Source organism: Cnephaeus nilssonii (genome assembly GCF_951640355.1).
Source record: "Cnephaeus nilssonii genome assembly, chromosome: 4".
In the NCBI taxonomy this organism is placed as follows: Eukaryota; Metazoa; Chordata; class Mammalia; order Chiroptera; family Vespertilionidae; genus Cnephaeus; species Cnephaeus nilssonii.
In genome coordinates, this window is record NC_137075.1 from 34,684,711 (window position 1) to 34,756,799 (window position 72,089).

General features: G+C 38.6%; 1 protein-coding gene and 1 pseudogene across 20 annotated transcripts; both read left to right on the forward strand.

Annotated features, from left to right (window-relative positions):
• The first annotated feature begins 823 nt into the window (after positions 1–823).
• On the forward strand, positions 824–49,933 carry HNRNPC (heterogeneous nuclear ribonucleoprotein C). Of its 19 annotated transcripts, XM_079768637.1 has the most exons (12): positions 824–961; positions 1,585–1,632; positions 5,892–6,056; positions 6,385–6,410; positions 6,934–7,105; positions 36,556–36,832; positions 40,975–41,089; positions 41,679–41,726; positions 48,235–48,422; positions 48,955–49,068; positions 49,281–49,462; positions 49,562–49,933. In XM_079768637.1, exons 6-12 carry the CDS (start codon positions 36,592–36,594, stop codon positions 49,643–49,645), a joined length of 972 nt encoding a protein of 323 aa, XP_079624763.1. In that variant the 5' UTR covers positions 824–961; positions 1,585–1,632; positions 5,892–6,056; positions 6,385–6,410; positions 6,934–7,105; positions 36,556–36,591; the 3' UTR covers positions 49,646–49,933. The 19 variants fall into 19 exon arrangements, with proteins under 19 accessions (XP_079624763.1, XP_079624764.1, XP_079624766.1 ...); XM_079768638.1 differs by lacking the exon at positions 6,934–7,105; XM_079768640.1 differs by lacking the exon at positions 5,892–6,056.
• Positions 49,934–58,476: 8,543 nt separating this feature from the next.
• Positions 58,477–61,158, forward strand: LOC307098111 (large ribosomal subunit protein uL24-like; annotated as a pseudogene). The gene has a single exon. The product of its transcript is annotated as a large ribosomal subunit protein uL24-like (transcript).
• Positions 61,159–72,089: the final 10,931 nt, after the last annotated feature.

The following is a 72,089-nucleotide window of genomic DNA, read 5'->3' on the forward strand; positions in this document are numbered from 1 at the left end:
CGAGGGGGAAACAAATGGGGTAGGCCAATTTGGTTGGCATGTGTAGGGTATTAGTGAGATGACCGGGTCAGATAACGGGTATTTCAGGCCTGCATTTTAGACTTCCTTTACTTTTGCAATGGAGAGTAATAAGTTGGACTGGGTGAGATAAGGGTGGTCTGAAGATGGGCTTGACAGGCTAAGTGAAATTGTGCAGGAGGGAACTGACATTCCAGTCTGGAACTGAGAAGGAATCGGAGGTTGGAAAAACCGCAAGGCTGAGTCTTCATGGCTCCCTCCTCGCTCCCAAATAACTCATTTCTTTATCCACACAGAACGCAGGAATATTCTCTTGGCGCTTCCCCTAATTCCTAGGCCCGAGGCTAGGGCAGATGCTTCCCGAACCCGCTACCAGCGGAAATCCCTCACTCCCTCCCCGCCCTAGCGCAGCGGGAATTCCAAGATGTGGGCGGTCCTTCTAGCAGGCGCTCTAAGGAGCCGAGATAGGATAGGGCGGCCGCCAATCAGACCTCCCGGATACCCGGATGTGAAGCAGTACGCGATACAAAGGCAAGTTTCCACCCAGCTCTTCCTCAGGTACAGTGGCCAATAAGCATGTCTCAGGAGATGAATGACAGGAAAAATAACCAGTTACAAACTGGTTCCTCTCACGCATGTGGAAATTCTTTTGCTTAGTCTAACCCACTGCTTATTGTGATTGGACAGAATTGTGAAGAGCGGTAGAATTGTCTAATTAGAAGCGGGAGCGAGAAAACTCGCAGCCAATAGGAAGATTCTCAGTAGTGGGGCGGGGGCTAGGCCTTCGCCTCGGCGGCAGAGGAGACTCGGGGGCCATTTTGTGAAGAGACGAAGGCTGAGCGGTTGCAGCCGCGTTGCTGACCTCGAGCAGTACTCGGCTTCTCCACGTAGAACCCGGGAGTAGGAGATTCAGAATCGAATCTCTTCTCCCTTTTCCCTCCAGGTAAGTAGAGGAGATAGAAGCAGGGGGAGGCGCTGGGTTCCTCGATGAGCGCGAGGGGATGTGGGAGAGATGACGAGGGAACCCTTTTCTCGATAACTAGGCCCCCATTTATTCTCTTCAGCAGTAGGGGGTTAGGTCCTGTGCGGGAGAGAGTTTTGTAGGCCTCAGCCCTTGTGTAGATTTAACCCAGTGTCCTCTAGGCCACGATCAGCAGGGGAAGTGTCCTTTTTTCGTTCTCTTTCCGTGTTAACGGCTGCTTTCCTTTCATTTTTTACGACCATGAGGTCTCCAGGAGGGATCATGAAAGGGAAGATCGAGATGCTCGTTAATAGAGTTGAAGTTAGTATAGTGCTGGTGCCTCTTGTTAAATTTAAAAATAGGGCGGGGTTGGGGGGGAAGGATTACCAAGTAGACATTTTACCGCGTGTCTCTCAATTCCGGAGCGTGCCGCAGGGCGTAAGAATAATAAATATTATAACAATAGATTTAGTATTTTATAGATTACCTTTATTTTACTCCTCTGAGGAAATGATGGACCGCAAAGTATTTATTTTCACTTATTTTTTTTTTAAAGATTGTAATCATATATTAACTACTAATTAAAGCTGACTTTTTATCTGCAGGTTATAAATCACTTGAAATATATATAAGTTAGTGGAATTTTCCTTGAGGTAGGTATTACTATCTTTCTTGGACAGAAATAGAGGCATAAGAATGTTGGTTGCCAGGGTTAAATGGAATCAGGAGCGGAACTAGTAAGGAATTTAACCACTAGGTTAGTCAAGCGATTGTATCTAGCTATAGGACTAACAGGCACTCTGAATTTGAATCTTTACAAGAACCTAATTACAGCAACCACTAGCAGTAACTGGAACTTCCCAAACTGCACTTGGGAGAAATATTTAGGAGGGTTGCATTTGTTACTAATACAATGTTCCAAGATGATAAAGTCTAATTTTCAGGATATTCTGGCATTAGTTTTCGAGACCATCTAAACTAGCAAGATTCATAACTACTTACTTTTAAAGCAAGTATCAATGTGCCTACTATTTTGCCAGGTCCTGAACTTTATTAAAAATTTCTTCTAAGTGTATAAAAAAGAGGTTTCTATGTAGTATCACATTGCCTTATCCAAGAAATTGCTATTTAGGGGATGAGGCGGGCTAGAAGGGGTCATTCAGGGGAAAAGGAACATCTGGAATACTTTCAACACTAAAGATTTAAAAAAACCAAGTTGCTATTTGTTGTGTAAGATTTAGTTGATTTTAATTTTCATAATGTGTTAATCGCGTAAACCAGTACTGCAAGGTAAATTTATTCCTTAAGAAACCTACTTGATAGGGAAGTGAAAGTACTCTTATTCTAGATACCCATGCATTTGTTGATTCCTCACCATTGTAGATAATGTAATAGGAATCAAAAGCATTCCTTTTTTTTTTAAGCCTAATTATTTAATACATGGGCTTAAAACTAAAGTATATTACTGCAGAATTGTTAGAAATGAGTTAAGGGCAGTAATTGCTTAAATTAGGAAATCATTTACCTAATAAAATATTGTTGGCAAATAAATGTCAGGAATTAATATTTAAGAACAGTTATTTATGAATTGAAATTAATTGAAGGGCACTAGATGTGTTAGATCAAAATGTACCAAGGTAACGATTCTTTAATATCTGAACGATTCTAGATATGTTTTCAAATACCTAGGTATTAGAACATTTATATATTGGCTAGAGAGGAAGGGTTTAAGAAGGGTGACTAAATTGCAGATCTGACCTTTTTGTTTCCTATGCTGATGACACAGGAATGCTTGGTGGTTGCTATTCCTTTGGTAGAGACTTTAAACAGTGCTTATATTTGTAATTAGGTCTCTAGAGAGTTTCACATAGCAGGCGACCAACCTTGTTTTGGATGGAGTTCCTGTTAGAAACAAGCAAGGAATAAGCTCCAAAATAGCTAGTTATTCAGATCTTAAAGATTATTTTAACTGATGAAATTGTGAGATATTAACTGGAGAGTGTAAAACAGTTGAAGAAATCTTAGCCTAGGAGTTATGAGAACTGGATTTTACACCCCCACACCCCAAAGCTATTATTATCTGTGTCAGGCAAATGAGTTAAACGATTTAGATATTAGTTAAATATGTAATAAATGAGTTACAGAAATAAAATTGAAATCTAATCATTTGTTTCTAGAAGTTTTGAAAAGATACAGAAATAGTTTTACGATTAGAAGCAGTTTTTGTATATCATTAATGTTAACTGCCTTTAATGAAAGTATTTCATTCTTCTAAGTTTTTATTGATTTCATAGAGGAAGGGGGAGGGATAGAAACATCAATGATGAGAGAGAATCATTGATTGGCTGCCTCCTGCATGCCCCATACTGGGGATGGAGCCCACGACCTCCTGGTTTATAGGTCAGTGCTCAACCACTGAGCCATGCCTGCCAGGCAAGTAATTTTTTTAGTTGTCGTCTTTTGGGACAATTTTGTATTTGCTCATACTTAATATGTATACTCATTCATTCTCATTGGGATCAGGGAAGATTATGGTTTTGTACCTAATTAGATTTACTAGAGCAGTGGTCGGCAAACTGCGGCTCACGAGCCACATACGGCTCTTTGTCCCCTTGAGTGTGGCTCTTCCACAAAATACCACGTGTGGGCACGCATGTACAGTGCGATTGAAACTTCGTGGCCCAGGTGCAAAAGTTGGTTTTCGGCTCTTAAAAGAAATGAAATTTCAATCGTTGTACTGTTGATATTTGGCTCTGTTGACTAATGAGTTTGCCGACCACTGTACTAGAGAATTGACTGGTGAGAACCAGAAAGACTAGATGTAGCATAACTCCTTGTGTTATCTAAGATACTGGAAATGTGGACGCTATAAAGGGAATAAGGATTACTATTGGGCTGTTTTTTAAATACTTTGGTGTATTTACTATGATAAGTTATAATTTTCTTGGATATGTTTTATATAATATCAGGAACACATTCAAAGCCTTGCTGCTTAAACCTGTTGTCAGTACACTGGAAGGATGAGGCACTTTGGTTATAAAGAATTTATCTTAACTAGGGGAATATAGGTTCCTCAATGAACTCTTCACAGTCCCTAAACTTGAGCTGACATCAGAATCAGCAAGAGGGCTGGTTAAAACATTGCTAGGCTCTCTAGCCCCAGGGTTTATAATTAAGTCAGTCTGGAGTGGGCCCCATCATTTGCATTCCTAATAAGTGCCACGTGATACTAGTTGTCAGACCTCCGAGAATTACCCTTTTAGAAGGGATCCAAACCACTCAGGATTGTCAAAGTACAGTATAATTTAGCTATACTATTAATTACAAAGTGTTGGAATTAGGAACTAAAATACTGTTTTTGTGTTTTTTTATGAGTGATAGCTACTCAATTTATAACACCTTGGAAGACATCTTTGAAAGATGTCTTATATTAATAGCTTCTTTTTAAGTTTTTGTCTTTTAAAAATATTTTTATTGATTTCAGAGTAAGGGAGATGGGGAGAGAGAAAAGAAATATCAGTGAATGATCAGCTGCCTTCTGCAGGACCCCCAACTGGGGATTGAGTCTGCAATCCAGGCATGTACCCCAACCTGGAATTGAACAGTGACCTGGTTCATAGGTCAATACTTAACCATTGAGCCACACTGGCTGGTCAAGGTTATGTCTTTTGACACATGTGCAAAGGATTTGTTTATAGATGAGCCACAAAGTTATTTACATATCCTGAAAATTTTAAGTACCAGATTCAGGCTGACTCCAAGAAAAAAAAATTGACTATACTTTCCAAACACTGAATCCAAGGAGATAACATTTAAAAGGATGTACATTTTTCTACAGCTTTTTCTGTAGTTTGTGCGTTTGTACAAGTTAACACATCAAAACAAGTATATCAGTAACTTACATGTCATGCCTAAACTGGTCTGCTTTAAAAAAATTTAGTTTAAATTTTAGATTTACAGTACTTGTCCTGTTGCTGTAGTCATTCATATATAGTTGACTTATGGAACACTTTCAAAGTCAGTTTGATGAGAATAAAACCTCCTGGCTGAGTATTGAAATGTGAATGCAACTAGTCCATTCTTATTTACTCAAAGACCTAGTCTAATTGCAGATTTTGTTTTTGCTGTCATGTTATTTTTTTTTATTATATTACATATAAGATTCTTTGAATTAGCTATGTATACTTGCTTATAAATTAGTGACCACTAATTATATATAGACCACTGAAACAAACTTAAGGACCATAATTTTTCACCTGTTTTTATGACATTAAAGATTCAGTAGCCATAATCTTTTCCTTCATCTTTGGTTTTTCATTCTGTCAGTGAATAAATAATGTGTTCCTTGTTTAAAGCATCTTTTCTTACTGTAGAACTTACCAGGTCTTGTGATTTGTTCACTTAATTGGTTTTGAGAATCGATGTTCCTCTCATGTATCTTCATGGTAGACCATTCTCCTTCAGTCTATATTACAGAAAAAACTACATGGACTTAAAATTTAAAAACCCATGAATTTGCTTACCTTCATTAATCTTCCTTCATCCTTGAGATTTGCTCACTTCTTTACCTCTGTTGGCTTGATATATATATATATATATATATATATATATATATATATATATTCCTTGCCCAAACTGGTTATCAAGATGAAAGTTTGAACTTAAACCTTTTTTGAGACCCTTAAGGGAATACATGCGCTTATTTTGATAATTCTAGTTATCTACTAATGTTGAAGAATTGTGAAGAGAATCACTGGTAGAAGTGATTCTATAGAGGCTCTCCCCATCCCAGTGGAATGTTATGCTTTACCAAAATGTGTTCGAAGCAATGGACAGATGTTTCTGTCTTGGGGGTTTAGGGCACAAGATTTCTGAGGAACTCTGACTCAATCTGTCCCTTCTCCTTTCACAGGGCAGCAAGGCGAACCCCATCCCTACTCACTGGAGCTCAGCTTTGATTTTTAACCTCCCTTCCCCACCCTTCCAGAACACACACATTCCCATTCCAAAACTGATTTTATAAAGAGCATTTTAAAAATAATGATGCAACTTGGTGTGCACTACAGCAAATTTACAGGTGTTTTTTTTTTAATTGTTTCCAAAAACGGGACTTGGATTTAAGATGTAATTTTTAAAATTTCTATTTCTATTTTTTCTGCAGCAGTTGGGTTAGAGGAGGAGGAGCCTTTTAGCCTCTCATAAACTGACCTCTCTATTTCCTCGTGTATTTTTAAGATTGATTGATGATGTGGAAAGGGCTTTGCTTGTCTGCTACTGAGAACTTTACCCTTGCGGTTTTTGTGGAAACTGCTTTTGGAAAGAAAAGAAATGAACTTTACTGACTTGACATTTTTGCACCTCCCGTTTTTCTAATCTGGGCTATTTTTATTTTTGTTTTTTTACAGTGAGATTTTTTTGATCTTCAGCTACAGTAAGTTATTCCATTTTTTTTTACATTTTTCCTGACTTTCCGCTGATTTCCTTTTTATTGTTGTTACTAGTTACTATTATTTATTATTATTATACTTAATGATGGTGATGATAATGATGATAATGACTGATGATTTTTAAACGGATTAAAATGGAGTTTTTCTGAATGTTCATAAGATTTCTCCTGCCTCCTAATTGACTTTGGAGTTTTCCATCTTGGGAGAGAAAGCGAAGGCATTAGCATTTTTAAGTGGATTGATCACATAAACCTTTTCTCTCCCAACCCCACCCTTGCCCTCATCCCTTCCCCCATGCTCGAAAGAACTGGCTGTTAAGTCTGTGACTTTATTTTTCCTGATCTTTAACTTAACTGTTTTAGAGCATCTCTGGACGTCTGTATTTTTAATTTTTTTATTTTTATTTTTTTTATTTTTAATCTTTCATTTGTTAAATTTTTAAACTGTGCTGCAATAAAATGTGTGTGGTACTATTTAACACCTATGATGGTGATGGCATTTTCCCAGAAAGCCATCTTCCTCCTGTTCCCCTTGAAATCCCATCCTGCTTTTCCTGTACACTACCCCTCACAAACCACAAGCTGCAGCAACATGGATGCCCAGCCTGGAGCAACGGCAGCCAGGATGACCTGGAGCCAGGGGGGCCTTCGGAACAGATGCACACCCTTCCTGGGTGATGGTAAGAGGTGTAAGGTCCACTGGTTTCATTGTGAAGACTAGGAAATACACCAGTCTAAGTTTATAGTTGATGGAGGTATAGGTGATAGCTTCTGGAAATGTTAGGCTAATCCTTTTGTTTGTTTCAAGAGATGTTTCCAAGGGAGGCTACTTAAATTTTTTGTAAACTAATGGAATTAGAAGTATCTAGTTAACTTAGGCTTACTGGGAATTTTTGATAAATGAAAAAAGCAGCTGAAGTTTAAATATACTTTAGAATGAAATGGCTTTTTAAAAAATATATTTTTAATTGGTTTTAGAGAGGAAGGGAGAAGGAGAGAGAAATAGAAACATCGATGAGAGAGAATCATTGATTGGCTGCCTCCTGCATGTCCCTTGCCTGGGGATTGAGCCTGCATCCCGGGCATGTGCCCTTGACCAGAATTGAACTCTAGGCATCCTTCAGTCCACAGGCCAACTCTTTATCCACTGAGCCAAACTAGCTAGGACGGCTTTTTTTATTAAACATTTTTTTATTTTTAGGAGAGAGAAATATCACTGATGTATTTGTTGTTCCATTTATTTATGCATTCATTGGTTGCTTATATGTGCCCTGACTGGGGATGGAAGCTCCCATATCCTTGGCAGATTGGGCGATGCTCCAACCAACTGAACTACCCAGCCAAGGCTAAAATGGCTTGTTTTAATGATTAGCAACAAAGCAGTTAGTTTTCTTATTGCAAATTCGTGAAAATTTTCTGTCATTTGGAGTAGTCTTCCTTGGGTTTGTGACAGCAATTTTGTGTTGTATTCTATTGACTTTTTATTAAAATTTAACATGAATCAAACCACAAGCTTGCTGTAATATTAAAATGCTATCTCCCTGGAAGATTTTTTAAAAACAAAGGGATAGGAAGGCATTTAACCTTTAAACAGGGAAATAAATCTGTTTAATCTTTGTATCCAAATTAGAGAAAATCTAGGGTTGACCTCTTTTTCAATGATGACTTGTGGCCCAGTTAGATGTTGGGAAATAAAGTGTATTCCCAAGGGTGATAAGGAATGAATCTGCTCTATTCACAGGAATAATGCAGAGATTAATAAGGATATAAATAGCCAAAGAATTTAAAAATTTTTGCAACCTGTAATATTTTACCGACAGTGCAATATTTTGATAGCTAATTTTAATAGTTTTGAGCTGGGGCAAAAAGGATGCTTTTTAAAGGCATATTCATTGCCGTGTTACTAGAATAAATCACATGCTAGACCCCTCCCCTTACTTGTACTGAAATGGTAAAATGTAGTTAAAGTAAACACTGAAGGTAGCCTTAAAGGAAAACAGAATGGAAAAAAGTTAAATAATGTCATAAGGTTATCTGGAAAAGGAATGGAAGATTTTCTTCCTCTAAGATCAAGTTTTATTAATGCTCTCTCTTCTATGAAATCTATTTCTACTATGGTGTTCTCTATCATTGCCATTGTATGGCTGCTGTTCACTATAGGTTCAGTTAAATGTATTCCTTACTAATTTTACAAATCCATTATTTTATGGATCATGTTCTGGTTTTGAGGAAACAAGGTATACTTCAGGGACTCAGCCTAGGGAGGGAGACAGATGAATGAGAATGTCATGTGATTAGAGGTAATTACAGAACCTAAAGAAGCATGCAAAAAGAGTACCTAATTAAGTGGTCAGGAAATGCTTCTAAGAGAAAGGGAGTTGAAATGAATTTTAGAGGAGGCCAGATGATAAACATTTTAATGCTGTGCCAAGGAGTTTGTATTTTATCCAGAAACTAGTGGTGAGCTACTGAAATATTCTAAACTGGGCAGTGACATTAGATTTACCATAGAAATGTCATTCTGATAGTGTGGAAATGGCTTAGAGGATAAGGAAGATATTAAACTACAAGGAATAAGAATGGCCTGACCTGGTCAAAAGCAATGGTATTGGGATTAGAGAGGAGAGGTAAATTTAGGAGCATCTAGTGGTAGTTGTGATATGAAGAGTGAGGGATTTGGGGTGACCCCTAGGATTCTAGCTTCTGGGATGAGGATAGTTAAACATTAAACAAAAGGATTAGGGGTTGAGAGTAGGAGAGAGTCATTTAAACATTGATCTTTGAGATGCTGTGGAACATTCAAGTGGGGATTTTATTCATTAAACATTTGAGTGATTATTCTGAAAATCACCCTTAGGCATATAGAGATGAACAAAACATAACTGTTTGGGATATTATAGACTACTGGAGACCCGATGCGGACCTCAGGTCTAATTAGCATATTACACTTTATTACTATATAGCATATTACCCTTTTATTACTATAGATTGAGAGAAATAAAGTGAACATATAGCAATTTTGCAATCTAGATCCATGAAATGAAAAAACAGGGTGAGATAGTAAGGGGACCAAATTTACAATGTGGAAGTATAAGCCTGATGCTAGTGAAATTGAGATCTGTCCATGGATTATCATATCTGAAAGAAGATAATTGGGAGTGATTGGAAACTAGGCTTTAAAGCAAGAAGTACTACTGGAGAATAGTCACTAAGAATGCATAGGATAAGCCTTAGCTGGTTTGACTCAGTGGATAGAGTCTCGGCCTACGGACTGAAAGGCCAGGGTTCCATTCTGGTCAAGGGCACGTGCCCGGGTTGTGGGCTCGATCCCCAGTAGAGGGCATGCAGGAGGCAGCCGATCAATGATTCTCTCATCATTGTTTCTATCTCCCTCTCCCTTCCTCTCTGGAATCAATAAAAATACATTACAAAGAAAGAATGCAAAGGGTAGTTGAAATTTGGAAAGTAGACAAGTACTAACCATAGTATACAGGTCCTTTTTGGGTCATGTTTAAGATCTAGATTGTCTGTTGAAATTCTAAAGAGAATAGATCTGATTCTATTCTCTTGAATTTCTTTCTGGCTGTTTTGTGGGGAATGTTAGTAATGGGGACTAAGTGCAAGTTAGAAGACCTATAGTTAATCTCTTGAAGAAAGTAGTGATCCTGTGTCTGAGGCTCCTTGCCCTGGTTTTTCAAATGAGTTTTCTTTGTGTATATTAATGAGCAAATATACTTAGTTTGAAGAGAATGGGTTAGGCAGTCTGAAAGATGTCACTGGTTATTTCTCTAACAACCCTTGTTGGGACATAATTGGTTTCCTATTTGAAAGGAAAAATGAAGTAGAACCTGAATTCCTTTCTTTTGGATGTGATAATCTGGACATTTTACCATGTGTTCACCACTGTTAACTTTCTTATGTTATTTACTCTTCATCATAACCTTATGTAAATATTTATATTTTATTTTTTAAATATATTTTTATTGATTTCAGAGAGGAAAAGAGAGGGGCAGAGAGATAGAAACATCAATGATGAGAGAGAATCATTGATTGGCTGCCTCCTGCACACTCCCTACTGGGGATCGAGCCTGCAACCTGGGCATGTGTCCTTGGCCAGAATTGAACCTGGGACCCTTCAGTCCACATACTGACGCTCTATCCACTGAGCCAAACCGGCTAGGGCACAATATTCATATTTTAGAGATGTGAATATTGAAGCACATAATTTAAATAATTGCCTAATAAATAGAGAAGTATGGATTCAACCCAGGCAGTTAACCCTGCAGATTTCTATTTTTTTAAATTATGTGTGTGTGTATTTGATTTTAGAGAGGGGAACGAAGGAAGAGGGAGAGAGAACCCGAAGCCTGGGTATTTGCCCTGATGGAACCAAACCCACCACCTTCTGTGTAGGAGAGGATGCTCCAACCAACTGAGCCACACTGTCCAGGGCAATTTCAACTCTTAATCGTACTAGACTGACTACTTAATATGTGAAGTATACAGTAAAAAAAAAAAAAAAAACTGCTTTGGACTTAAAAATATATATATATATTTAAAATATATTTTATTGATTTTTTACAGAGAGGAAGAGAGAGGGATAGAGAGTCAGAAACATCGATGAGAGAGAAACATCGATCAGCTGCCTCCTGCACACCCCCTACTGGGGATGTGCCCGCAACCAAGGTACATGCCCTTGACCGGAATCGAACCCGGGACCCTTGAGTCCGCAGGCCGACGCTCTATCCACTGAGCCAAACCGGTTTCGGCTGGACTTAAAAATAATTTTAAAGGGATTTAAAATATTTTTGTATATTTTCATTCATAACATTTTAAATGGCATGAAGAAATGATAAGGGTTATTTAGGTAGATGAGGCTTTTTTTTTTTTTTCATGGTAAAGACTGCTTTATTGGTGGCAGTTAGTACAAGTCGATAAATATTAATCCCAAAGAACTCAGTTACTGTCAGCTTACTGGTCCATAGAGCGCTGAATGAAATTGAACCAGCTGATTGCTGGGAGGATAACTGACGTCAACCCTGCTTCTTGGGAAATGAAGCCATAGCCAGCTGATATATGGCATAAATTGTTCCACCAACTTTAAGAATCATGGTAGCGCCGAAACCGGTTTGGCTCAGTGGATAGAGCGTCGGCCTGCGGACTGAAGGGTCCCGGGTTCGATTCCGGTCAAGGGTATGTACCTTGGTTGAGGGCACATCCCCAGTGGGGGGTGTGCAGGAGGCAGCTGATCGATGTTTCTCTCTCATCGATGTTTCTAACTCTCTATCCCTCTCTCTTCCTCTCTGTGAAAAATCAATAAAATATATAAAAAAAAAAAAAGAAAAAAAAAGAATCATGGTAGCGCTATACAGGAGGGCATCAGCTACCTCACCTTTTAGATGCACTGGAATTCCATTGTCCTCCTGAAATAGCTTTTGTTTCTCTCGAACTTTATTTTCAAACTGCCTGCGTGAAGCAGTACTAATGGTCCTCTGGGAAATCTGACGAAGAGCCAGCAGATTCCACAGCATGTTGGCTCAGTTCGGTAGATGAGGCTTTGTAGTATAACTATAGAATCTTTAGATGTGACAGCATTCTTTTAGAGACATAAACACATTTTAAACGTTTTTTTCAGTTAAAAATAAACTTATTTATGGATCTTAGAAGCAACCCCAGAGGGATGTTGCTAAATCAGCGGTCATCTTTTTTGTGCAAAGGGAGAGTGATAGGAGGCACCTAGTGAATCTCTGAGGGGTTCAGATTGTACCCCCATAACAGGGTAGGATTCAGTAAGATGATGGCTTAACCTCTAGAGAATGACCCCAGGAAGACTCCATGGAGGCAACTATGTATTTATGGGGTGGTTAAGTTTTTTTTTTAGAAGTGTTAACTGAAGACAATTGATTTTGACTCCTAGATTTGTATGAATAAAATTAATTGATTTTGACTCCTAGATTTGTATGAATAAAATTGGTAAAAGTCAACTTCCCAAACCCTGGGAGAATTGCAGAGTTGAAAAGGTTTGGACTTTGGAATGAGAGCTGGATTCACATCTGTATTCTAGCACTAGCATTGTGACCTTTATTAAGTTACCAAACCACTCTGATCATGAACAGTCCTCATCTGCAGTTTTAACCATATTTGCACACTTCTGATACACTGTTATTCAATGGCATGACAGTGAGTGTGGTTGCCTGTCCAGGAAAGGTCTGGTGAGGGAGGCACTTGGGAAGTAGTTCCTTGATTCTGGGTATGCTGCTCAAGGAAGCATATATCCTGGCCCTGAGGCTGTAAACTTTGAAATGGGAAGGGAGGTGCTCAATCTGGGGGTCCTCTTGGTGATTGGGTTCCTCTTCTAGATCACTATGGTGGGGAAGCTGAAGCATGGATGCACAATGCATTTCCTGGCCTGCATACTCACCCAGTAACATGTCAGCCTATATTGCGTAGTGCATTTCAGCTTGTGCGTGCCACCTGATGTGTGGGTCATTGTGGCCTCCCACTCCAACTGAGTTCTATTTGACTAGGGCTGGACTTTTCTTTTGAATGACACACCCATCTATATAGTTACTTATCCAGTTAAACTCTGCAATGTTAAGTATATTAATTTAAAAGTCCAAAACTGGGACTCGTGCTATTCTTCCTTCAGACCAATTTCTTCTGCAATGTTTTTCTTAAACTAAATTCCAGTTTTCATGTCATTTAGGCCAGACTTGGTTAACCTTGACTTTTCTCTGATGCCTCACCTTTGGCCCTGTGGAAAATCTTGTCAGCTTTTCCTTTAAAATAAAACAAGAATTCACCATCCAGAACTGCCATCGCTTGTTCCAGTTTCAAGCCACCATGGTCTCCTGTGCATTTCTCAATAGATTTGTTTATCTCCTCCCCATCAGTGTGTGGTAGATTAATCCTGTCAAAATGTAATGCTTGAAGTTATGTAGATAACCACTGTGCTGTACAACTGAAACTAATAATATTGAATGCCAACTGTACTTGAAAAAGTAGAAAAAATGTAATACTTGAAAAATGTATTGCTTAAACCCTATTTCGGCCTTAAAGCCAAATTTTCCATTGTGATTTACAAGACACCTCCTCCTTTACTGTTAAAAGTATATTCTGCTCCAACCACACTGGCCTCTTTACTGTGTCTTGAACACATTAGATGTTCTTACCTCAAAGCCTTTTTTGGGGATTTCCTTCCCCCAGACAGTCATAAGGTTAGGTTCTCCAATTTAGGTTCTTACTCAAAAGCTGCCACTCAGTGATATTTTCTCTAATAGCCCTTAAAGCCTCCCACCCCCACTGCCAATACTCCAGCTCTTTCAATAGCTCACCTATTAAAGAACTTTATTTTCTACTATGTAAAGGCATAGAGAAATATCTGGAAAGATACATATAAGACAACATTGATTACCTTTACACAAGGGAGAGGGACTTAGGAAGGTGGAAGGAAACTTTTGCTTTATGTGCTTAAAGACTGATTATTATAATGAGCAATACATTTTGCTTCTAATTAAAAAACTAACTGTAGATGTATTTCAACTCTTCTAGTACTGCGTCTGGGTATAAATAGTTTAACTACAGCCTGTGTCATACGGGTTTAGCACTAGTTTTGGTAGTTAAACAACAACCTTAAAATAGGTTTGGCTGTGATTAAATGAGTCAGGTTAACATTTGAGGGCAGAGGCTCTATGTTTCCTGTGATGGGGCTGTAATAAAAATTTGAAAGAACTTACCCAGCCTGTATGGCTCAGTGGATAGGGCGTGGGCCTGTGAAATGAAGGGTCCCAGGTTGTGGGCTTGGTTCCCAGTAGGGGTAGGAGGTGTGCAGGAGGCAGCTGATCGATGTTTCATGAGTGTTTTAATCTCCTCCCTTCTAAAAACCTATAAAAACATTTAAAAATTATATTCTCTAGTGAGAACCGTATAGCTATTTTTTTTAAGAGTTAGTCATAACAGGTTAGAAGGACATCTGACTTTTTTTTTCCTAATACACTTTCCTATTTCACCACTCTGAAATATTTATCCTGTTTCCCATGTAAATTAACTTGTGACTTGAGTTGATTTTAGAACTGATGTAACTGTGAGTTAATTGAACTAGTCTTATGCTTTTCTGGCTAGTCCAGAATAACGGATAGTTTCGTAGAGTGCAGAATTTTCTGTATTCTGCAAATGACTTAACCATTCACCATTCATAGTGCATTATCATTCCTTGTACTAATCCTTTAAATATAGTCATCACCTATTTTTTATTTTGGTGTTAACTTTAAAGTTATGGTTTTATTGAAATTAAAAAGAAGGATTAATCAAATGACTTAAGATTGATGTAGGTTTTTAAGAGACGTTACCCCATCTTTATTTTACCTTTAATCCAAATTTAGTAACCATGCATGCTCATACAATATTTAGAAAATGCAAACCATCCCTGGCTGGTGTGGCTTGGTTGGGTGTCACCCCATGTAACTGAAAGAGTGCCTGTTCTATTTCTGGTCAGTTTCTGGGTTGATCCCTGGTAGGGGGTGTGTAAGGGCTGCTGATAGATGTTTCACTCTCAGATCAATGTTTCTCTTCCTCTCTAATAATAATAAAAATATATTGGGGAAAAAAAATCCAAACCAGCCACACACAAAAGGGACATACTTAAACCACCCAGAAAGAAAAGTTTGCATTTTTTACTTTTGTTTTGCATATACAGGCTTTTCATAAAAGTCAGTTCATTTAAGTAGCTTTTTTTTTAAAAATTTAAGGTGTTAGTAAATAAGATTTCTAGATAGTATTTCGTTGCCTACTTATATAGTATTCTACTTAACTAGAAGTCTATTGTTGAGCTGGTAGTGTTTCCCCCAAGATTTTCCTTTTATAAACAATTTCAGCCCAGCCAGGTGTGGCTCAGTGGTTGAGCATCGACCCAGGAATTAGGAGGTCATGGGTTTGGTTCCTGGTCAAAGTACAAGCCTAGGTAGCAGGTTTGATCCCCAGTAAGAGGTGTGCAGGATGCAGCGGATTGATGTTTCTCTCGCAATGATTTTTCTATCTTGCCCTCTCCCTCGCTCCCTAAAAACAAAACATTTTAAAAAGTTTCATAAAAAATTGAATAGCCTTACAACTAAAATTTTATAAATACCATTGATTATTTTTAAAAAATATATATTTTTACTGGAGGCCTGATGCACAGAATTTGCCCAAGGGTCTTGGCCCTCGCAGCCCTGGCAGCCCTGGCAGGAGGTCAGTTGTTGGGCTGTTTGATTGATTTCTGAGAGGGAGAGAACAATAAAAACATCAATGATGAGAAAGAATCATTGACCTGCTGCCTCCTGCACACACACACACCCCACCCCCACTGGGGATCCAGCCCACAGCCTGACGGAATCGAGTATGACTTCCTGGTTCATAGATTCACTGATTCACACTGGCTGGGCCCATTGATTATTTTTTCATAGTTAATCCCCAGAAATATAATTGTTCAAGTGCATGTATGTTTTAAAAACTTCAAATTTAGATTGCTCTCCCAAAAGGTGATGACAGTTTATCTATTTACTTGCAGTGTAAGTGATTGCTAATGATTTCTAGTTTTGTAAATTGCTTGGATCTTTGGCTTATATTTCAGGGTTGGACACGGAATTTCAGCCTCTGATAAGTATAAATAAAAGAATAAGAATGTTATGGTAATGGATTTGCTAAGTTGAAAATTGCTATCACGTTGAATATAGTTCTGTATATAGTTTGAGATTCACATATAATTTTTTGTGTGTGAATCCTTGCCCAAGGACATTTTTCTATTGATTTTTAGAGTGGAAGGGAGGGGGAAGAGACAGAAAGCGAAACATTGATTGGTTGCCTCCCACGTGCACCCCAATGGGGGAGGAATTGAGCCTTCAACAGAGGTACTTAGCCCTTGACTGGGATCAGGCCAGTACTTTATCTATTGAGCGAAATCAGCTTGGGCTCTCATAAAATTTTTATTCTTAGATAAATAAATGTGTGCATATGTTTGGTGCTATCTTAATTGTGGAAAATTTCTAAACATACACAAAAGAATTTGTTCATTCTTTAACAACCTTGGGGTAATCTTTTATCTATACCTGCATCTACCCTTCCCTCCCTTTATTTATTTTGAAGTAAATCCTTGCTATATTTCACCAATATTTTAGTATGTTTTTGTAAAAAATAAGGATTTAAAAAATAATCACAAAAATTTAATATATTTTCAGACCCTAAAATACTATTCTGAGGACTGTGTGAGGCATTCCCAGTTGTGTTCTATTTCTGTAGGAATGGTAACATGGATGATGGTTTTGCTTTTATTTTTTATTTTTAAATATTTTTATTGATGTCAGAGAAGAAGAAGGGAGAGAGAGATAGAAGCATCAATGATGAGAGAGAATCATTGATTGTCTGCCTCTTGCACGTCCCCTACTGGGGATCTAGCCCATAACCTGGGCTTGTGCCCTTGACCAGAATCAAACCTGGGACCCTTTGGTCCATAGACCGACACTCTATCCACTGAGCCAAACGAGCTAGGGTGACAATGGTTTTGCTTTTATGTTTTTTCGTTTAGACCTTTCTGGAATTTGGGAAGTTTTGTTTACTAGAGATAAGTTTTTTTTAAAAATTGAGAGAGAATCTCAGCATAGTTAGCTTTATATTGGCTGATAAAATCAAGTTCAAGATAACAAAAGATGGGATTCCACTATATATATTTTACTGTTAAATTCTCAAGTTTAGAGCATAATCATGTTTTAGCTGCTAAGGGCTGAGTGATGGAAAATGTAGTAGCTTTAAGTTAGATTTCCTTATAAAAGTTTTTGCTGTACTGATCCAAACTATTTCTTTTCACAATTCAGAAATTTAAAAACCTATGGCAAGAAAGTTTCTCATTAGTTTGACAGACTCATTTGGTGACAGAACCTGACCTCAATTGACATGAGATTGTTTATAGTCTGTGTTACATTTAGTGACTGCATATGTATTACTGTGGAAATATTACTACATTTCCTTCCACAGATTACTGGGGTGTTATATACAAGAAAGCATAGTGTCATTACCTTTGTAAAATCTGAAAAATCCTGATTTTCCAAACATGTCTCCAAGAGACCATGGCAGACTTTGAAAAGTATAGTTTGTTGGAACTGAATGTTGAGATTAAAGGAGTTAACTGGTACAATTGAAACTTTCTACAAGATAATAAGGCAATGAAGTGTTGTTAAGTATTGTTGACTTTTGGTGTTCAGAACATTGGTTTGTAGTCCAGCATCATCATCATTTGAAAGCTTCATAGAAATGCAGAATTTCCTCGCCGTATCCTAGAACTATCATGGGCACATTTGAAGAACTTTTAAGTAATTTTGCCCTGGCTGGTGTGTTCAGTGGTTAGAACGACTGCCTGCCCACTGAAGGGTTGAGGATTCCATTCCCAGCCAGGTGCACATATCTAAGTTTCAGGTTCGCTCTCTGCCCCGGGTTGGGGCAAGTGGGGGACGCAAACAGTCTATGTGAGATGTGTCTCTCTTACATTGATGTTTGTTTCTCCTTCCGTCGCTTCTACTCTTCGCAAAGCATTGGAGAGAGTATCCTCAGGAGAGGATTAACAACAAAAAAGTAATTTCAAACAGGCAGGCTGGATAAATAGTGATGCCTCTTAAGCTAGTAATCAGGAAAACATGCAGTCCTGAAATGTGTGTATTTTGAATGTTTTGTGCTCTTCAGCAGATCATATACCTGGTATAATGTGACCAATCTATAATAATTTCTTGGTGATAAATGATAGCTGAACAGATTTACTTTTTTTTTAAAGCATTTGCAATTCAAGGTATATCTGTGACTATAATAGTTATGTTATTATAGAGTAGCTGGCCTTGTCTCCCCAATTGCTGTTGGGAGTGGAGTTTTTGGGGTACCACTGGAATAAGCATCCCCGAGGCCCCCATGGGAGGATGAGATATGGTAGAAAGCGATATTTCTGTGGAATTAACACCCCTGGGTTTCCAAAGTCCCATTTCCATTAATTCAGTCAGAAGAAGTGTAGCTGGGGTTTCAGTAGAGCTAAAATCAGAGCCAGGGCCTAGAATTTTCATTTCATATTGCATAGAACAGTACTGCATCAGGCTAGCTGCAGTCCAGTAGTCCATTTTGTGAATGGTGTCACATGGTTGTGGGCCCTAGGGTTGTGTACAAGAGAACTAAGGGAGTCCAGAACAAGAGTCCCAAGAAAACCAGAATAAACTCTTGTGGTTAGGGGATTGTGTAATCGCAAATATTGCCAAGCTTGCATTAACCACACCCATTCTGGCCAACCATCTATCTGAATGTGTGATTCACAGGCAAATATGTCACCCCAATTTTACTGGGCATGTGTCTTTATATTTCCTTTGTTGTCCCCCCAGCCCCCGGGAGTGCAAAGTTGTTGTTTCCTGGTGAAGCTGCCCAAACGACATCCTTATAATATCTGGCCTTTCTTTACTCCTATCCCGATATTAAGAACTAGACAGTAAACAGCAGCATGTTATGACCATTTTTTCCTTTTCCTCAACTTTTTAAATAAAATATCTAAACATAGAAAACAGTATAATGAATTTCTATGTACCTCCACTTAAATTGCCGTTTGCCTTTTCTGTCAATGTATTTTGCTGAATCATTGAAATTGCTGATTTAAGATAAATACCTCCTAAATTCTTAAACGTGAATCCTAAGTATTATAAAGACACTACTCTTCCCTTGATCAGGGGTTTATACACTGACCATTTTGTTCTTATTCACATAGGTTTTCAGTTTTATTTTAAATAATAAGCCCCTCGTATATTTTTTGTCTGTTCATAATTTTTGTAGAATGAATGTGACCTTTTAGTTTCTAGTCACTATTGATCTTACTGAAGAAATTTTGAATGTTGATTTTAGGGTGTTTTTTTTTTTTAATGTTTCTGATGTTTGGTACTTTAGATTCAGGAACTTCTTTTTTGCAAATGGTTTAAATGTTCTGAGAGTAAATGTTTGTTGAAGGGGGGTTTTACTATGTAGAAGCTGCTCTAGTGAAGAATATGATGGGTTCTAAAATGCTCGGTGTTTGTTTTTTCCCCCCCTTAAGTCTGATGCAGTGCTCAGAAACAGATGACTAACTTTAATAATGGCACAGTTTATTGTGAAGATTGAGAATGTAGAGAGAAATATCTGTATTTGTTAGGACTTCAAATAAGTGAGAGAACCTAAATTATTGAACACTATTCAGTGAAAATTTTGGTGCCCTGGGAGATGCCAGTTTCCTTGATTTTATATACTTCTGAATTGCTCATTAAAGAAAAATTTTGGAAAAAGAGTTCTTAAACCTCACAATTCTACAATATCCTGAGATGTCTAATCACCTAGATAACTTGTAAATGCTATGTAACATCTTGAACATCTCTCAGTGTTAATATGTTGTCATTAAAAATTTTGCTGCTTGTACTCAATTGGATTGATGTACTAAAATGAAATTTATTTAGCCAGTTTCATTGCCATGCACATGTTTTCTTACTTTTTACTGTTAATATGTCCATATCCTTTTTTTCAGGTAAGTTCTCAAAGGTGAGATTATTGAGTTAAAGAATATGCAGAGTCTTAAGGGTTTTGATTTAAAAAGAAAAAAGTCCAGGTGGCCTCTGTACACTTTCAGAAGTAATGTATGAAAGGACCATTAAAATTAAAAATGGCTTTATTTGATAGGTGAAATGGTATTTGGTTTAATTTATATTTCCTTTATAGCAATATTGAAATTTTTTCATCTCTGTAAACCTTTATTATTTGTTGATCACCTATTTTTTTGTCCTTGGCCCAGTTTTTGTGGTAGGTACCAATAATAGTAAATGATGTAGTAGCAGCCGCAGCAGCAGCTGCAGCAACACTTGAGATGTGCCAGGCACCATGTCGGTGTTTTCTGTGCGTTCATTTATGCCTCATACCTATCCTATGAGACAAATGATACTTACTTTACAGTCAAAGAATCTGGGTTTTGATGGGATTGGCTTCCCAAAGGGAAGTGGTTGAGCTTGAAAGGGAAATAGGTCTGTGTGACCCCCCAAAGCCTCTGACCCCTAATCATTAGGATGTATTTATTATCATTTTTACATTATTAAGGACTTGGAAGTGTTGTGTTCAAGTATATATTGCCAGATATTCATCAGTTCTTTTTTTTTATGGCATATTTTAGTGTGGACATGCCTTGTATTATGTCCTTTTTTAGGAACTTCTCAAGGTTAGTTACTTTTAAATTATGTTTGGTTAAGGTGGACATAGCTTCAATTTGTGGGGATAGGTATTTTTGTATCTACCTTTTTAGTTTAAATTAAAAAAAATACATTTCTTTATTGATTTCAGAGAGGAAGGGAGGAGAGAGAGATAGAAACATCAATGATGAGAGAGAATCATTGACCTGCTGCCTCCTGCACACCCCCCACTGTGGATGGAGCCCGCAACCCAGGCATGTGCCCTTGGCCAGAATCGAACCCAGGACCCCTCAGTCCGCAGGCTGACGCTCTATCCACTGAGCCAAGCCGGCCAGGGCTCAGTTTAAATTTTTTTTAAAAATATATTTTATTGATTTTTTTACAGAGAGGAAGAGAGAGGTATAGAATAGAGAGCTAGAAACATCGATGAGAGAGAAACATCAATCAGCTGCCTCTTGCACACCCCCTACTGGGGATGTGCCCGCAACCAAGGTACATGCCCTTGACTGGAATCGAACCCGGGACCCTTGAGTCCGCAGGCTGACGCTCTATCCACTGAGCCAAACCGGTTTCGGCCAGTTTAAATTTTTATGAAAGACTTTATTTACCCAGAATTTTTATTTATAATTTTTAAAGTTTTAATAATGGCACAGTTTATTGTGAACTGTGAATTATAAATTTTTATTTATAAATTTTTATGAAAGACTTTATTTACCCAGAATTTTTATTTATAATTTTTAAAGTTTTAATAATGGCACAGTTTATTGTGAACTGTGAATTATAAATTTTTATTTATAATTTTTAAAGTTTTTGATGTTTCTATGCCTCATACCTATCCTATGAGACAAATGATACTTACTTTGCAGTCAAAGAATCTGGGTTTTGATGGGATTGGCTTCCCAAAGGGAAGTGGTTGAGCTTGAAAGGGTCCTGCTCAAAACTAAACCAGGGTAGAACTTTCCAGTGTACAGAAAATATGCAGAAGGGCTTCTCAGTTGATTAGCATTAATAATTATTGTTCCAAAACTAATACATTAAAAAAATCTGCTATTGAAGGGAAATTGTGTTGATCTAATTAAAAACTATTAAAGTGACTTAGGTGAGACTCCAGAGTATGTTGAACAAATCAGTAAAGGGTATGTAATTGAGAGAGTTAATATTTCACACAACAAAATCAAAGTATGAAATTTTTCTTCAAACTAGAACCAGATAATATGAATTAAATACCCTGTTTTATTCTTGATGTAAAGAAACCCAACAAAATAATTGTACAAAATAGGGAATTAGCATTTATATTAATAAATAAGCATTAGCGGTTTTACTTAACAGTGAATTCTGTACGTGTTGATAGTGCCAAAGTTGGCAGAAATAATAGCGTTTAGATAGTATGCAGAGTTTGTTTTACTCCTTCAAGAGCAACCAAATTTGTACTACTGTGTTTAATGGTACATGGAGAAATTAAGTTGTATTTGTTATAAGGCACAGTATCTTATTTTCATGGAAGATGGTCAGAATAGCGAACAACTTTAATGTTTTAAGTAAAAAGAATTCAACCACTTATGAATGGTTAAAGAGTGAAAGGAAGAAATTAATTAGCCAATTAGGTTTAGAATTAAGTAACTTCACATGAATTCCTTGACTTTGATGGCAACTCGAGGCTTGCTCATCAGTGAGTGAGAAGCGATGTCATAAGAGAATTTTATCATTCTTTGAGGAAATTAGAGGGCACTGAGCTACATAATTTAGTTTTTTAATCATTGAGATTCTGGAATATTTTCTTAGAGATCTTCATTTGAAAATTTTTGTCACATTATGTTACCCATTTATACTTTGACAGGAGCAATTTTTTTAAAGTGCAGAAATGCTTATTGAAAACTTAAAAGAAGCATAAAGATAAAATACAGCTTCAACACTCAGGGATAACCACTATTTTGTGTGTTTCTTTTTGTTTTGTTTTTGGTTAATCCTCACTGGAGGGTATTTTTCCACTGATTTTTAGGGAGAATGGAAGAGAGGGAAAGACAGAGAGAAACCATTGATGTGAGAGAAACACATCGATTAGTTGCCTCATACACAAGCCCTGACCATGGCCCAGGCTAGGGATGAGCCTGCAACCTAGGTACCTGCCCTTGACTGGAAATGAACCTGGGACCCTTTGGTTCACAGGCTGACTGACTCTATCCATAGAGCAAAACCGGCTAGGACTGAGATAACCACTATTAATATATATATATATATTTTAAATATATTTTATTGATTTTTTACAGAGAGGAAGAGAGAGGGATAGAGAGTTAGAAACATCGATGATAGAGAAACATCAATCAGCTGCCTCTTGTACACCCCCTACTGGGGATGTGCCCGCAACCAAGGTACATGCCTTTGACCGGAATCGAACCTGGGACCTTTCAGTCCGCAGGCCGACGCTCTATCCACTGAGCCAAACCGGTTTCGGCCACTATTAATATTTTGATGTTTTGGTCCATTCATTTCTGTCTCAGGGCTGAATGTTTACTTATATATTTATGCTTTTATAATATACTAGAGGCCTGGTGCATGGATTCGTGCACCGGTGGGGTCTCTTGGCCTGGCCTGTGCCCTCACAATCCGGGACCCCTCGGGGGATGTTGGACTGCTGGTTTCGCCCGATCCCTGCACGCCAGGCTGAGGGACCCCACTGGTGGAAGAATCCGTTCACTGGACCTCTAGTATGCATATAAGATCTTTGGTTAATCTCTTCCCGCCCGCCCCCCTTTCCTCTTCCCCCTTCCCTCTGAGATACATCGGTCTGTTCCATGTTTCCAGGCCTGTGTGTTGAGCGCCTGCCCCCTGGTGGTCAGTGCACATCATAGCTACCAGTCGAATGGTTGCTTAGGCTTTTTTTTTTGTGTGTGTGTGTTTTATAATGGCTGTCGCCAACCTTTGGGACCTCACAGACCACCAGTGGTCCACAGATCACCGGTTGGCGACCACTGTTTTATAATATATATTTTTATCAGTGTGTAATCATTACTGTATTTGTTCTAGAGCTTCTGTATTGTAAACATTTTCCACTTAGTTTTATTTTAGATGAATTTTATTGATTTGAGATAGAGGCATCCATTTGTTGTTCCACTTATTTATGCATTCACTGGTTGATTCTTGTTCCCTGATAGGATCAAACCCACAACCTTGGGTTATCAGGGTTATGCTCTAACCCAGTGGTCTGCAAACTCATTAGTCAACAGAGCCAAATATCAACAGTACAATGATTGAAATTTCTTTTGAGAGCCAAATTTTTTAACTTCTAATGCTACTTCTTCAAAATAGACTCGCCCAGGCCGTGGTATTTTGTGGAAGAGCTACATTCAAGGGGCCAAAGAGCCGCATGTGGCTCGCAAGCTGCAGTTTGCCGACCACGGCTCTTAACCAACTGAGCTACCTGGCCAAGGCTTAATTTAGTGTTCTACAGCATGTTGAGTGGCTTTCTAATATTTTTTGTCATAGGGATTTAAAAAACTTATACATGGCCAAAGTTCCTCTTTTTCAATTCCAAACAGGATCACATGAATTTATTTAACATTGTCAATTGCTTAATTAATATAAATAGGTAGATCTACCCATTGCTTGGCACTTATCCTTTAAGAATTATCTTTTTTTTTTGTACTAAACTAAGTCAAGGAATTTCTCACTTTATTTTTTAAAATTTCTTTATTGATTAAGGTATCACATATTTGTCCTCATCCCCCCATTCCCATCCCACACCCCTCCCCACGCATGCCCCCACCCCCCTGTTGTCCTTAACCACTGGTTAGGCTCATATGCATGCACACAAGTTCTTTGGTTAATCTCTCCCCCCTACCTCCACCCTCCCCTCCCCTCCCTCTGAGGCCCGACAGTCTGATTCATGCCTCCTTGTTTCTGGGTCTGTTTCCTTTAAGAATTTTCACGTGAACCTACAGAAAGGTTTACTTAGTTAGAGCAGTGCAAGTGCCAGTTCCCTTCTGCATCCTATTGGATCGTCATTCATTTATTAGCAAATTTGACAGGATAAATGAAATCTTGTTATTTTCTGGCAACTTGTTAAAGTGTGTGACCTGACATATTTTCCCATTTGCTATAATAGTATCTTTAAATATCATTTGAACAGATATGTAAAATGCACATAAGTAAAGTACACCATCCCCACGCTGGATGATGTTGGCTCAGTAGGTTGAACCTCCTCCCAGGAGAGACAGCTGGTTGATGTTTCTCTCATTGATTTTTTTCTCTTTCTTTCCTTCCTTTCTCTCTAAAATCAATAAAATAAAAATTACCCCATTCCCATTTAGGCTCTAGCAACTCTGTATGCTTTTTCTCCCCTCTCCTGAATGATTTTATTAAAAAAAATTTTTTAAATTGATTTCAGAGAGGAAGGGAGAGGGAGAAAGATAGAAACATCAGTGAGAGAGAATCATTGATTGGCTTCCTCCTGCACGCCCCCTGCTGGGGATTGAGCCCACAACCCGGCATGTGCCCTTGTCTGGAATCAAACCTGGGACCCTTCAGTCTACGGGCCGATGCTCTATCCACTGAGCCAAATCAGCCAGGGCTACATGTTGCATTCTTAATCAAGAAAAGGCCCCCTACTCCCCCCAGGAGTTTTTAACAGTGATGGTGTAATGTCCCCACAAACTTGACGTCTGTTTTCCTGTATGTATACTCAGATCAAATATTTTACCAAGAGTATTGCTTAGATGATACATTATTTTGTCACATCAGGAGGCATATGACTTCAGACTACTTGTTTTTCAAGTGGTGACCTGCATTATATAGGTACATTTTCCCCTTTATAGTCAGTCAGTAATTAGTGGGATAATACTTTGAGACCATGTAATTTGTTTCTAATCCAGGAAACTTTCTCTCAGTAATTGTAGCATTAACATTTGTCTGAATGTAATCTTCGCCAAGCTTTCTTTTTAAAAGTGTTATTTAAATTTATTTATTTTTTAATGAGTTTGCTTGTGAATTTAGTTTGGTGAACCCCCAGAAGTGTTGCTACCTTTTTAAAAGAATATGTTACTGATTTTAGAAAGGAAGGGAGAGGAAGAAAGTGAGAAATATCAATGATGAGAGAGAGTCATTGATCAGACTGCCTTCTGCATGTCCCCCACTGGGGATCCAGCCCTCAACCCGGGCTTGTGCCTTGACCAGGAATCAAACCTTCATCTCCTAGTTCATAGTTTGATGCGCAACCATTGAGCAACACTGGCTAGGCTAAAGTTCAATATTCTTAAAACAATTTTTCATATTTATGATTTCTTTTGGATTTTCTGCCTTTTTTCTGTTGCTCATAATTTTGGGAACTGTTGAGTTTTATTTTGTTTTTCTAATTTGAATATTTATTATTTAAATTCTCACCCAAGTAGAGGGGGTGGAGGGGAGATAGGGAGAGAGAGAAACATCTATGGGTACTCTCCTCATTCACCTCAACCAGGCACTGAACCTGCAACCCAGGTATGTGCCTTGACCAGGAATCAAATCAGCAACCTTTTAGTGCAGAGGGTAATGCTCAACTGAGTCAATCTGGTTGGGCAGTTTTGTTTTGTTTAAATCCTCACACCGACTTGCATTTTAGAGAGGGGGAGGAAGAGAGAGAGAAACATTGATTTGTTGTATGTGCCCTGACTGGGAGTTGAACCTACAACCTTTTCGGGTGTATGGGACAATGTTCCAACCAACTGAGCCACACTGGCCAGGGCTGTCTTGAGGTTTTGACAATTGCATATGTAACTTTTTACATTTAAATTTTGATCCATCTGTAATTAATTTTGGTGTACAGGGTGAGATTGGTCCCCATTTATTTTAGATGGCTACCTTGTACCATTTATTGAATTATTCATTTTCCCCTGTTAATATCTTGTGCATTTTCTTAGTTTTTTAATTCTTAGAATTAGCAGTTAGCATAATTTATCTAAAAATGGCAAACTTTGTTTTTTCTTGGCCTGAAAATATCCTATAAATATTACCATGTGCTACTTTCTCATGCTAGTGGTCTTTCCATGATAGTCTACCTTGAGATCATGTCTGTTCTTTTTAAAAAATATATATTTTATTGATTATTTTTTTTTACAGAGAGGAAGGGAGAGGGATAGAGTTAGAAACATTAATGAGAGAGAAACATCAATCAGCTGCCTCCTGCATACCCCCTACTGGGGATGTGCTGCAACCAAGGTACATGCCCTTGACTAGAGTCGAACCTGGAACCCTTCAGTCTGCAGGCCGACTCTTTATCCACTGAGCCAAACCGGTTAGGGCTAAAGCACCCTGTTCTTTTTGTAGACACCTAGGGAGTTCATTGTTCCCCTCTGAAGAAGCCAGAAAAAAATAGTTGATGAATTTTTAATATTTTCTACAATCTTTGTGATATCATACTATGTTAGTACAGTTTTGGTAATATTATATATACTAAAATTCTTTTATTCTTGATTAATGTTTATTGCATGTAATATAATATTTTTTGAATAATTGGTGTTTATTGCATGTAACATTTAAAATTGTTTTTCTTGAGATACTAATGTTTATTGCATGTAACATTTAAGATCATTTTTCTTGAAATGTTAAGATTTATTGCATGTTACATTATATTTAAAATAGTTTTTCTTGAAATAAAAAAAATACTGAGAAAAAAAGAAATAGTTGATGAATGTAAAAAGGTACAAGGGAGAGGAAAGGTAGGCCAGGTAGATAGAGTAATATGAAAGTAGCATGGGGAAGGGAATTAAAAGGGATTGAAGGGGGCAAAATAGGAGCTCTTAAGAGTTAAAGGAAAACAACTGAGACAAGATGATGATGCTCTAAGTAGCAGAGAAATTATACTCAAAAGTTACCGAAAAACTGTTGACAAGTTGTATGACACTATAAAATAGAAAATCCTTAGACTCGAGATTTAGTCATCTTTTTAATTTTTATTTATTTTTTATTTTTTAAAAAATATATTTTATTGATTTTTTATAGAGAGGAAGAGAGAGGGATAGAGAGTTAGAAACATCGATGAGAGAGAAACATCGATCAGCTGCCTCTTGCACACCCCCTCCTGGGGATGTGCCTGCAACCAAGATACATGCCCTTGACCTGAATCGAACCTGGGACCCTTAAGTCCGCAGGCCGACGCTCTATCCACTGAGCCAAACCAGTTTCGGCTTAGTCATCTTTTTTTTAAAAATTGCCAACTCATTGCTGCCATCTAGTGACACTTTGTCTTTAAAATTCTTCAAAGAAAGATGTGAAAGAGCGTATTAGGTATGACAGTTGCATCTAATTTGAATTAAATGTAGAGTCTAGGTTTTAGGGGATCATAATATAGAAAATTATAAGGTAGAGTTCTGAATTTCCAACTCTGAGGTAAGTTATTTTTTTTGTTCTCTAGTTAGTATGATTTGTCATCTAATAAGACATACTTGGTGCCATCTTTCATTTCTTTTTTGAACCAACATATGTGATATAAGTAAGTACATTGTGATTAATTTATGTGAATAGGATGAAGAGGTAGAAAACTGAAATGCCCATTAGAAACTTCTTGTGGCTTGTTTACTTATCCCCTCTACCCCCTGTTTTTTGCAGTAAATATTTACAGATATACGGAACAGTCTCTGAGTGGCACTGTTTGTCAGGTATCATTCTCTCCATCCCTTTCCACTAAAGATGGAGTTCTAGTGGCCATTACATAAAGGCAAGGGAGCCGAAGGCTTGATTCCAATTATAAACTGATTTGGCTCAGCTCCCAGCAAATTCCAGAACCTTTTCTGAACCATTTGAACCTTGTATTTCCTTATAATTGTCAGATAACTCAGTCTGCTTTTCTTACCTTGCTATGTACCTATTCTCTGCAGAATTTTCTTGACATTTAATGTGAACTTAAAGAGAAAAGGGCTATGTCCTGGCCAGTGTTGCTCAGTGGTTGAGCGTTGACCTATATATGAACAGGAGATCACAGTTGATTCTCGGTCAGGGCACATGCCCACATTGCAGGCTCGATCCCCAGTGTGGGGTGTGCAGGAGGCAGCCAGTCAAGGATTCTCTCCATTGATGTTTCTATCTCTCTTTCTCCCTCTCCCTTCCTCTTTGAAATCAATAGAAACTAAAAAAAGGGGGGCGGGGGGGTCTCCACTTCAATTCCCAGTCAAGGACATGTACCGGGGTTGTGGGTTTGCTACCCTTTCCCTTTCAGGCTTGTGTGTGAGCCAATCAGTTCATGTCTTTTCTCCCCCTCCCTCGCCCCGCTCCCTCTTCCTCCCTCCCCCCCCCTTTCCACTTTCTGGGGGGGGGGGGGGAATGGGAAAAATATCCTCTGGTGAGGATTAACAAAGGGGTGGGGCGAGAAATGGGCTGTTTGTTATAAACATTTCCTTTTTAGCTACATTGACAATCCAAGATAGGATTGCCTCTGTTAAGAGGATACTCTGGATAGCTCAAACTTTTGAATGAATAGTGGAAATAAAATTGACAGTTTTCTTACATCTCATCCAGATATAGATTTTATTTTTCTAGTTTTTAGGATATGACTGGGATGGTAGAAGTAGAAATCAATACATTTCTATATCTACTAATCATGTTCTTTGCACTGCCACTAAAATCTCCCCCCTCCCCCCCAAAAATATTTTCATTGATTTCAGAGAGGAAGAGAGAGATAGAAACATCAATGATGAGAATCATTAATTGGCTGCCTCCTCTACTCTCCACAGTGGGGATTAAGCCCACCACCCAGGCATATGCCCTGACTGAGAATTGAACCGTGACCTGGTTAATTGGCTGATGCTCAACCACTGAGGTGCACCAGCTGGGCAGTCTTTATCTTTCTATTATCTGTACTCTGGTGGAATTCTGTTTTTCTGGAAATCATATCCACTTAATCTCTACAAGTGAATTAAAGAGAATGCGGAATAACCAGGGAACATAATCATTTCATAAATCTTTTCCATATGAGTTTTACTCAAACCAATTTTAAGAAGGAAACATACTTTTCTAAATTTCTACATACTTTATTTACTTAGATCTTCTGTAGTAATCAATATTGGGGTTAAGAAAATTAATTTGGCGCTGGCCAAGTACTAGGTCATTTGGTTAGAGCATTATCCTGATATGTCAAGGTTGTGGGTTTGATCCCTGGTCAGGGCACATACAAGTATCAACCAAAGAATGCATACATAAGTGGAACAATAAATTGATGTTCCCCCTCTAAAATCAATTAAATTGAAAAGAAGCAATCTCATTGGCCAGTGTGGCTGAGTTGGTTAGGTGTTGTCCTGTGTACTGAAATGTTGCCAGTTTGATTCCCAGGGTTACAGGCTTAATCCCTGGTGGGGGAGGGGGGGTGCAGGAGGCAACTCAGATGTTTCTCTCCCTTTCTAAAAATCAATAAAAATACTTTTTTTAAAAACAGATAGTGAATTTGTCTTAATGAATTTCACTTAAAAAATGACTACTGAGAAAACTTTTAAAGGCTGTAATGATTCCTTTCATCACTGAGGAATTATGGAGTGTTTAGGATATGCAAGAAACTTATAATATTCAAAAAGTGGGCAAAATTGGAATTTATAAACTAGATCCATGACTAGACATTAGTTTCCATCAAGATTCTGGATTGTTGATTATTAAAGTAATAGCTAATTCATGAAGATTAATGTAATTTCATTTAACAGCATTACTAGGCTATTAGTACATATATAGCTAAATTTGGTGTTCTCAAAACATTGAATGGTCTTATAGAACATCTTTTAAGATCAGGATTGTTAATAAAGATTAACCAAAAGCAGAATACCTACAAAACCTTTTAAAAAATATGTCTTTCCTAAGCACATAATTTATAAATGCCTCCTGTTATGTATTGTACAACTCTATTTACTCTTGTTTTTATAATAAGTGCTTTTATTAACCATAAATTTAAGTCTGATTTGGGGAGTTGAATTGTTCGGTTTCATGCTGAAAAATGTAATGTTATCCACAGACCATCAGTGAATAAAAAAAAGTAACAAGTTATGTTACTTTGATCAAATTATGCCCCCAAAATACCTTTTGCATTTAAAATAGTAGTTACATTCAGGGCATATCGTGTAGGAAGCACAATAGTTCAATCATGTCTTGGATAGTTTAATGGAAATGCATCCCGAGTGTAGATTTATAGAACCAGCAGCTACCTGTGAGTTGCTCAGACGTGTTGAGAGTGAAGACAGAAGAGCTGTAGCAATGGGGCCATGGCCATGTGCACTGCATAAGGGAAGCCATCCTCACGTCAGCCATGGCTCCTGTGGTGTATCCTGCTTTTGGACTTCAGCATTATATCATAATTTCCACATTTAAAATGATTTGTAAATTTTCTGAAGATTGCAGTTGCTGATAATTAGAATTCTGAGTTGTTAAAAATCTACTTTAAAATGCATTTAAAATGAAAATGCTACAGGTATATATAAACTAAAAAGCAAAAATTGACCCATTCCTTCTTCAATTTGCTTTTACACTTGAAATCTGGTGTTAGTGTAAAACATACAATAAATTTGTCGTAATGAATTTGACTTAAAAAATGACTGCTGAGAAAACTGTTAAAGGCTGTAACGATTCCTTTCATCATTGAGGAATTATGGAGTGTTTAGGATATGTAAGATACTTCTGATATTCAAAAACTGGGAGAAATCTAACCATTTAGGTTAGATTTTTATGCTGGACAGAGCAGTCCCTCCCATTTCTCCCCCTTTCCTAGTACTTAACTTTAAAAAGTTAGAGGACTAATTGACCTGTCCTATAAGGGTAGATTAGTCTATAAAAAAATAGTTAATGAATTATGATAAAGCAAAAATCCTGGTAACCACTAAATTTGGGGGGAAAAAATAGAACTTGTAAACAAAGGTTTACACTTTGGAATGGTTCTGTGATAGTCCAGACATAAATGGCATAAAATATTTAAAGAGAGTGATCCAATGATTTTATACCCAACCAAATGGACTCGGATACAAAGAGCACAGGCTGACTGGCTATAATATGCAAGAAGTGAGAGACTATTCTTATGACTTCTAAGTAATATTTTTAGAGATAAGCTTGGAACATCATAATACCTATAAGGTGGAATTTAAGAATAACATCACAAAAATACTTCAGAATGGTCACACATGTCTAATCAAGCTTTTGGTCCCAGTTTCCTATTTCAGGGAATACAGATAACAATATGTGGAATTGTATTAAGGATGAAATTTCAGAACAATCCAGACTGGGAACTGCAGGTCAAGTGCCCTGTATTTGTCAACATATAAATTTTAAGTTGAAGGAAAACTTATCTAAAAAGTGCTTTAAAAGAAATCAAATTTGGGCTCTGGCCAGGATAGCTCAGTTGGTTAGAGAGTTTTGCTTCAATGATGTGGATTTGATCTCCAGTCAGGGTACAGAGAAGAATCAACCAGTGAATGTATAAATAAATAAGTGTAGCAAAAATCGATGTTTTCCTCTAAGAAAAAAAACAAAACCACACAAATATCACATGCATTTTAATGAGTAAAACTATACTGTTTAAGAATACACATTTAGGTCATAGAATTACTTTAAAAAGGAAATAACTAGAGCAATAACTTTTGGGGGGAAGACATTGTACATGGGACTTTTGTGTTAGTTTTGAGATTTTGTAGAGACTAAGCTGCTCTAGCACTACCAAACCTTTTAAAAAACAAGTTCTGCCCTAGCTGGTTTGGCTTAGTGTATAGAACGTTGGCCTGCGGACTAAAGGGTCCCAGGTTTGATTCCGGGCAAGGGCACATTCCTGGGTTGCAGGCTCGATACCTAGTAGGGGACATGCGGGAGGCAGCCGATCAATAATTCTCTCATCATTGATGTTTCTCTCCCTCTCCCTTCCTCTTTGAAATAAATATATTTTTAAAAAGTTATTTTTTGCTTTCAGAGAGGAAGCAAGGGAGATAGAAGCATTTATGAGAGAAGCATCTGCTCCTACACGCCTGCTACCCAGGGATTGACCCTGCACCCGGGCATGTGCCCTGATTGGGAGTGGAACCGGTGACCTCTTGGTTCATGGGTCGATGTTCAACCACTGAGCAACACCGGTCAGACCCATCAAACCTTTTATTCACTATTGGATCAGGCAAAAAAATTCCCCATTTCAACTGCCTCCCTTAAAATTAGTTATTTCTAGTAATACCAGCTGGATATTTTGGGATTCTTAAATTCCTAAGTCTTTAACTCCCAGTTGCTACTTCCCCAGTTAGTGATACCATGCGTGTTGGCTTTGGAGTTTTGATGGGGAGGATACCATGGTACCAAGTTTTGTCTACAGTTTTTTGGCTTTACTATATGATTGCTTTTATGTAAGGATTCAGAATGATTCCAAAACTATTCTGTGTTGCTGCTTTCTTCCAAGAATCCCAGTTCATTTCCAGTAGTGTCTATGCATTTAGGTAGGATATTGACCATTTTTCTTCCCTTAGCAATCAGTGTGAAGTGTGACCTGAGATATTTGGTTATTTCTAAAACTTGAGAAAATCTGTTCCCTCTTCAGAAAATTTTAAGCAGCAGTACTACTAGAATTATCGGTTCCCATTTCTCCCCTGAAGTAGCCCTGGTGCTTGGACTTAGCAAATACTTGAAAAATGTTCAATGAAGAAGTAATTTGTAATAACTCTTGTTTATTTCTTTAGAAGGATGTGTTCCTAGGAGTGGGATTAATGGGTCTTTGTGGGTTTTCTATCTTTACTGTTACTCACATCTTGATTAAATCCTTATGGTAAGTATGGACATTGAAAGCTAATCAGGTGATCTTAGCACAGCTTTTGAAACTGAGATCATTGTATTATTTTTTCATTAACATTTTTATATCAAATTTAGAAACCACACCTTATCAAAGAAAATGGGAAATCCTATCCTAAAATTCAGAGATGACAACCACTTGTTAGCACCTTTTTTATTTATATTCCTGAATGTCTTTCTACCAGTCTTTTCAAATAGGATTCATTGAGAGAATCCATAAGGCAGCGACTTGCCACAGGACACTAGTGTATCATGATTTAAAACATGTAATACTCGATTATTTAGTCAGGGATACCTCTTTTCCCTTAGGTTCCCAAGTAAAAAATACAGTAACAGCCAATACAGAAGCCATCCAGTGTGAATGAATCAAAATTATACTTTTTTTGCTGCAGAATTTTAGAATTATGTGTGCCATGAGATGAAATAGGTTGAAAAAAATCATTGCCCTATGGCATTATATGTGATGCATTCTGTTCTATATGTAGCATCCTTGTAAAAATTGAGGAATAGTCATTTAAATCCATTTCTGTTCTGTGGTTCAAAGGAGTATATGTAAAAGGGACATAAACTTCATCTATTTGGTGTTTTCAGCTCATGTTCAGTATGCTGGTGGCATGTAGAACCATCCTCTTAAGTAGGTTTTTGGGTATGGTTTTTGTTTTGTTAAGCCTCACCTGAGGATTATTTTTTCCATTGGAGGAGGGAGAAGGGGAGAGAGAGAGAGAGAGAGAGAGAGAGAGAGAGAGAGAGAGAGAGAGAGAGAAAGAGAGAGAGAAACATTGATGCGAGAGAGACACGATTGCCTCCCAACTAGACCAGGGAACAAATCTGCAACTCAGGTATGTGCCCTTAACTGGGAATCTAACGTGCAACCCTTAGGTGCGCAAACTGAACACTGAGTGAGCCACACTGGTCAGGGCTAGGTTTATGTTTATTCTTGTTCTAAGGATTTCTGGCCCTTACACTTAATTGGCTGTGGATGATTCTCAGTGGCTGCTGTTTGGTAAATTTCCATTGTTTAGTCTAGGAAAAAAATGATTAAGAACTACTGTTTATATAAGAATATAATTTGTAAACCAAAATGAAATAGATTGTGTCCTGAATTTCAGAAATGCTAGGAGGGAAAAGCAGTTGTTACATCATCCATATGTGTGTGTGTGTGTGTGTGTGTGTGTAACACTAGAGGCCTGGTGCACGAAATTCGTGTGTGGGTGATGGATCCTTCAGCACACCTGCACCCTTTCCAATCTGGGAACCCTCAGGGGATGTCACTCTTGCAATCCAGGTCCGCTGACTCCTAACTGCTTGCCTGCATGCCTGATAGCCCCTAACCACTTCTGCCTGCCTGCCTGATAGCCCCTAACCGCTCCCCTGCCAGCCTGATTGCTCCTAACTGCCTCTGCCTTGGTCCCTGCACCTGGAACCCGGGCTTCACTCTCTCTGGCCAGCCGCAGGCACCCGGGACTGCGGTTGGCTTCCCCGGGGCCCGGCTTTCTCGGGAAGGACGCCTAAAAGGTCATCTGGTTTTATTAGCATATTACCCTTTTATTAGTACATATATGTGTGTGTGTGTGTATTGATTTCATAGAGGGAGGGAGTTGGGAGAGAGAGAAACATCAATGATGAGAGAGAATCATTGATTGGCTGCTTGCTGCATGCCCCCCACTGGGGATTGAGCCCACCACCCGGGCATATGCCTTTGACCAGAATAGAACCCGGGACCCTTCAGTCTGCAGACAAACACTCTGTCCACTGAGCCAAATTGGCTAGGGCAGTTGTTACATCTTTAAAATCAGTATTGCTTGTGAAATAACTAGGTATCTTATGGGTCAGAATTGTGGTGGTCATGTATAAATGATGTATATTACCTATTTTATTAAATTTGTGTATATAATAAGACATTTTAACATAATCCATGAGAATTAGTTTGTCATGTTTCTCTTGAGTATTGGAAAAATATCATTAGACATTGGTATCTTTAATCTTGACAGTGTTCCTCTAAATCAAAAGAGGGTCCATCATAACTGGTGGTTGGAATGGCAACTGGCAGCAGACTGATAAAAAACTAAAAGAATGCCAAACATTAAGATTGAGTCTAACATACATAAAGATAACTTTTGTTTTGAAATAGTCTGAGGAAATTTTTATTCTCTTCCTTAGGGTCTTTTGATTTCACCCAGTTTATCATCACCATCTAGTAGTATTAAATGTCCCAACTATATTTTGTAGGTTATCACATAAGATGGAAATAAAATAGCCATCGAATTCTATAAAAAGATACGTAAGTTATCTGGCATATTGTAAGTCAGTTGAGGTACTTAGGTATTTCCAGGGTGAATGAATTGGTTCTGTTTATTGCCTTTGTATAATAAGGTTAATTATACTTGAAGGGCAGCGTGTCAATTGTCCACATTGATCTAGCTAAAGTGGTTTATGGGCAGAATTTCGAGGGTGTTCCCCTCCCACCCCCCCAGCAAATCCCTATTTTCTTTTTTTTCTTTTTTTTACATAAATTTTTATTGATTTCAGAGAGGAAGGGAGATGGAAGAGAGATAGAAACATCAGTGATTAGAATCATTGATCGGCTGGCTCCTGCACAACCTCTACTGGGGATTGAGCCTGCAACCCTGGCATGTGCCCTTGACTGGAATTGAACCTGGGACCCTTTGTTTGAAGGCTGAACAAACCCATACCAACTAGGGCTCGAGGACTTTTTTATATCTTTGGGAGAGTGAGTGAGACTCGTTTTAGTAAAAGCAATGTGCAAGAATATGGAATTATTGATAGATGGCAAGCAATGGCTAGGTTAGCATGACTGAGAAGGTGAAAAATGAGTCGAAATTGGTAGTAGATAGCTTAGGGGTTTCTAATTTGCATGAGGTCTTTATAACGGTGGTCATTTAGAATGAAATGTTCAAGAAGATTGTGTTGCCAATTGTCTGTGGAGGGGAAAAAATAATCTGTTAGAATACACTAGAGTAGAGGGAGTTGAATTTCTATAAGGATATATTCTTGGCCTCTAATCTCTGAAGAGTAATAGACTTGCTGTTGTGAGATCCGTGGAGGTTGACTGGTACTCTAGGTAGTCACAGTGGTTAAAATAAGAGTAGATTAAGTTTTATCAAGAAATACTTTGTTTTTAACATCTTTTCACCTGAATGCATTTTTTTCCCTTCCAGTTTTGGCTTTGTGAGGAACCGTAATCATCAAAGACAATGGCCAGCAATGTTACCAACAAGACAGATCCTCGCTCCATGAACTCCCGTGTATTCATTGGGAATCTCAATACTCTTGTGGTGAAGAAATCTGATGTGGAGGCTATCTTCTCAAAGTATGGCAAAATCGTGGGTTGCTCTGTTCATAAGGGCTTTGCCTTCGTTCAGTATGTTAATGAGAGAAATGCCCGGGCTGCGGTGGCAGGAGAAGATGGCAGAATGATCGCTGGCCAGGTTTTAGGTAAGATGAGTTGAATTTTTTATCATTTTAATAGTCTGAGATTTTCTGGGTTTGATAATTGACTTTAGCATAATAAAAATGTTAGGTTTATAGATATATTAGGCTAAATACAGACTTTTATTTATTATGCCATTAGTAGTTGAGACTAGATAACCCTCAATTGGTAGTCTTGGGTAATGTAGAGGAGGTAGGAATGATATTTTGTAAGGTAATAAATGGCTGTGGGTACTGCTCACAGTGGACTGGTAGAATACAATATAGCTTAGTCACTCATGGGCTGCAGAATCAGATTACTTGGCTCTGCATTGGGGCTTCACACTGTGTTAGGCAGCTTACTTAGCTTGGCTGAGCCCTATTTTTTCTCTTTTCTTCAAATGGAGATAATAGTATCTTGGTTTATTCCTTATTCTTACCTGATGTATTAGTACTGTGTCAAGAGGATTTAGATAAATTGATTGAGATAATTCATGAAAAGCTTCTGGTAGAACTCCAGCATGTTATGCTAGAGACACTTTAAACCTGTTAATTCTTCTATCCCTTTTCCATTTAAAAATTTTATGACATTCTATTTGTTGGAAAAGCCTTTAGTATTTTCCTACACTCTGAACTGATTGCTTCCTTATCATTAAGTTTTTTCTACCCCTATGATCTGGAGCAGTGCTGGTTAAATAAAAATAGAATGTGAGCCATGTAGTGATTTTTAAATTTGTAAATAACTATATTAAAAGAAGTATCAAAGGGGTGACATTAATTTTACTTAACCCACCCTGACTGGTTTGGCTCAGTGGATAAAGCATTGGCCTGCAGAATGAAAGGTCCCAGGTTCGATCTGGTCAAGGGCATGTACCTTGGTTGCGGGCATATCCCCAGTAGGAAGTGTGCAGGAGGCAGCTGATGGATGTTTCTCTCTCATCGATGTTTCTGTCTCTTTATCCCTCTTCCTTCCTCTCTGTAAAAAATCAATAAGATATATTAAAAACATTTTTTTTTTTTTTACTTAACCCAGTATACCCAAAGTATTGTCACTTTGATATGTAATCATTTAAAAATATGATTGAGGTATTTTACATTCTCGTTTCATACCATGTCTTTGAAATCCATTGTGTATGCATACTTATAAAACATCTGAATTCAGATATACATTTCTTTTTAAAAATTTGAGTTGTATTGATTTTAGAGGAGAGAGAAATAATCGATTTTGTTGTTCCACTTATTTATTTATACATTCATTGGTTGCTTTATAGTGTGTATCACATTTGATGGCCTACCCCACAGTTGTCCCATTTTTGGTGATATTGAGAAAATTTGTGGGATCAAGTTTGACATCCTGACCTATCTTTGATAAAGTTTCCCATAGATTTTTCACCTTATGGTGAATGGTATTTTTTAGGTAATTTATTAGGGGTTCAAAAGAGTGGGTTTTCTAATTCCTTCTGTACTTATTAACTGTAATTTTTCTAAACTGAACAATTTCTTGTTAATTTCACATTGGAAAGGCAGAATAAATCTTTTCAAATTTTGGTGTAATTGATCCTCTAGCAACCTTTAAATATAGTCAGTCATTGCTTTTATTTACTATTATTTTGAATTTGTATATTTAAATTAGTGTGTTTTTAGTCCATTGCAATTTTTTAAACTGATTTTTAGAGAGAGGAAGGGAGAGAAAAGAGAAAGACAGAGAAAAATTGCTTTGTTGCTTTTTGTATGTGCTTTGACCAAGAGTCAAATCCACAAACTTGGCTTATTAGGATGCAATTTAACCAACTGAGCTAGCTGGATAGAGCCACAAATCATTCTTTAGAGCTCAAAATCATTTCTTTAGCCTAGTGGATCACCTTCAAGTCGGTCCCTATGTCATTGTGACCTTCCTAATGGAATAATGTATTGTTGCCTCATTCTTTGGCACCAGAAGATAGTCCAGGTCATCTGGTATATAGCTTGACGTAAATTTGGAATTTGCCCTTTTGCCCAAGAGCCTTGGCTCCTTTTAATGAGAATTATTTAGAAACCACTGTCTGTATATCAGGAGTTATTGTTATGAATTTTAATTGCTTCTGACTAGATTCAGTGGGTAGAGTAGGAGGTACTTACACTTTTTAAGAAAAGAAAAAATACAATTTTATGTGTACTTTTAAAATAACCATACTTGTGTTTTTATTAAAATTAAGTTTATTAATATGTAATCTATTGGATATTGACTCAGTTTAGAATCACATGAAATCTGTAAAGTTGTCTAATCAACTGATATAGTTTAGTTCCTTTTTTTCCTTTTTTTTACATTTAAAAATTGCTTTTAAAAATATTTTTATTGATTTCAGAGAGAAAGATAGAAACATCAGTGATGAGAATCATTGATTGGCTGCCTCCTGCACGCCCCCTTCTGGGGATCAAGCCTGCAGTCTAGGCATGTGCCCTTGACTGGAATCGGACCTGGGACCCTTCAATCCACGTCACTGAGCCAAAATGGCTAGGGCAAAATTGCTTTCTAAGAAATGTAATTATATCTTGCCCTGGCCAGTGTGGCTCCGTTAGTTGAGCATTGTCCAATGAACCAAAAGGTCCCTGGTTGGATTCCAGGTCAGTGGACATGCCCGGGTTGCGGGCTTAATCCCCAATAGGGGCCATGCAGGAGGCAGCCTATCCATGTTTCTTTGTCATCGATGTTTCTCTTTCATACATTTTTCTCTTTCTCTCCCTTACTCTCCCTTCCTCTCACTCTCAAAATCAATAGAATATACATTTTTAAAACATTTAATTCCTATCTTTAATGTTATAAACGACTATAGTCAAAACTGTAAAAGCTCAAGGCTTTTATAAACATTAGATATTAAAAATTAGAAATGGCCCTAACCAGTTTGGCTCAGTGGATAGAGCGTCAGCCTGCGGATTCAAAGGTCCCAGGTTCGATTCTGGTCAAGGGCATGTACTTTGGTTGCGGGCACATCCCCAGTAGGGGTGTGCAGGAGACAGCTGATTGATGTTTCTCTTTCATCTATGTTTCTAATTCCCTCTCCCTTCCACTCTGTAAAAAATTAATAAATTATATATTTTTAAAATTAGAAATGAATTTAGTGGACCAAGAATTGAAGATTATTCATGAATTGTCTATTTAGCAAAAAGGCAATGTACTAAATGTCTGTTTTTTAGTTGGTTATTTGATTTGAGGTGTTGTTGTGTTTTTTGTTTGTTTGTTTGTTTTTAGTTTTAAAAGAGCTACAGTGGCCTCTTGTTAATGAGGAAGTACACGAACTCTTGTTTGGTAGGCAGTGGATGGACAGGCTAAGTAGTTGGCTGCTAGAATGGGTGTTTTAAATATTTATGTTTTATATGGAAACTAGAGGCCCAGTGCATGAAATTTTTGCATGGGTAGGGTCTCTAGTGGCTGCTGGCTCCCTGCCGGCACCTTCCTTTGTGCCATGCCTCCCCCTGGTGGTCAGCACACGTCATAGCAAGCAATCAAACTCCCAGACAGGACACTTTGTATATTAGGCATATATACATACATACATACATACATATATGTGTGTGTGTGTGTGTGTGTGTGTACACACACACACACAAAAAAAAATAGGATTTTTTTTCCTTCTCTTTATTTCCCTTTTATTGGTGTGTATGTATGTGCATGTACAGGTAGTTAAGCATTTCTGTAAAATACTTGCAACTTTAAGAATTGGTTCTATTTATAAGTAGAATAAACATTTGCCTTTGGGGAAATTTAAGGGTACCATAGTTATATTAATTCATGAACTGCCATATAAAATCTCTGAGGTCATTCATTTCTAATATATTTGTTTAATTTAAAATATACAGAATCTTTTCTGGAAAGGCAACGATTAGTCACTGATACTTTTTTCCTGTGAGAATAACTAAGTGAACAAAATGGGTGTTCTGAATGGTAAGCATTTCATTGAAGTAGGAGCTGAGCATGTAAGGTACCAAAGACAAACTTGGTGTGTTATAAATAATGAAAACTTTTTTGGTACAGAAGGAATGGAAGATTAAGTTCCAGTATTATAAAAATTCTTGAGTGTTTATATCATAAGGAAAGGTTACAGTATTAGATCTTTATTTATATGACTTATGTACACTTTTAAAAATCCCAACAGAGTTATCACTAAAATTTTTGTCTTTGTTTTTTTCAGATATTAATCTGGCTGCAGAGCCAAAAGTGAACCGAGGAAAAGCAGGTGTGAAACGATCTGCAGCGGAGATGTACGGGTCAGTACCAGAACACCCTTCTCCGTCCCCTCTACTCAGGTCCGGAACTTTATTATTTATAACTCCATTGTGTCCATCAGTGGGCATATTCTCTTATCTGTTTTTCTGGATATGGGAGGGCTAATTGTAGTATGTTTTATCTGTGTCAAAGTAATGCTTTATTAATTTTTTGTTAATATACTTCCTTTTCACCCATTTCCAATAAAATTATTAGACTACCCTGAGATTTTGGCAATTAAAGAATACTTTGATATTTAGCATAAATTATAAAATTCTTCAAGAGGCGTTTAGCTTCTCAGGAGCTGAGGAGTAAGAAAGGGAAGATGGCCTAAGAGTGTTTAGTTTGCTATTGTAATTTTCAGTGTTCTTATTTTGGCTATTATGTAGTGTGTTGAAATTTTAGCAAAACTTTCACCTGAATTTGAATTTGTCCACTGCATGTTCAGTGGCCTAAGATGCTTAGAATTCAGTGATGTTATTTGAATGATTGGAAGTTGTTCCATGCTAATCTGTTGATCTATTTGTTGTGGTTGGTTTGGCATGGGCTTTGGGGTTTTTTTCCCCTATCTGCTGTTGTGAATTGACATTAATGGCTTCAAATTAATGCTCTTTGGTATTTATTTTTCAGCTCCTCTTTTGACTTGGACTATGACTTTCAACGGGATTATTATGACAGGTATGTTAAAAGTTTTTTGTCTATCTTGATAAAAAGCAGCTAGTGAGAATCATTTTGTTTTTCTATTTTGTAGTAACGAACAACATAAACATATTCTCAAACAAAATCTCTTCTTTCTGCCAAAAACAAAATGAAAAATACTTCCCTTTCACAAATTGAGGTAGACTAGTAAGGTGACATTTCTATTGATTTCAAAGAATCAGTTTATATATCTTTAGGGCATATTGGGACATGTCCAATATTTTCTAGACTAAGGTTTTTTCTTGAAACACGTCAGTTTTCTTTTTGTTTTAATTTGTATGCCAAATAAAAGGACTTTCTGACTTAACTAATGATGAAATGAGACTTAAATAGCAGTTATATGTTTCTTCATTATTTCCCTATGGCATACTTGCCACTTGGCTTTGCATTGTATGGGATTACAGTAAAATTTAAAAAATGATTCCTAACTTTATTGTACAGTTAACTTTAAGCAAACCAACTAATACAAAATAGGCTATAATCAGTATATATAATGAATTAACAATACAAATTGCTTTGAGAGTTAATGTTAGAGTGTTAAGATTTATATTATAGATTAGTAATCATGGTGATATAGTTCTAATAGGTAAGGGGGTTGGCATGGCCATTGTTGCCAGGGTTGAGCGTCAAACCATGAACCAGGAGGTCATCCTTTGATTCCCAGTCAGGGCACATGCCTGGGCTGCGGGCTGGATCCCCAGTGGAGGCGACCAATCGATGATTATATCTCATCATTGATGTTTCTCTCCCTCTTTCGTCCTCTCTCTGAAATCAATTAAAAATGAATGAATGAATGAATGAAAGATAAGGAGGTTGGAATAATGATTTCTTCTTGTGCCTTCAGAATAGCATTAATATTTTTTGGAGATTCCTAAGAAATAAAATTGAAAGATGTGTGGGTAGGGATAGATTATGGATAGCTTTTATTTTTAAATTTTATTTTGTTCTATTTTTTCCATCACCTTTTATCTCCTCTATGCCCTCTTCCACCTCCAGCTGATAATAGGAATTAATTATTGGGGAGTGGCATGATATGCAGAAAGTATTGGTATTATATTGGCATTCAGATAATCTTCAGGAATTATTAAGGAAACAGCTATACTAAAAATAGAGGAATATGCAAATTGGCTGTAACACCATCACATAACAACCAATCAGGATTAGGGCGGGGCTGTGGCTGAGAGCACTTAGCATGCCTGTGGCAGGGGTCTGAAGGCCGTGGAGAGGAAGGGAGAGCAGATAGGCAGTTAGGGGGATGAGGCCAGCAGGGTAGGGCAGTTAGGGGGATCAGGCCGGCCGGGGAGAGCAGTTAGGCAGTTAGGGGGATCAGGCAGGCCCGTAAGCGGTTAGGAGTCAGTGGTTCTGGATTATGAGAGGGATCCCGGATTGGATAGGCTGCAGGCCAGGCTAAGGGGACCCTCCACCCCCACCCCCGTGCATGAATTTCATGTACTGGGCCTCTAGTTAGGTATATTTAGTTTGGTACTTTTTAAGTTATGCATTATATGGTAGTATTTGACCATACTTATCCATTGGACTTGATAAATAAGTGTAAGTTTTGCCTTTGTGTTTGAGAAATATCACGTAGACTATGGTAGCTAAGTATTAAAAGGCCAAAGGAATAAGACTGGAAAAATTGTTTTGAATCTACATCGTAAAAATCCTCAAATGCCATAAGGTTGTATGATTTGAATCTCGTTCATTATTTCATTTGTCTTCAGAGATTTCAGATTTTTTTGTTTAAACACATATTTTTCTACTTCAAAAATACTAAAATTATAAAAATGGCAGACCTTAGTTGGGAGAACAGATCTGGGAAAACTTGGTCACAGATAGAGTGACTTAAAGGTCCTGAAATTTTGTGAATAACTGGATTTGTCTGAAGCAGTTACTCTTTATCCACTACCATCCCACACATAGGAATCTCTTGGCCACATTTAAAAAATACACATGCCCAAGTACACCTGTAGTGGTTTTTATACAGCTGGGTTAGGTAGACTCTTTATTGGTGTATGTTTTTTAAAGCTCCCAAGGAATTCCAATGTTCTGGGAGGGTTGAGAATCATTGCTAACATGGAACAAGGAAGTAGTTTTAATTCTGTGACTATTACCTATTTCTTTGTCATGACACCTCTTAGAAAAATTTTAATACACGTTTTATGAATATAATTTCTGAGGTATTATGAACTCTAAGTAAGAAACTCTTTTTCAAATCTATAATACTAAAAGCATAATATGCTAATTAAAACCAGATGTCCTTCTGGAGGACCTTCCAAATGAAGCTGGGGCTGTGAGGTAGCCAGGGGAAGGAAGGCCTACTCTTGCACGAATTTCGTGCATTGGGGTTCTAGTTGTATGTATAAAATTCAGACAGTGTAACCCTATCTTTATGAAAATAGTCTTCTGAAGTTTTACTTTAGTTGTCTTGGTAAGGTAGCAAAACTTTGAACATCCCTATCATTTCACAGTGTAAATACAGGGTGTTCCTCCAAAATGTATATACACTTTGAATTATTCCAATGGGTTAAATCTGCAAAGAAGCAGCATCAATTGACCTATCAGTTGTTAAAGTGTGTATACATTTTTTTGGGACAATCCTGCGTGTTTGGAAACAGTTTTAAGTGAGGAATTTTGTAAAACTTAATAAAAAAGATATAGACAGCAAGGGACAGTGAAGAAATTTAGATGTTTGCAGAAATATCTTCAAATTTCTTACCATTGTTATTTAGTCCTAAAAATGGATGGCAACACACTGTTGGCCTCTTTGTTTTTAAAGAGGCAAGAGAATACCTTTAGTTACTCTTTAATGTATTGCTCGATTATATGGTGTGTCAGTAATGTCTTCCCCCTTCCATTCTAATCTGAAGACTAATGGAATAAGCAAGTGATAGCCACTAAAGAGTTGGTCAAGTATGGTACTGAGTTCTGTAATGGGAAAATGAACAGGCTTAGTGAAGAATGGAAAAAACTACTCAGGAAAATGGTGTTTTCTTTTACTCAGAAGTTCTTCTGAAGTTACTTTATTTGTAAGGTTAAGATATTTGTTATCCTAAACCAACTATGTTGGATTCTTTATTATAAGAAGGTGCAGCCTGGTCACTGTGGCTCAGTGGTTGAGCGTCGACCAGGAGGTCACAGTTCGATTCCCGATCACATGCATTTGTATATTTGCTTTGATATTAATGGGTGTTAATTAGCAAGTCCCAATGATTGTAAATAAATACCTTTAAAACTGGAGAGGATAATTAAACAATAAAACTTACCTGAATCTCTGACATTTTAATATGCTGTCTTCTGAGCAGGAGACAACACAGATTTGGATTCTGTGTCCTTAATGCTGCTGCCTGTTAGTCCAGTAAGGTTACTGATTTTCAGTGTGTGTTAAGAACTGTTAACCTGAAATCATTAAAGATTATCTACTTTGGAAGACTTTTTAATGCAAGTTTTTGCTTTGCCATCTTGTTCTTGTGGAATTTTGGATTCTAGTTGTTCCTAAGGCCATTGCTGATGTTACAGGTGTGAAAGTTCTTATGAATTCAACAGAAATTGTCTATGTGAAACTACCATTTTAAATAAATTAATATCTGACATTCAGATACACTATAACTGTTCCAAATACACTATAAACTCATGATCATACATAGTTTATAATTATCCAAAGATTTGTTAACAAACATACTTTTTTTGTAGTAGGAATATAAGCCCAAAATAGCCTTTTCTTTTAGGATGAGTATTTATGGGAATCTATGTATAAAACAAGGGAAGTTGTATAAGTCACCCTTGTGTGCAAAACATTATTTGTTGATGTTGAGGGTCTAATAAACCTAGAAGGTCCTGACAAAGATCCAGTTTCATTTGTGTCCTGTTCAGAATTTTTTTGCTTCTAGAAAAATTGTTGCTGTAGCAGTTCTTTATAGAGGTCTTCTTGTGTGAACAGTTCCATTGAAATACTTCGCAGTCGTTTCTTTTCAGATTCTTAAATTTCTGTAATTTATTTAAAATATTCTTTACATTAATTTTCATTATGCACTTTTGAAATTACTGATCATTAGAAGCCATATAATATTAGGCAATATAGTATCCTATATAATAAAAGCCTAATATGCTAAGTGTCCAGTTGTCTGGTCGGCCGTTCAACCAATCAAAGTGTAATATGCTAATGATATGCTAAGGCTGCTCAACCGCTCGCCTTGACTTGCACTGACCACCAGGGGGTAGACGTTTCGACCAGTAGGTTAGCTTGCTCCTGGGGTCCGGCCGATTGGGACTGAGTGAGATTGGGACTCAATGCAGGAGCTGCTCCCTTGTGGTCAGTGTGCTCCCACAGAGGAGCGCCACTCAGCCAGAAGCCCTGGGCTCATGGCTGGTGGGCGCAGTGGTGGTGGCAGGAGCCTCTCCTGCCTCCTCAGCGCTAAGGATGTCCAACTGACGGCTTAGGCCTGCTCCCTGCCATCAGTTGGACATCCCCTGGGGGCTCCTGGACTGCAAGAGGGTGCAAGCGGCACTGAGGGGATCTACACACACACACCGCGCGTGAGTGCATGAATTTCATGTACCGGGCCTCTAGATAAGTAAATATGCCACCATACCGTGATTAGAAAGGGAATGAAATACATCAACTCATAGATTAAATAGGACACTTGTATGACAAGCAATATCGTATACAGTGAAGAAAGTGCTGTGAAATTAATAGGGGCTACTGTGTGTCCTGCATTGTAGAGGATTGTTTCATAGAAAGATGAATTGTCTTGCCCTTTGGGTAGCTATAAGCTTCCCTGTTAAGATTCAAAGAGCCCCATTTAGTTTCACAAAGGGCTGTATTTGAACCTGCCTTTGATAATAGGTAGGAGGCATTTAGGTAGATAGGGTGAGAAGGTTTCACTTTAATAAAGATGCAGAGTTGTGAGTATATCTGGGTATTTGGGGGAAGAAGCCAGCTGTAGTTGGGAAGAACGAGGATTGTAAATGGCTTTGTATGGCACATGAAGGAATTTTATCCTCTATCCTTATATCTTAGAAACAGCCCCATGGCTAGAAAAGAGGAACTGGAGGGGAGGAAAGGTGCAAGTAGTTACCATTGTAATTGTTGAAATGGGAGGTTTTGCCCTAACCGGTTTGGCTCATTGGATAGAGCGTCACCCTGCGGACTGAAAGGTCCCAGGTTCGATTCCGGTCAAGGGAATGTACCTTGGTTGCGGGCACATCCCCAGTAAGAGGTGTGCAGGAAGCAGTGATCCATGTTTCTCTCCCATCGATATTTCTAACTCTCCTTCTCTCTTCCTCTATGTAAAAAATTAATAAAATATATTTCTAAAAAAAAAGAAATGGGAGGTTTTGATGAGATTTACTACTATTGGGTTAAAGTTACATAAGTAGATGCTTTGTGGGAGAGAAGTGTCAAGTATAGTTGAGATTTTCTCTTTGATGACTAGGATTATATGATAAAGGTTACATGAAGAGGTCAGGCAATTTTTTTGTTGATTCTTACTCTATATATCTTTTCCAGCAAGGTGTATTGATAAAAGGTGAAGAAAAATAGTTTATACAGTGGTGGGAGAGTTTCCATTGAATTGCAAGATGGGTGAAAGAAGCTAACCATCATCTATTCCTTAAACTAATACTTGAGCCCTCATTTTGTTCTAGGCTCACAAAGTTTTAGATTTTGGATTAACTCAATTTTATTGGGGTTAGAAGAGTTATCTTTTTAAAAATTACTGATTTCAGAAAGGAAAGGACAGGGAGAGAGAGAAACATCAATAATGAGAGAGAATCATTGATCAGCTGCCTCCTGCTCGCCCCCTACTGAGAAATGAGCCCATAACCAAGGTATATGCCCTTGACCGTAATCAAACCTGGGACCCTTCAGACCAGAAGCTGGCACTCTATCCACTGAGCCAAACCAGCTAGGGCAGGAGTTATCTTGCCTCCCCCCCTTTCTTCATTTTTTAAAAATATTCCTGAGCAATGCTGCACCTGCTTGGAAAGGCATGTGATTAAGAGAGCAAGAGGATTCTGGGCTACTTGGAAAAGCTAAGAGATGGCTCTTTTGTGTCACCTAAGGTGACATTTTAAATAAGAAGGAAGTTTACATTTGCTCAGATCCCCTTTGTTGGTTGTATCTTTCTTGAGTGGACCTGATTATATTATAGTTACTAGGAGGAGAGTGTGTGTGTGTTACGTGTGTGTGTGTTTAAAGATGTGATTGAGAGACTATACATTAATTTTATTTTTTTTAAATATATTTTTATTGATTTCAGAGAGGAAGGGAGAGAGAGATAGTAACATCAGTGATGAGAGAGAACCATTGATCGGCTGCCTCCTGATCAGAGGGACTGAGTCCACAACCTGGGCATGTGCCCCTGAACCAGGAATCGAACTGTGACCTCTGATTCATAGGTCAACGCTCAAACAGTACAATGGCTGGGCTAATTTGTTATTTTATAAGTTAACAGTTGTTTGGTCTTGCTGACTTAATTTAGTTGTGAAGGAATTCTGTTTTCTTCTTATCCAATAGGATGTACAGTTACCCAGCACGTGTTCCTCCTCCTCCTCCTATTGCTCGGGCTGTAGTGCCCTCAAAACGCCAACGTGTATCAGGAAACACATCACGAAGGGGCAAAAGTGGCTTCAATTCTAAGAGTGGACAGCGAGGATCTTCTTCCAAGTCTGCAAAGTGTATGTATTATCGCAGCTTCATGGTATTTATTCTATGTTGAAATAATGAAATTAATGCTGCTAATAATTTCACTTTTTGTACAAAAGCCTTTGCATAATAAAAGAAGAGAATATAATGATTAAGGGGACCAACTCTAGATTGCCTTTTGTCCTTAAGACCCTGGTAATTTGAATACTTCAGGCAGTTGAGGCACCTGTTAAATTTGTGTAATGTATGTCAGTAAAACTGTACAGAGAAAGTGCTTTAAAAAGGAATTGAAAAAAATATATATAATAAAAAGGAATTGAAGTCTTTAGCAGGTCCACAAAAGTCAGAATGCTACTGGTAATGGAGTAAGCACATTAGATTGTGTTTTCCTTTATCGGTTACAAGATTGAAGGGTCCTAATTACTGAGACAATCTGATACTAATACCATTTCTCCCTAGGGATTTCCTGTTGGCTACTAGTGTATAGTATGGTAGGAATGTTTTTGTTAACTTGTAGGTTCTGTTACATTTGATTCTCATCTAAGGTTTTATTTATTTTAAAAGTGAAAGGAGATGACCTTCAGGCCATTAAGAAGGAATTGACCCAGATAAAACAGAAAGTGGATTATCTACTGGAAAGCCTGGAAAAAATTGAAAAGGAACAGAGCAAACAAGCAGGTAAATGGTACTGCTACTTTTTGGGGGGTGTAGAGTTGGGTTAGTTACCTAAGGTAATTGAAAGTATATGTTGGAATCGTGGGTATAAAGCAATTGAATGTGAAACTTGGGGAGTTTGAATTGGGAAGGGCATTTATGTGGGAGGAATTAGACTTGTGGTGCAGTTTTGTGGGCATTGTTTATACCCTATGGACATTAATATCCCTGGACAGACTTGTCCTTCTCATCCCCAGTAGAGATGAAGAATGATAAGACAGAAGAGGAGCAGACCACCAGCTCCCTGAAGAAAGATGAGACTAATGTGAAGATGGAGTCCGAGGGGGGTGCAGAGGACTCTGCTGAGGAGGGGGACCTACTGGATGATGATGATAATGAAGATCGGGGGGATGACCAGGTGAAAACCACGGGAAAGGAAAGAAAAAGGTGGTGGAGGGGGGATCAGGGACACATGGAGTGCCTCTAACTCCATCCTATTTGTGTCTGTTTCTCACAGCTGGAGTTGATCAAGGATGATGAAAAAGAGGCTGAGGAAGGAGAGGATGACAGAGACAGCGCCAATGGCGAGGATGACTCTTAAGCACATAGTGGGGTTTAGAAATGTTGTCCCATTATTTCTTTATCTAGGCGCTTGTCTGAGATCAAAATTTTCACCAGATCCTCTCCCTAGTACCTTCAGCACATGCTCACTGTTCTCCCTATCTTGTCCCTCCCATGTTCATTAATTCATATTGCCCTGCGCCTAGTCCCATTTTCACTTCCTTTGATGCTCCTAGTAGTTGTGTTAAGTCTTATCCTGTAATTTTTGCTTTTAATTTTGATACCTCTTTATGACTTAACAATAAAAAGGATGTATGGTTTTTATCAACTGTCTCCAAAATAATCTCTTGTTATGTAGGGAGTACAGTTCTTTTCATTCATATATGAGTTCAGTAGTTGCTTCCCTAACTGCAAAGGCAATCGCATTAGTTGAGTAGCACCCGAGAGCAGCTTTGAGTTAGAGGTATGTGTTATACCCCATATAAGAGTGCTATGTGGGGCTGTTCAACACAAATGTAACAATGTATTTTTGTGAATGAGAGTTGGCATGTCAAATGCATCCTCTAGGTAAATAATTAGTGTAATAGTCTTAAGATTTGTTTTCTAAAGTTGATACTGTGGGTTATTTTTGTGAACAGCCTGATGTTTGGGACCGTTTTTTCTCAAAATAAACACATCCTTATTAAACCAGGAATTTGGAGGAAAAAAAACCTGGTTTTTTTTTATTTTTGTATTTTATATTTATTTCAAATACTTTGTTTCACAGCGGTTTCCACAAAACCCCTAGAATGTACCATGTATATTTTTATTTGAATCATAATCATTGTGCATAACAACACACACTACTCAAATTATATTCCATTGGGGTGAGTGTTAACATTAAGGAGAAAAGTAACTTTGTGGAATGGAGGGTTTTCAAAATTGCTTTTATACCCTAATGAAAAAAAATTGGGAAATAGATTAAGCTTTTCCACCAGTGCTTTGTGGTCCAGTTGTGCCCTTTTTGAGATATTTGTTGTGTGCTAAATTGTTTCATCCTTAAAAGAAAAGATTCAAACATATCAGTATTTTAGGGAAATTGAAACAACTGGAGAATGACAATTACTTTCTTCCATTTTTGTCCTTTCAATTACTGTTTGTAGCACCAGTTAACCTTCTGGATTCTGAGTCTTTGCCCCAGTGTTACTGAAAATAGAAAACCTCTTTCCCAGGTAACTGAAAACGTAGTGAGGTTTACACACTTATTTTACTTTCAGTTAGTTCAATTCATATGAACTAATTTTTGTGCGCCCCTCCCCAATTACTGGCAATGATTTTTAGGCATAGGGTACACCCAGACTTCTTAAGTTCTATTTATAAGAATCTCCTAAATCATTATATAACAAAGCAGAATAGAAAGAGGCTGAACTATGGGCTGCCCTTGGATCTGAGATCCACAGTATAAAAGTAGCTTTTGTGTTAAGTTGATAAACATACTACTACCCACCTTGTTTTCTAGTCATGTGATTTCCTGTGCTACACAAACTCACTTTTTACACATAACTCATGACAAAATAGGATGCTTAGCTGGATTCTTAGAAAGGGGTCAGTTTTCTAAAATACTAATAACACCTATTTAATATATTTCAGAGAGAAAAGGAGAGAGATAGGAAACATCAACAATGAGAGAGAATCATTCATCGGCTGCCTCCTGCATGTTCCCTACTGGGGATTGAGCCCACAACCCAGGCATGTGCCCTGACCAGGAATCCGAACCGTGTCCTCTTGGTTCATAGGTAGATGCTCAACCACTGAGTCACACCAGCCAGGCTAAAACATTTTTCTTGATTTTTTAGAAAAAAAGAGGGAGACATTGATGTGAGAACTTTACATTAATTGGCTGTCTCTTGCATGCCCCCTACCTGAGATCAAGCTCCCAACCTAAGCATGTGCAATCCCCCCAGTGCACGGGATGATGCCCAACCAACTGAGCCATACTGGCCAAGGGGAAAGTGTCTATTTTCTTCATTTTTTTATTTTTATTGATTTCAGAGAGGAAGGGAGAGATAGAAACATCAGTGATGAGAATCATTGATTGGCTGCCTCCTGCACCCCCAACTGGGGATCAAGCCCACAACCCAGGCACATGCCCTTGACTGGAATCGAACCCAGGGCCCTTCGGTCTGCAGGCCAACGCTCTATCCATTGAGCCAAACCAGCTAAGGCGAAAGTGTCTATTTCTAATTCCTTCCAAACTAAATATTGAAAGAAACTGAGGAATAGCTCTTTCTAATAGCTAGAGAAATGATCATCCATCCTCTGCACACACAGGGTTATTGACAAAAGATGTGTCTAGGTTATTTTCATAGGGAAAGTCACTGTGAATTAAATGCCTTCATGGTTGAAAAGAGGTTTCCCAGTAGATTTCAGTTCAAATGTTACCTTAACATCCTAAGCCTATAAAGATTTTAAGATTAGTGCTAGTCTGTGCAGGTTCTTAAACCTTTTACAGAGGAAACTAGTTGTAACAGAAAAGAAAATGCAAGCAGGAACAGCAAGGTATGGTAAGTTGGAAAGGAATAAACTGAAGTCAAATGAGGACTGAGAATGTAATGGAAGGAGAAGAAAATTCACTATCATTTCAGCCACCCAGTAATTACAAAATGTCAAAGGAATCTATTGGACAATTTAGTAGCAAAGCCTAGGGGTATGAGGGAAAGTAAAACAACAGGTGACAAACTAAACTTTACAAGTACTAGTGTTTAGGTAATGTTACAGAAATACTTGGGGATTATGGAATAGCTGTATATTTAATGAGATTGGTTGAAAGATGTACTTTATTCATCTCATAGTACACAAACATTAAAATTCTGTGGCACACCAAAAAGTACTTTTTTTTTGCTGATCTGACAAAAAATAGTTGAAAAGAGGATTCCCAGTAGATTTCAGTTCATTCACACCGGACAGTTATTGTGTTGGCTGTTGTCGTGTTTTAATTTGAGAGTCTAAAGGAAAAGAGGTCAGAATTTCTGACTAAATAGGTATTGCATATTTTAAGAATTCTTGTGGCATATCAGTTGAAAAATCACTGAAATACACTAATGTCAATTGGGGTTTGAGTTTCTGGACCCTAGTTCAGATCACCTTGACCAAGAAAATGCATTTAAGTTTAAAGAAAAAGCACCTTGGTAACTGGAAGAAACCAATTAAGAGTAAAACACAGCTATGACAGAAATGAGGGTAACCAGAAAAATGAGTTATATGTAATACGCAGAATATGGGCTACTAAGTAACTTTAAAAGTACTTAACAGGCTTTATCAATGCTGTACTTCACAGAGAACAGATATCATCTATACTGTGGTGTTTTTGACTAATATGGACACTATGTTGGAGAATTTTTAGTGTTTAGAAAGAGTTTGGCATAAATTAAAAATTTCGTCAGTTAAACTAGAGAAAAAGCTAGATATGGGTTTATACCTGACTGTGATGAGAGAATTCCAGATGTTTACAGAGGAGACTGACTAAATTAGGGATGTTGCAAAATTCCAGGTTTGGATTTTTGATAAATTAATCCTATTGAAGTTAAGTAAACCAAGGAAAAGGTCTGAAAACAGTATGTGGTTGTATTAGTAACTTCGTTAATTTAAAAAAATATTTAGCCCCAATTATGTAAAGTAGGACCTGTTTGAAGAGTAGTGAAGTTAGCCCTGTTGGGAAGTAGGTGGGACACTTCCCCCACAGCTTAAATTAGAGGTGCAGACTGTAATAGCAAGAGAGAAGGAATAGTACAATGGAGTGAATGCCAAAAAAAGGGAATTCCTAGAAATATGTTGAAGCCCAAGGTGAATGGGGATAAGAAAGCATGGTGCTCTCTGTTTCAGTCCTGAGCATGCCAGATTATTTTTTTTTAAGGTCACACAGGAATAAAAGCTTGAGGGACAAAAGATGTTCTGAAGTCTGACAAATTTTCTTGTGCAAAAATAACTTACATGCTTTTCACAAACCTAAAAAAGTTGTAATTACAATGGTTGTTAGTACTTGATCAAATTAGTTGTCTAGTGGTTCTCAACCTTGGTTGTGCATTAAAATGACCAAGGGAGCTTTAGAATCCTGATTCCCAGGTATGTACTCCAGATATTAAATCTCGGTCACTGGGACTCAGGCACCATCATTTTTCAATTGGGGTGTGTGTGTTTGAAATGTTGAGAATATACCTGCATTAAAATCTGGCCAAAGTATAGAAATCACGTAAAGGAGGTATGTGGGTAGGGGTAAAGGTGAGAGAAGGTAGGATTGAAGACAAAAATCCTTATTCTCTAAGGTTGGAGGAAAGCATGTTAAAGCCCAACTTGATTGGCCCACCACTCTTAAAGCTTCTGCACTGTCCAGTAGAATTTTCTGTGATGATGGAATTGTTTCATAATTCATTGACCAATATAGTAGCCCTGTGGCTAGTGTGACTGAGAAACTGGATTTAAAGTTACGAGATAGCATGCTAGAGAAAGGCTTGATTACTAATTCAGAGTTCTACAAATGTGTCTGTTTCCAACATATTTTATGTGCTGAGTTCATTGAAAATAACATACTTCTAGGACATAGACCGTAACGTTGAAAAGATTTTCCTAGTGTGAGAACTTCTACAACTGCAGACCCAGTCCATGTAGGTCACACTGATGTAGCAATGCCTCTTGCAGTATACAATTTTTTTTTTTTAAGTGCCTGAAGCCCAAGGCAGATACCACTATTACAGAATGTTTTATATGCATTGTGCTAGAGTGGCTCATAGACTTAACAGCTGCTAAAGCACATTGAAAATTGCCTGGCTAAGAGCTGAAATGCTGTTTTATGCAACATGGTTGGGCTTTAGAAATGTAGCAAAAATTCAGAGATTACACTTCCACCCATTGTCCTTAGCTCTTCCTGGATCACCCAGAAACTCCTATTTTAAACCATTTATTCTACCTCAAACAACATAAGCTTTCCAAATACCTTGTAAAAATTCCTCTTTGTCAGAGTACTTGATTACACAACTTTGGCCCTGTACCTTGATGCCTTCATGGCCCATTAAAAACACCTGGCAGTGTAATTGCAAGAATTCCCTAAAAAAGACTGGTCTTTTCACCAAAAGGGTTAATTAATGTGAAAGGGGTTCACTGACACGGATTGATTGACCTTTGCAAATCCTCACAAGCCACAATAATTTCTGGTGTGAATTGGGGACAAGTGAATTGGGGAGAAAGGTGAGCCTGAAAATCTATTTGTTCAGTGACTCAAACTCCCACTCATTTCCAGCTAGCTTGGTCCATAGTTTACTTTTTCCTCCCAGACTTCAAAATCTTAGTTTGATGGCTACTTTTTGGCCTCTTGTCTCCTTGCCCTAAAGAATACTTGATACAGACAGGTATGAGACACTTAAAAAGTCCCTCTTGGCCGTGCTGGGGGAAATTGTAGTGGGGCCAGGTGGTCTGCTAAGGAGCCAGCCAGAGCCAACTGCCAGCCCAACCTCATCCACAATATTTCTCTCCCTAGGAACCAGCCAAACCTGCCCGTCTCCCAGAACTTGATATGAACTCTTCACAAAAACTTCTTTAGTGCAGCTAGGTCATTCCCAAAGTCCTTGAAGCTACTGGGGTTTAGTTGCCAGAAAGTTGACTGTAACTGCTGGGAATGCTATGGTGGTCTGCCCTGTCCTTGCCAAGTCTCCCTTCCTGCAATGACAGCTAATTTCCAGCTCTCTGCCTTGGACAGAGGGAAAAGCAGACCTTAGTAGAATCTACGCCGCCCCCCGGAAGTAGTCATATCCTCATTCTCACTGTTCCACAACGGCCTTGGTGTTTGCTGTTAGTGTTTTCATTCCCTCCTACAATACTGATCATTCTTGTGGCAGGCCCGGCAGCTACCTGGGTACATAACCTGGGTCCTACAGCCAGTGGACCAACCACATGGCAGCACTCCTGAAGTTTATGCTGACTTGCCCTCTTACGCATTCACCTGAGTAAGAATATTAATGCAGAGTCCCTCGCTTCGTCAAGGAGTCCTCAGTCTTCATGTAAATGACTCAAAGGTTCATTTTTTCCTAGATCTCTACAGACCTTGGAAAGCATTATCCTACCTTTGGTGTATCTGAGGAATCCTGTTCCCACCAAGATGGCTGTTTCCTACCTGTCCTCTACATTTGTTTTTCATTTTGTCTTCTTTACAATGCCCTTTGGGTGTTGTTTTCTCCTTACTGTTGATTCCTTAGCCATGTCCCCTGCCCCCAGTTTTGCAATTTTAAATTCTGTTCTTCACTAGTTTTGTACTCAGCAGCTTCAGAATATCCCAGGCACAATGCACTTGAAATGTGGCCACACACCTTTTTTTCTAAGAAGAAATGTACTAGTGAAAAAAGAACCAATGTTAACAAAATGCAATTTGTTAACTGATACAAACACGAATATATTTGCTCAGATCAGATGACATACCATATTGTATAGCTGTGGATAAAGTTCATGTGCCTCCTAAATATCTGTTAAACTGTTCTATTTCTCTCCATCTTGACTGCCACCATCCCAGTCCCAGCTACCATCACCTTGCTCCTGGCTTACTACAGTAGCCTCCTGTATACCCACATCCACTGTGATCCTTTTCCAGTCACTTCCACAGCAGCCATAGTGATCTTTTCAAAATACATATAATCATGGCGCTTTTCCACTTAAAACTCTTCTGACTTTACTTGCCCTTAGATAATGACAAAACTTTTTAACACAGTTTACTCGACTATAAATGGCGCTCCTTGCCCATCTGTCCAGCCTTTAACCTATGCTCCCTCACTTAACCTGTTCCAACTATAATGGACTTCTCTTTATTCCTCTACTCCCCATTCTCTCCCCGCCACCTTTGCCCAATTGATTCCCTAGTTAACTTATATTCATCCTTAGAGTTGAGCTCATGTTGCTTCTTCCAGGAAGCCTACCTTGCCTTTCTTAAGTAGGTCAATAGGCTATCAGAGAACCAAGAATCTTGGTAGTATTAATTACAGTCACACTCATCAATTTGTATAATTATTTGATATGTTTTTGTTAGAGTAGAACACATCTATTACTGTTCAATATATATCTCAAGTGCTTAACATAGTGTCTAGGATATAAATATATGTTGAATGAATGGGAAAGGAAAAGGAAGAAGTAGGGGAAGGTTAGTCCTGGGTGAGGCAGTCTTGGAAATAGGCATCAGGAATGCCAAGCAAGGCTGAAGGAGCAAACTTTCAAAAATACACCTGAAGGGGGAAAAACCAAACAAAAAATCTGAAGGAGTGTTGTAATACCTTGTGCCTAACTCAAGGGGGTGCATTCCTACAGGTGAATTTTGTGGCCCTCTTTCACTGTAATGTAATTTCACAATCCTCTTCCAATGTCAGCCTCCAACAAATCCCTCAGTAACCTGCGTCTGATGCCAAAGGTGAGAGAGAGGGCATTATCAGAAAAGATGGATGTGCTCATTGCAATTCACCTGTCTTTAAGTCCCATTTCCCTTAAAAGCCCCCTCGCATATCTTAATTTTTTAAAATTAAAGTATACATATAATGAAATGCATATGCTTTAAGCATACAGCTTCATGAAGATTTACAAAGTGAACATGCTTGTTTAAACACCATCCTGCTCACGATAGGGAACATTGCCGGCACCCAGAAACCTTCAAGCCCCCTCCAGTTGTTACCCCACTGGGAACCCTTCCTCTGACTTGTATCACCATAATAGGTTTGGGCTGGGTTATATATAGATGGCATAGTATTTTATTGTTGGAAGTCTGGGCTCCCCTTGAGAGAGTTTAGCTGGGGGGTGATTCCAGGAAACAAGTGAGGAAGTGAGAAGAGCCAGACAGTTAAGGAGGAAAAACCAATATAAGGGTTTGTTGTTGAGATTGGATACATAATCCTTCCCAGAATTGTCTGAAGGATGGGAGAATAGGAGACCCTATTTATCTACTGGCTCCTGTTCCCCATTGACAGCGATGCCACAAGGAGGTTAACTTCCCTGCAATTCTGGACTGTAACTGATCTTAGATTCTGGCATCATTGAAAGACATTTGGATTGTTTTCAGTTTGGGATAATACTTCTGTGAACATTCTTGTACATGGCTTTTGAGAACTCATGTGTACACACTTCTTTTAGTTATATATACAGATGGAATTGTTGGGTATGTGTATATTCAGTTTTAATAGATATTGCCAAACATCTCAAAGTGATTGTACTAATGTATATTTTCACTAGCTGTAAATGAAATTTTAAGTATTTTAGGTTTTTTAATGGGTGTACAGTGGTATCTCATTTTGTGTTTATTACCTTTTGGGTAAACTTTATTGCAGCATAATTTAGATACAGAAAAGTACATAAATCATGTGTACTGCTGTTACTTTTCATACACTGAACACACAACAGCAAGAAATCAAGAATTGGAAGATCAGCAGCACTACCAAGTCCCATGCATGTGTGCCCTCTTCCCGCCACTATACCAACAACATTACTATCCTGACACTAGAGATTCGTCTGGCCTGCTTTTGAACTTCAACTAAATGGGGTAATATGTAGGGGTGTTTTTGTTTAGCTTCTTTGATTCAACATTATGTCTGTCAATTCGTATTGGTGGCATGTTGAGTTTTTTTTTCATTCATACTGCTGTATAGTATTACAGTGTATAAATATATTGCAGTTTATCCTGTGAACAGGCATTTGGACTTTCCAATTTTGTTTATTATGAATAAAGCTGCTATGAACATTCTGGAGCACGTCTTTTTTTGAACATATGTATTTATTTCTGCTGGCAATAAAACTAAGAATGATACCCTGGCTAGTGTGGTTCAGTTGGTTGAGCGTCATCCCATGCACCACAAGGTGACTGGTTCGATTTCCAGTCGGGGCACATGCCCAGGTTGGGGGCCTGATCCCTCATCGACGATCCCAGACCAGCATGCATGTGGGAGGCAGTCAATCAATGTTTCTCTAAAATCAATAAACATTTTAAAAAAGTGAAATTAGTGGGATATAGATTATTACCCCACACCATTGTCTAACTGCTGTTTTTTTTCTCAATTTTAGTCATTCTAGTAGAGGTGTCACATTAAAAAAAAATCTTTGAGAACCGGAAACAGTGTGTGGGTCTCTTCCCTCTTGCGGCCATCGTAGGAGCGCCAGCGATCAAAATGAAGTTCAATCCCTTTGTGACTTCTGACCGGAGCAAGAACCGTAAAAGGCATTTCAATGCACCTTCCCACATTCGAAGGAAGATTATGTTGTCTCCTCTTTCCAAAGAGCTGAGACAGAAGTACAATGTTTGGTCCATGCCCATCCGAAAGGATGATTAAGTTCAGGTTGTTTGAGGACATTACAAAGGGCAGCAAGCTGGCAAAGTAGTCCAGGTTTACAGGAAGAAATATGTCATATACGTTGAACGAGTGCATCGGGAGAAAGCTAATGGTACAACAGTTCTTGTGGGCATTCACCCCAGCAAGGTTGTTATCACTAGACTAAAGCTGGACAAAGACCGCAAAAAGATCCTTGAACGTGAAGCCAAATCTCGCCAAGTAGGAAAAGAAAAGGGAAAATACAAGGAAGAAACAATTGAGAAGATGCAGGAATAAAGTAATCTTATATACAACTTTCATTAAAAACTTAAAATGAAAAAAAAATTGCTTTTTAAAAAATAAGTTTTTAATGTTGGGATAATGTTAGATTTACAGTAAAGTTGCAAAGACAGTAGAGAGAGCTCCTTGCATACCCATTGTTCAGTTTCCCCTAATGTTAACATTTTAAAACTACCATGATACACTTGTCAGTACAGGCAGTCCTCGGGTTACATCGGACTCGACGTAAGTCGTTTCGTGGTTACATCGCCATCTCCCATTTATTTATTTAAAAAAGTTCTGTCATTTCGGCGTATGTACATATGTGCTTTATGTTTTTTATTATTTATTTACCACAAGTAAAGGTCAGGAATTGTTACCTTTCTTTTAAATTATTTTACTGTTTCACTTCATTACTGCTGTGTATGTGCTCCATGTGAGTGACCTAGGTGCTTATGTAGGTGGGTTCCCACTTACTGAGAAAATCACGTTATGTCGCGCCGTAGTAACGGATCTCCCACGTAACCCAAGGACCTACTGTACTGAGAAATCAGCTCTGGCAGGGTAGTTAAGTTGGTTAGAGCTTCATCCCAATACACCAAGGTTGCAGATTTGATTCCTGGTCAGGGCATGTACAAGAATCAACCAATAAATACATAATTAAGTGGAATAATAATCTCTCTTGCTGGCTCTTGTTCTAAAATCAATTTAAACCCTCACCCCCCAAAATCCTGATAAACCAACACTGGTACATTACTATTAAACTCCAGACCTTACTTAGATTTCACCAGTTTTTACGTGTGTGTGTAGTTCTGCACAATTTTATCCATGTATAAATTCATGTGACCACCACCACAATGAATGTAGAGAACTGTTTCATTGCCACAAAGGACCCTTTGTACTATTTACTATCACCCCACATTCTCCATCCTCCCACTGTTCTACCTAACCCCTGGAAACCACTAATCTGCTCTTCAACAGTATAATTTTGCCATTTCAAGAAGTTATACAAATGGCATCATACAGTATGTAACCTTGAATTCCATTCAAGTTGTTACATGTATCAATGTTCCTTTTTATTGTACCAGTTTGCTTACCCATTTATCTGTTGAAAAACATTTTTGATGTTTCCAGTTTGGGGCTATTACAAATAAAGCTTCTATGAATATTTCTGTATCAGTTTTTATGAGCATCAGTTTTAATTTTTCTGGATGTGGTGACTGGGTGTGGTCACCTGTGATGGTGGTGACTGGTGAGTAGTATATTAAGTATATGATTAGTTTTGTAAGAAACTGCCAAACTGTTTCCAAGTTGGTCAAATTATTTTACATTCCCACCAACAGTGTATAATAAATCCCTTTCTCCACATTCTTGTCAGGATTTGAGATTGTCACTATTTTTAAAAATATATATTTTTATTCATTTCAGAGGGGACGGGAAAGGGAGAGGGAAACTTCAATGATAAGAAAGAATCATTGATTGGCTGACTCGTGCATGCCCCATACCTGGGATCAAGCCCGCAACCCAGACATATGCCCTGACCAGGAATCGAACCGTGATCTCCTGGTTCATAGGTTGATGCTCAATCACCGGCCCACGCTGGCTGAGCTCACTAGTTCTTTCATTTTTTTTTTATATGTATGTAGTGGGTTTTGTTTTGTTTGTAGTTTTTGTTTGCATTTCCCAAATGGCTAATGATGATGGTCATCTTTTCATGTGCTTTTCTGCCATCCATATATCCTCTTTGGTAAAATGTCTGTTCATGACTTTTGTTCATTTTTTTAATTTAATAAATCTTTATTGTTCAGATTATTACAATTGTTACTCTTTTTCCCCCCCATAGCTCCCCTCCACCTGGTTCCCACCCTACTCTCTGCCCTTACCTCCCCTCAATGTCCTCATCCATAGGTGTACGATTTTTGTCCAGTCTCTTCCTGCACCCCCACACCCTTTTCCCCCCTGAGAATTGTCAATCCACTCCCTTTCTATGCCCCTGATTCTATTATATTCACCAGTTTATTCTATTCATCAGATTTTTTATTCACTTGATTTTTAGATTCACTTGTTGATAGATATGTATTTGTTGGTCATAATTTTTATCTTTACCTTTTTCTTCTTCTTCCTCTTCTTAAATAATACCTTTCAGCATTTCATATAATACTGGTTTGGTGGTGATTAACTCCTTTAGCTTTTTCTTATCTGTGAAGCTCTTTATCTGCCCTTCAATTCTGAATGATAGCTTTGCTGGGTAGAGTAATCTTGGTTGTAGGTTCTTGCTATTCATCACTTTGAATATTTCTTGCCACTCCTGTCTGGCCTGCATAGTTTCTGTTGAGAAATCAGCTGACAATCGTATGGGTGCTCCCTTGTAGGTAATTAACTGTTTTTCTCTTGCTGCTTTTAATATTCTCTCTTTGTCTTTTGCTCTTGATATTTTAATTATGATGTGTCTTGGTGTGGTCCTCTTTGGATTCCTTTTGGTTGGGGTTCTGTGTGCTTCCTGGACTTGTAAGTCTATTTCTTTCACCAGGTGGGGGAAGTTTTTGGTCATTATTTCTTCAAATAGGTTTTCAGTATCTTGCTCTCTCTCTTCTTCTGGCACCCCCATAATTCGGATGTTGGTATGCTTGAGGTTGTCCCAGAGGTTCCTTACACTATCTTCAAATTTTTGGATTCTTTTTGCTTTTTGCTTTTCTGGTTGAGTGTTTTTTGCTTCTTTGTATTTCAAATCTTTGACTTGATTCTTGCGGTCCTCTAGTCTGCTGTTAGGTGTCTGTATAATATTTTTTATTTCAGTCAGTGTATGTTTAATTTCTAGTTGGTCCTTTTTCATATCCAGTCGTTTGCTTTCCTCCATTTCTTTCATTTGTGATCTGTTTCTTTGTCTCCACATTTTCGCTGCTTCCCTGAGTTGGTAGAGTAGCTTTGTGCGCTAGGTGTCCTATAGGGCCCAGTGGCTCAGCCTCCCCAGTTACCTGAGATGGACACTCTTGGTGCCCCTTTGTGGACTGTGTTCTCGGCCTTGTTGTAGTTAAGTCTTGATTGTTGTTGATATCACTGGGAGCAATTGACCTCCAGGCCAATTGGCTGTGAGGATCAACTGTGTCTATGCCAGGAGAACTTCTGTGCTGGAGACACCCTTATGAGACAAGACTTGCAAAATTGCAAAAGCCTCTGTGCTCAGCTTGGATGAGGCGGAGTCTCAGGGTGGACCAGACAGCCTTGGCTTCCCGTCAGCCCTGCCCTATGAGGCCTCTGGGTCTCAGTGTCCCTTGGTAATCACTGCAAGCACCTCTGAGAGAAAGCCCCCCTCGAGTTTTGCCCGCTGCCAGACAGTCCAGTTTCTCCCCTTATGAGTCTGGGTTCCCAGAGTCTCACCCGGAACTGGAGTTCGGCACAGTAGGAAGCTTCCGTCTCCCTCCCACTTGAGAAAGCCAGCCGTGCACTCCATAGTCAGTCCTCTCCGCGTGCGCACACATCCGTACCTCTGCCTTCTGCAGCTCCCCTGAGTCTCAGTGTGCTTTTCTCCTTTCCTGACAGTCCAGATTACCCCCGTATGAGTCTGGGTCCCCAGGGTCTCACCCGGAACTGGAGTTCAGCACAGTCGGGAGCTTTTGTCTCCCTCCCGCTTGAGAAAGCCAGCCACGCCCTCAGCCGCCAGTCCTCTCCGCTCGTGTCTCCCTACTTCAGCCTTTTGCAGCTCCTCTGAGTCTCAGTGTGCTTTTCTCTTTCCTTCTAGTTGTAGAATTTCCATTCAGCCAGCTTTCCTGTGGTTCTGGATGATGTCCGTTTTGTCTTTTAGTTGTAGTTTTGAAATTGTTGTGCGAAGCATCAATTTAGGTGTTTATGCCGCCATCTTGGTTTCTCGCCTTTTGTCCATTATTTTTTATTAGATTCTTTTTAAATTGTTTAACTTTGAGAGTTCTTTATATATTCTAGACACAGGTTCTTTGTCAGATGGTTTGCAAATGTTTTCTCCTAGTCATTCTTATAGAGCAAAAGTTTTTATGATGACTAATTTATCAATTTTTTAAGTTTATGGATTATGCTTTCAGTTTCATTTCTAAGAACTCTTCACCAAGCTCTAGGTCCTGAAAATTTTCTCCTGTATTTTTTTGTATAAGATTTCAGGTTTAGACTGAGTTTTTGTTTTGTTTTTGACATATGGTTGTTCAATTACTCTAGCACTGTTTATTGGAAAGACTAACCTTCCGCTGAATGGCTTTGGCATCTTTGTCAAAAATCAATTGAGCATACCTGTATGGGCTATTTCTAGGTTCTCTATCTTGTTCCATTAATCAATGTATTTATCCATCTGTCCATACCATGCTTTTGTTAGCTGTAGCTATATAAAAAAATCTTAAAGGTGGGCAAAATAATTCCTTTCACTTTATTTTTTCAAACTTATTTCAGTTACATTTACATTTTAGAGTTTTCTTGTCTATATGTAAAACAATCTTATTCAGTTATGTTAAATCTATAAGTTAATTTGAGGAGAATTGACATCTTTACCATGCTGTATCCTTTAGCCCATGAACATGGGTGTCTTTCCATTTCTTTTAAACTATTATTTATTGCTGAAACCGGTTTGGCTCAGTGGATAGAGCGTCGGTCTGCGGACTGAGGGGTCCTGGGTTCGATTCCGGTCGGGGGCATGTGCGTTGGTTGCGGGCACATCCCGGGTGGGGGGTGTGCAGGAGGCAGCTGGTCGATGTTTCTAGCTCTCTATCCCTCTCCCTTCCTCTCTGTGAAAAATCAATAAAATATTTTAAAAAATAAATAAATAAACTATTATTTATTTCATCAGTGTTTTGTAGTTTTGAGTATACAGATTCTGCACAGTTTTTTTCTAGATTTACACCGAAGTATTTAGGAGCAATTACAAATGGTATTGTGTTCTAATTTCAGTTTTTACATGGTCATATTTAGTACATAGGAATATAATTCTTTTCATTTTTTTAATTACAGTTTATATTCAATATTATTTTTTATTAGTTTCAGATGTAGAGCATAGAGCTTAGACAATTACTTTACAAAATGTTCCCTTGATATTATCAGTACCCACCTGGCACCATACATAGTTATTACCATTTGACTATATTCCCTATGTTGTAACTTTACATTCCCATGACTATTGTGTAACTACCAATCTGTGCTTCTCAATCCCTTCACCTTTTGCACCCAGTCCCCCACCCTTTTCCCCTGTTTTCTATCTAAGAGTCTGATTCGTTTTGTTTGTTCGTTTATGTTCCTCTTTAGATCTCATAAGTGAAATCATATGGTATTTGTCTTTCTCTGACTAACTAATTTTACTTAGTATAGGATCCATTTTTATATCTTGATCTTGTATAATCTACTTTTTCCCTTTTTTTGTAGCTTTATTGAGAAATACATGTTCTCTATTCATTGAGAGTTTTGTAGATTCAGCTACCTATTCAGTCATGTCATCTGTAAATAGAGATAGTTATATTTCCATCTTTAAAAAAATCTTTATTGTGAGGGCATTACAGATATGTTCCCTCCCCCTCCGCCCACTTGCCCCTCTCCATCTGGTTACTGCCCTGTCCCAGGCCTTCACCACTCTATTGTCTTTGTCCATAGGTAATGCATATATGTATGTAAGATCTTTGACTAATTTCTTCCCACCCTCTCCTCCCCCTTCCCTCTGAGATCTATCAAGTCTATTCCATGTTCCCATGCCCCTGATTCTATTTTATTCATAATTTTATTTTATTTTTTAGATTTCTTGTTTATTTTAATTTATAGATTCAATTGTTGATAGATATGTATTTATTGCCATTTTAATGTTCATAATTTTAATCTTTTCTTTCTTCTTCTTTTTCTTATTCCTCTTCATAAAGAATACTCTTCAACATTTCATAGAATACTGGTTTGGTGGTGATGAACTCCTTTAGCTTTTTCTTGTCTGTGAAGCTCTTTATCTGGCTTTCAATTCTAAATGCTAGCTTTGCTGGATAAAGTAATCTTGGTTGTAGGTCCTTGCTATTCATCACTTTGATTATTTCTTGCCACTCCCTTCTGGCCTGCATAGTTTCTGTTGAGAAATCAGCTCACAGTCGTATGGGTACTCCCTTGTAGTTAACTAACTGCTTTTCTCTTGCTGCTTTTAAGATTCTCTCTTTGTCTTTAACCTTTGGCACTTAATTATGATGTATCTTGGTGTGGTCCTCTTTGGGTTTATCTTGTTTTGGACTTTGTGCTTCCTGGACTTGTAAGTCTATTTCTTTTACCAGGTAGGGGAAGTTTTCTGTCATTATTTCTTCAAATAGGTTTTCAATATCTTGCTCCCTCTCTTCTCTTTCTGGCACCCCCATGATGTGAATGTTAGTAGGCATGAAGTTGTCCCAGAGGTTCCTTTCTCTAACTTCATTTTTTCTTTTTTCTTTTAACCATTCATTTTAAAAAATATATTTTTATAGATTTCAGAGAGGAAGTAAGAGGAAGAGAGACAGAAACATCAATGATCAGAATCATTGATCAGCTGCCTTCTGGCACACCCCCCCACAACCAGGGCATGTGCCCTGACCTGCAATCGAACCATGACCTCCTGGTTCATATGTCAATGCTCAACCACTGAGCCACCCTGACCAGGCAGGTAATTATTGTTTATTTCAGTTACTGTATGCTTAACTTTTGACTGGTCCTTTTGCATGTCTTTGACATTCTCACTAAGACAGTTGAAAGTCTCACTAAGCCCCTTGAAGCTTTTAACCTTTTGCACTCGGATGTCGAGTGTGACTCGACACGGTTAGCATCGGTAGCAGCTCGAGAAAAAAGCAAGCGAGTGTAAAGGGTTAAGATCCTTGAGCATCCTTTTAACCATTGTTTTGAACTCTGTATCTAGTAGTCTGCTTGTTTCCATTTCATTCAGGTTTTTTTTTTTCTTCTGGAGATTTCTTCTGTTTTTTCATTTGTGACATGTTTCTTTGTCTCCACATTTTGGCTGCTTCCCTGTGGGTTTTTTTTTTTTTCCTATGTATTAGGTAGAGCTGCTATGTCTCCTGGAATTGGTAGAGTGGCCTTGTGTGGTAGGTGTCCTGTAGGGCCTAGTGGCTCTGCCTCCCCAGTCACCTGAGGTGGGCCCCTGTGTGGGCTGTGGACTGTCTTGTTGTAGTTGAGCCTTGATTGCTGTTGGTGTCAGTGAGGAGCAGCTGTGACTACAATGGAAAAGCTGCTGTGCAGGAGCTACCCCTATCGAGCAGGACTTGCTTCAGTGGGGCTTTGGTGCTCACTGAGTCTGCCCCTTGAGTGTGTTGCTCATGGTTTTTACTGTCCACCAAGGTGCACTGACTCTGGGGCCCTCCTGGAGGTGCAAAGTTAGCTGCTGCATGTATGCTGCCTGGGGCCACCTGTCAGGAGATACAGACTAATCTGCAGATGGCTGCTACTTGTGTTGAGGTTGGAAGTCCCCAGGAGAGGCCAAGCTGTGAAGCAAGGCAGGCTGATGCTAGTGCTGTGTCTGGGTCCTCTTATTGAGAGGCATGGGGCACTCTGAATCCAGCTGCTGCTTGTTTGAGAGATTTTAGGAAAGTCTGAAGCCTCATCCAGGATAGGCCATTCATACAGTAAAAGCTGCTGCAAACAGCTTGTGTGGGGCTGCAAATTGGGTGGGGTGGAGTTTCAGGGAATCATCAGGGCAGAGTGAACAGTATGAGCCAGGTTGATGGAGACACAGATATAGCTCCTGCCAGTCAGTTCTGTGATGGAGGAGGTCTCAGCATAAGAGCAATGACCCCTGCTAGAACCCCTGTCTGGGAGAAAGCTGCCCCCAAGTTCTTGCTCCAATGCCAGACAGTCCAGTTCCTCCCCATATGTCCCTGGATCCCCCCAAGACCTTGCCCCAGCGCTGGAACTCAGAGGGAGTGAGACCTGCTAAGGCTGTGCACTGGCCCTTTAAGAGGAAATGCATAGGTCTAAAGCAGCCTCCGTGTCACTCAGCCACAATTCCCACTGGTTTTTACAGCCCAAAGTTATGTGAACTTCTCTTCCTGGCACTGGACCCCTAGGCGGATGGGGTTTGGTGTGCGGCTGGGACCCCTCATTCCTCATGGGAAGCCTCTGCAGCCAAGATATCCCTCCTGATTAAAAAATGTCACACGTGGGTGTGGGTGTTGGACCAACTCGTTCCGTGTCTCTGCCCCTCCTACCAGTCTCAATGTGCTTTCTTCTTTAATTCTCTAGTTGTAGGACTTCCGTTCAGCCAGATTTCAGGTGGTTCTGAATGATGGTCTGTATTTTACTAGTAGTTGTAATTTTGATGTGGTTGTGAGAGGCGGGGAGTACTGTGTTTACCTACACTGCCATCTTGGTTCCTATTCTGTAGGGAATTTTTAAAAAATCAAATTTTAAAGCCCTGGCCAGTGTGGCTCAGTTGGTTGGAGTGTCATCCCCTACTCCAGACGATGGCGGGTTTCATTCCCCGTCAGGGTACATACCCAGGTTGTGCATTTGATCTCTAGTCAGGGCAAGTGCAGGAGGCAACTGATTGCTGTTTCTCACATCAGTGTTTCTCTCTTTCTCCCTTCCTTTCTCTCTAAAATTACTAGTAAAAGAAAAGCACAATTAAAAATTATATTAGCTATGGGACTATTCAGATTATTTTTTTTTGTTTTGGTAGATTTAAATTAGTTCTTCTATTTTAATTCCATTACAAATTATTGGCATAATGTCCTTTTATCTTTTTAATTTTTGTAATACCTCATTACTATTACGATTTCTTTTTTGACTCAGGTTATTTAGAAATCTATTGCTTCATTTCTTAAGTCTTGTTTAATTTCTAAGCCAGAATTTATGGTTATCTTCTTGTAGATTTGTAGCTCAATTCCACAGCATTTAGATAATGTACTCTGTATACTTTAATTATTTCAAATTTGTTAAGACATTTACTTTATTGCCATGTGTAGGTTTTATTTTGGTAAATAGCTATATATGTTGGAAAAGAATGTGTATTCTGTGGTGTTTGGATGCAGTGTTCTATATATGTCAATTATGTCAATTTTATTGGTTGTTTGTTCATATCCTCTATATCCTTGCAGATAGATTTTTTTCTTAGATTGTCCTATCATTTACTGAGAGAGATGTGTTAAAATCTCCAACTGTGATTCTAATTTATATATTTTTTTCCTTATTTTCTGTCATGTTTTGCTTTATATACATTTGAGGTTATGTTATTAAATGCATACTATTTTAGGAGTTTTACTTCCTCTTGTTGGCTTGGTCCTGTTATCATTATTAAATGTCTCTAGTTTCTAGTAATGATCTTTCTCTTAGTGTCTACTTTAATATTAATGTAGCTAAACCAGCTTTTGTTTGGTTAAAGTATGCATGGTATATACATATTTTTCATTCTCTTACTTTCAACTTTTCTTTGTCCTTATATTTTAGATGCAACTCACATAGGAAATGCAGGATAAATGTTTGATTCTTTCCCTTTATTTACTAACTAAAGGCCCGATGCACGAAATTTGTGCAAGAGGCTCGGCCCTTGCAGCTGCGGCTTCGTCCAGAAGGTCGTTGGGCTGTCCGGTCTAATTAGCATATTACACTTTTATTATTATAGAAGATTTTCAAGATATGGATTGATTCCCTTGTGTCTTATAAGAAATAAGGTGAGCCCCCAAATTCAGGGGTCCTGGTAGAACACAAAGCATACTCGGGAGCCAGGCAGCCAGGCAAATACCTTTACTCCTGCAGGAGGGTACGCAGCACATGGTCTAGAAGCACACGCACACTGAGCAGGCGGTCTGCTTGGCTTTTTAATCCTGATGCACATGACCTGTCCCTCACTCTTGATTGGAGCTCAGGTGTACAGTATTTTGTGATTGGCTAATTTGAAGGGAGGGGTTGGACTTCGCCGTTTCAAGATGGCGGCCCCCAGGGGAGCTGCAAGTCATGTGGCCAAAATGGTGGCTGCCAAATCATGCAGTCCAACATGGCGGCTGTCTAAACTGTTCTTCGACAGAAAAGATGACTTGTTTATTCTCACAGTTTCCCCCTTTTCTTTATCTAAACTCTTTTCTTGAAACTCGGCTAACATTCATTGACTTTCATGCTCTAGAGTGTCTAGGAGAAGACTAATTTGCTGTTTGGTCAATGCGGTTTCAATTAACCCTTGGATAAGGCCCCCCCATACATCATTGTAACTCCTAATCAAAGGGGTGAATATGGACACCATCGCTCCTTCCACTTTCCAAACCATTGCTCTAGTGAATCAGAGAAAGGATCCTCAATCCCAGGTTCCAGCTCATTCATTAGCTAAAGCTGCCAATGCCTTAGGGCCTCAGTGATGGTCCATCTGGCTGTGTTGTCCAGAATGAATGTACAGCACTGACCCCCAACATTATACATATTCCTCCTTTTTCTGCCAGAATCAGATCCAAGGCCAACCTACTCTCCCAGGTCATCCTGCTGGTGGCATCTAGTTGTTCAGCTATCTCTTTAACTGTGTCTGGAGTATAGTTAACAACTCTTTGCTGGTAATCTTATATAATAAAAGCCTAATATGCAAATCAACCAAACAGGGGAATGACCAGTGGAACTACTGGTTGCTATGACATGCACTGACCACCAGGGGGCAGACGCTCAATGCAGGAGCTGCCCCCAGCCTGCAGGCCCCAGGCCAGCCAAGGCGGGTGCCAGTGGGGGGCCCCCAATTGCTCTGCAGATCGGCACTGATGGCCGGCCAGGCCTAGGCACCCTACCCATGCACAAATTTTGTGCATCGGGCCTCTATTAGTAAATATAATTAATCCAACTCACATTCTTCTTTAAAGTGGGCCACCAGAACAGGACAGATTCAAATCCTGTGGCAGTCTGATTTCTAGCCTTATACCCCTTTGGCACTCCTCCTAGAATCCCAATGGTATCTGTGTATATAAGGGGATCAAAGGAGCCCCCTAGACTCTCTCTCCTTTTCCTAGTCTGTCTGTCCATTGAAAAGGTTTACGATATGCCAAAGTGAAAGGGATAGACAATTGTATCAGAGCACAAGTTCCACTACATTTGCTGAGCAAGGTCCCCCATGACACCACCAGACATCAGCACTGGATATCGACAGTGCAGCATGATTGGCTTCTGGGGAGACTTGGCCATTTACGCATCCGGATAAATTTCCAATAAACTCCGAGCACTGTTCCCCCTCTTGAGAGGCAGGAGGTATATTTTACGTTGGAGGACAGGGGCCAGATCATTTTGGGGGGTCCTTGCTCTTTACCTCTGTTGAATGGGAACAACCGGGCAAGAGTCTTACAGGAAGCATTTCCCCAGGCGGTTTCCTCCTGGTACAAGTCAAGCACATATTCCATCCCGTTACTGTCTGAGGTCCATCCGAATGGAAATGGGACCACTTGGGCCTCTGGCCTTCCTGCCGTGCAAGCGTAACAGTCGCTTTTATTTAGGACACATACAAAATATTTAATCCATTCCACCCAGCATTCATTCCCTTTTATCCTACTTCTATTTTCATGGTGGTGGCAGTGGCCTAGGGGATCTTGTCCTGTGACATCTACTCCTAAATTTAGTCCTAGCCAATCTTTTGACCTAAAGGCTGAAATATTAAAGTCATTCAAGTTATCTATAATCAATAACTTAACTAGGTAAGCATGACCCAGATTGTACACATTTCTCCAGGCCACATTTGTAAGCTCCTACAATTTTCCAGATCCCTAAAGCAAATAGAACTCACAGTACATGATGGTTGTTAAGACAGATCACAGTTTTTAGAATCAGTTTCAAGGGGATATGTCCTGGTATGGCTGTTCAAGTTGAGGTGTGTCCACCCTTAACCCATGTGTGATGGGTCCAACCTCGCTCTGCAGTCTGAACAGCAGTCTCTGTGGTAAGCAAAACAGGGTAGGGTCCTTCCCAGGAGGGTTCCAACTTGCTTCTTTTCCAAGTTTTGATTAGAACAAACATAGTCTTCTGGTCGATGGTGATGAATCAGAAACTCAAGAGGAGGGCCTTGGGTCAGGAGGCCTTCTAACTTGAGAGAGATTAAAGTAGAAGATATACACAGTACATAGTTCTTAAAAAATTTGGTTCCTAGTTTTCATTGTAGGAAGATCTTGAGGCATTCCAGGGTCTATTGGAATCACCTACAGCCAAATCTAGGTAAAAAACACACAACCTTTTCTTAAAACTTAAACCCTAGAAAGGTTGTCAAACCCATTCTACCAAAAGATTATATAGCATTCAAAGTGACAAGAAGGTATTATTATTATTTTTTAAAATATATTTTATTGATTTTTCACAGAGAGGAAGAGAGAGGGACAGAGAGTCAGAAACATCGATCAGCTGCCTCTTGCACACCCCCCACCGGGGATGTGCCCGCAACCAAGGCACACGCCCCTGACCGGAATTGAACCCGGGACCCTTGAGTCCGCAGGCCGATGCTCTATCCACTGAGCCAAACCGGTTTCAGCCAAGAGGGTATTATTAAACACAAACATAAGCTGGTAGAACTTCAGTTCCCACAACTAAGATTACTTTTTTAATACCTGATTAATATAACATAATAATTTATAGAACTTTTGCTTCAGAAAAAGACTAACCAAAATAAGGTTTATTTTCTAACTTCATTTGTCCTTGGGTGTGGTCAGCAAATGACACTAATTAGATTTCTGCTATCACTCTCCCTGAGTACATTGATATAAGCTATTTACTCTCTGTTTAGGGAGGCAAAATGCAAATCATTTACTCTTAAGTGTCCTTGGTTTAGGGAAGATAGGATTTACTAGATGGCTCAAAATTGCTGTTTAACTATTTAAATTTTCCTATTCTACTTATCCTGGCTTACTGGCCTGTATCATTTATTCAACTTCTTTTCAACATTTTTCTTTACAAACATTTTATGTCAACAAATCTTTCTTTAGAAACCTTACAACT

Coding starts and splice junctions, on each gene's coding strand:
- HNRNPC (XM_079768637.1), top strand. CDS start 36,592: ATGGCCAGCAATGTTACCAACAAGACAGATCCTCGCTCCATGAACTCC. Junction 41,727..48,234: donor CAACGGGATTATTATGACAG/GTATGTTAAAAG, acceptor TTAGTTGTGAAG/GAATTCTGTTTTCTTCTTAT. Junction 49,463..49,561: donor AAGATCGGGGGGATGACCAG/GTGAAAACCACG, acceptor TGTTTCTCACAG/CTGGAGTTGATCAAGGATGA.